This window comes from Brassica napus, chromosome C9, assembly GCF_020379485.1.
Source record: "Brassica napus cultivar Da-Ae chromosome C9, Da-Ae, whole genome shotgun sequence".
In the NCBI taxonomy this organism is placed as follows: Eukaryota; Viridiplantae; Streptophyta; class Magnoliopsida; order Brassicales; family Brassicaceae; genus Brassica; species Brassica napus.
This window is the reverse complement of record NC_063452.1, coordinates 12023334-12094241: the sequence shown is the minus strand read 5'-3', so window position 1 is coordinate 12094241 and position 70908 is coordinate 12023334. Positions and strand designations below refer to the sequence as shown.

The 70908-nt window shown below is 37.0% G+C and overlaps 7 protein-coding genes, 1 long non-coding RNA gene and 1 other non-coding gene across 9 annotated transcripts; 5 read left to right on the top strand and 4 right to left on the bottom strand.

The window, feature by feature from the left end:
- Positions 1-19146: 19146 nt before the first annotated feature.
- LOC106364225 lies at positions 19147-20444 on the bottom strand. The gene is made up of 2 exons (XR_001273142.3): positions 19628-20444; positions 19147-19496 (listed from the first exon to the last, which is right to left on the bottom strand). It is a non-coding gene; the product is annotated as an uncharacterized LOC106364225 (long non-coding RNA).
- Positions 20445-30899: 10455 nt separating this feature from the next.
- LOC106358567 (ABC transporter F family member 3) lies at positions 30900-35392 on the top strand. The gene is made up of 17 exons (XM_013798386.3): positions 30900-31163; positions 31350-31565; positions 31654-31843; positions 31941-32149; positions 32284-32442; positions 32681-32809; positions 32899-33000; positions 33079-33225; positions 33344-33406; positions 33492-33538; positions 33681-33740; positions 33827-33909; positions 34108-34202; positions 34379-34465; positions 34701-34874; positions 34950-35012; positions 35111-35392. The coding sequence occupies exons 1-17, from the start codon at positions 30960-30962 to the stop codon at positions 35234-35236; spliced, it is 2154 nt and encodes a 717-aa protein (XP_013653840.1). The 5' UTR covers positions 30900-30959; the 3' UTR covers positions 35237-35392.
- A 1050-nt stretch (positions 35393-36442) lies between these two features.
- On the top strand, positions 36443-42999 carry LOC106358568. The gene is made up of 13 exons (XR_007329320.1): positions 36443-37617; positions 37706-38021; positions 38097-38181; positions 38369-38425; positions 38712-38771; positions 38841-39044; positions 39119-40462; positions 40679-41136; positions 41198-41655; positions 41795-41946; positions 42179-42470; positions 42559-42641; positions 42729-42999. It is a non-coding gene; the product is annotated as an uncharacterized LOC106358568 (transcript).
- Positions 42790-45124, bottom strand: LOC106358569 (pentatricopeptide repeat-containing protein At1g64580). The gene has a single exon (XM_013798389.3). The coding sequence runs from the start codon at positions 44730-44732 to the stop codon at positions 43356-43358; it is 1377 nt and encodes a 458-aa protein (XP_013653843.2). The 5' UTR covers positions 44733-45124; the 3' UTR covers positions 42790-43355.
- Positions 45125-45336: 212 nt separating this feature from the next.
- Positions 45337-47237, bottom strand: LOC111211862 (small polypeptide DEVIL 12). Its single transcript, XM_048769995.1, has one exon. It carries the CDS (start codon positions 45856-45858, stop codon positions 45715-45717), a length of 144 nt encoding a protein of 47 aa, XP_048625952.1. The 5' UTR covers positions 45859-47237; the 3' UTR covers positions 45337-45714.
- Positions 47238-49870: 2633 nt separating this feature from the next.
- LOC125593408 lies at positions 49871-53339 on the top strand (the record flags this gene model as incomplete). Its single annotated transcript, XM_048769994.1, has 6 exons — positions 49871-50710; positions 51015-51377; positions 51459-51731; positions 51943-52310; positions 52379-52472; positions 52641-53339. Coding segments are annotated over exons 1-6 (2637 nt in total), but the record flags the coding sequence as incomplete, so codon positions are not given.
- A 4467-nt stretch (positions 53340-57806) lies between these two features.
- LOC111211861 (short-chain dehydrogenase TIC 32 B, chloroplastic-like) lies at positions 57807-60913 on the top strand. The gene is made up of 6 exons (XM_022713173.2): positions 57807-59371; positions 59476-59555; positions 59664-59820; positions 60017-60098; positions 60185-60319; positions 60440-60913. Exons 1-6 carry the CDS (start codon positions 59019-59021, stop codon positions 60698-60700), a joined length of 1068 nt encoding a protein of 355 aa, XP_022568894.1. The 5' UTR covers positions 57807-59018; the 3' UTR covers positions 60701-60913.
- Positions 60914-61466: 553 nt separating this feature from the next.
- On the top strand, positions 61467-64232 carry LOC106358571 (rsm22-cox11 tandem protein 2, mitochondrial-like). The gene is made up of 11 exons (XM_013798391.3): positions 61467-61940; positions 62014-62087; positions 62161-62255; positions 62342-62463; positions 62549-62632; positions 62768-62848; positions 62943-63020; positions 63114-63209; positions 63291-63370; positions 63466-63554; positions 63645-64232. The coding sequence occupies exons 1-11, from the start codon at positions 61563-61565 to the stop codon at positions 64106-64108; spliced, it is 1641 nt and encodes a 546-aa protein (XP_013653845.1). The 5' UTR covers positions 61467-61562; the 3' UTR covers positions 64109-64232.
- Positions 64233-64258: 26 nt separating this feature from the next.
- Positions 64259-67916, bottom strand: LOC111211863 (cationic amino acid transporter 2, vacuolar). The gene is made up of 14 exons (XM_022713175.2): positions 67550-67916; positions 67210-67411; positions 67034-67118; positions 66713-66853; positions 66513-66631; positions 66333-66429; positions 66067-66239; positions 65914-65980; positions 65674-65832; positions 65328-65583; positions 65133-65241; positions 64912-65024; positions 64712-64787; positions 64259-64617 (listed from the first exon to the last, which is right to left on the bottom strand). Exons 1-14 carry the CDS (start codon positions 67710-67712, stop codon positions 64461-64463), a joined length of 1917 nt encoding a protein of 638 aa, XP_022568896.1. The 5' UTR covers positions 67713-67916; the 3' UTR covers positions 64259-64460.
- Positions 67917-70908: the final 2992 nt, after the last annotated feature.

The following is a 70908-nucleotide window of genomic DNA, read 5'->3' as shown; positions in this document are numbered from 1 at the left end:
TCAAAACGCGGGTTTGTTCATTTAACATATTTATTATTATAACAAATGTGTTTATACATAAAATGTATATCAAGTGTCTTAATGATTTTTTGTTAGCAGTTGTTTTTTATGTTTACGTTCATTTTTCATCTATACAAAATGTTAGTATTGTGAAATAATTAATTTGTTACTGGAAACGACAGTAAGAAATTAAATTTAAAATTATTTGCGGTAAAATTAATTAAGACATGTTAATTATTTCTGGAACCGAAGGTGTGAGTTTGAATAGGAAACTGGTGCCGCCTATTTATAATATCGATCTGATTTAAAGCGAGGTGCTTAGGTTTTAGGAGAAACTTGGGGAGAAAGTGGGGGGATCCTCTCTTTATTATCGAATATCCCTATCTTAATAGTATAGATTCGGAAAATTCAGTTTACCATGTCAAACAAAATATATTCTTTGCGTGTTCATCAAGTTAATTTAGTTAAATTGGAAAATCTTGTCTCTATATATTATCTTTTGAATTTATTTTATGTAGCAATTATGAAAAATAGATGTTATAGAGAATATTATTGGAATTTATTTGATTTGAATCCGAAAATTTATGAGTTTCTATTTATTATGTTTTATATTTATATTTATATTTATATACTAAAATTGGTAAGTATTTATATTTAAATATTTAAATATTATTGGCTGTTTAAAAGGTCAATAACATTGAAAACCAATGATTTCGAAATATGCTAACCCTATACTATAACAGTATAATTAATATTATTGAAAGATAATATTAAATATATTTCGGCAACTTCATATAAGAAAATTTTAAATAAGACATAGGCATTATAATGAATTTCAATATTTTGGACAATAGGGTTTTGATGGTGTTAATAGGGTGTGAATAGATTTTTAGAGTATAGGGTTAGAACACAAACGGATTTTGATGGGTTAGTAAACATACACGAAATGGATTTAAAATTTTGATGGATAAATTATTTAAATTATTTAAATTATTGGGCTGTTTTGTTTAGTTGGACAAAAACATGATACTTTCTAATTTGTTGGGTAATTTTTGTAATTAATTGGAAAAGTTAGGGGTATAATCCTAATAATGATTCTGCTTTAATAGTATAGACTAGATTTTGATCCGCGCTTTGAAAGTGCGTGATAACATTTTGGTTAAATTTTTTAATTAAAAAATTACTAAAAATATTGGTTTGAATTTTAATTTTTGAGTTTTGACATCTATAACTGAGAGTAATTTATTTAACATTTCATAGTGATGTGCATACGTGTTTTAGGTTTGTGTCGGTTTAGGTTATTCAGTTTTCAAGTTATTGAGGTTGGGGTGTTTAGGACCCGTTTAGAAAGCACACATTTTTCGGATCAGATTGGTTCGGATAATACGAAAAATGTTGGATTTGAGTAGATTTATTATTATTTCATATAACCCAAAGTGGGCCGAATTAGAAAAAGTATTTAAGATACAGGTTTAAGGCCAAAAATCTCGAAAAAACGCCCAAAAACCTGAGTCCGGAAAAAACAAACAAGTAGGTCATTCATGTAATTCGGCGTTTTGGATATTTTATATATAAATTATATATATATATATATATATATTAACATTTTATTATATTTTAAATATTTGGTACCCGTTCAGTTTTTGATTTTGATTTAGTTTTTTGGATTTAGAGAAATATGAACCTTTCGAGTTCCTATAAATTTCTGTCCAGTTTTGATTATGTTCCAGTTATTTTTCAGGTTTCGGATAATATGTCCACGACTAACATCTTATTAGTTTTTCTATCCGTATTTTAATATATATCTTACTAAAACATGGCCATTCTTATTATTATCCTTAAAATACCTCATAATATTACTTTTGTACAATTTTCTTTTTAAACGATTTTTGGTCTTTTTTAAAATATATTTAATCATTTGTAAACTGATTCAGTAAAATATTTTATATCTTAAATATCAGATTTCATTTGATATATTCAAGGGAAGTAAGTAACAAATGAAGTCATATACCGTGACAAAAAAAGCTGAAATACATTTTTTTCCATATTAATTATTTAACAGTATATTTTTTTTTCACAACCTAAAATGGTTAACATACACGACATGTCATTCTGAATTTTTTTGAATATAACATTACAATATTACTCATATGTTTTCTTGCTATATTCACAATATTTATACTCATATTTTTATGTTTTATTCAAATAATAAACATAAACCTATATTTTAAACTCTAAATATTGAAATAGTAACAATGAAAGTACCTGTATATGGCTAAGTTTTTCTTGTAAGCATACATTTTTGAGGTGTCTTAATTTATAAAATAAACTAGTATATTACTCCGTACTGCGTACGGGAATAAAAATGATTAACTTGTTATGTTAAAGTAGTATGATTTGTAGCAAAATTGATTGTGGGATGTTAATTTTCCATGTATTATATTGCAATATTTGTAGATGATACTTGAGTCCTATTAAAAATTATAATTTTAATAACATTAAATTTTGATAAAATTATAGAATATTAAAAATTAAACTTTTTGAATAACAATAAATTGTATATGTTATCAGACATTATCAAACCAATAGCTCTTGATTTTAATAAGAAAATTAGAATCATACCAATAATCATACGACTTAAATTTTTTAACAATTATATAAGTTTAGTTCCTACTAACACTATATTAACATTCTCTTCTTCTCTTTTTTGGACGATTTATTTGTAATATAACAAAAATAAAATATTAAACTTTTTAAAAATTTATCTGAAATTATTTATTCAAAAGTTTTGTAATCTTCCTTGTATAAATATAAATGCCAAATTTAAAATAAAAATAAAACATATTTTGCGTTTTTTTTGTTGAACTTGGACTTTGAACCTTGAAGTTCAGATAAGACAAATATATATCTATATATAATCCTCAGCCTGTATAATAGACTTATAAATGGATTTGTAAAAAAGTTGAATATGTTCTGTTAGAAAAAATATTTGTAAAATAATTAAACCATGACGACCAATTTGTACTCAATTTGATATAGTAGATTCAGATATATGTATTGTTACCTAAATTACTGAAAAAAACTCTTGAGTTTTCCTTTCTTGTTTGACGAAAGCTTCGGAACTGGAGCATATTAAATACCATTTTCAACATAAATCATATAGAAAGAATTAAAAAGAATGAGACATCGTCATTAAATGAAAAATGAAAGAAACTTAAGTTTGAAAAGGCTAAATATAAACGTTTATAGATTTAACTATATACACCCAAAACTTAGAAAAAGGAAGAAGAAGATACGATGGTCTTTAACAAAAAAAAAGAAAAAGAAATGATGGTAAAGAAAAGAGATATGGAGTAAATTAGTTACTTGAAGTTATATAGAAGTTAAACTGTAAAACAGATTGTGACATGATTTTTAATTATAAATGACACAATTTTCCTTTCAAATTTTGAACGCGTGTAATCGGTAAGAGAAAATTTAGGGATTTGATTTTATAAATGTTTCTGAAAATTTAAAGATTACTTTTAACTGATTTTGTTTTTTAAAACATAAAAACATATGTCAGATTTTCATTGGGCAAGTGACTTGTGATTTAGTATATAAGGGATAATATTTCAAATGTTTGGCATGAGCAAATAATTAAGATCTCAAAACACTTCTATCGATATAAGTTGAGTAGAGCAATCGGGTCATGCATTTTAAAATAAAATAAAAAACAAATGAAAAAATGCCTAGTTAAACCATCTGTACAACAACAGCAAGATTTAAAACTACGTATTGTTAAAGATAATGTTTGTGATTATCTATTTAGAAGATAATGCTTATCTTCTTGTCTTGTCTTTTTCTTTTTTGAGTCGGTTGACATGACCGACTTATCACACTATATAAAGGGTTCTTCTCTTTCATTTGTAAAATAAGATCAGTACATGAAATAATAAAGCTCTCACTCTTATAATCTTTATATCTCTTTCTCGTTTCTAAACAACACATACAAAGAATAGTAATACATGCATATATAGCTAATACAATTACATCTATCTCGACTTAGGTTTCACAACACGTTACCAGCACGAAGCTTTGGCCAACTGAGCACGAGCTCTCATATACCGGTGAAGTCTATCAATCCGGAAGCTCTAACCAACCGAAGCTTATCAATCCGAAAGTTCTTAAACCAGCCGAGGTAATGTTTAAATTTATGTATTTCCATATACTTAATTTATTTAAATTTTATTGTTGTTCCGGAGTGAGAGGCTAGGCCTTTTCCGTTTATTTTTCGGGATGATAGGCGCTGCCTTTCCCGACTGATCGTTATGGTAGGCTATGCCTCCACGATCAGAGAAACACGTGGTAGGCTTTGCCTCCGTGAATAAAAAGAAAATGTCAAAAATGGTAGACTAAGTCTCCTCGGACCTTGAAATAAGTAAAAGTCAAAAAAGTAGACCATGTCTCCTCGGACTTTGAAAAAATGATCAATATGGTAGTCTATGACTCTTCGGATCATGTGGTAGGCTAAGCCTCCCGATTTTATTTATGCTCTTTAAATTTCTGCAATTTAATATATGCCTTTAGTTTCTGCATTTAAATTATGCATTTCAATTTCCGTCTTTATATATTATTATTCTATGAATTCGGTTATCATGTCAAATTTGACAAAGCTCAAAATAAATGCTCTTGATATTACGAAAAATAGTTATATGACCTGGGCAGTGGGTGCAAAGATGCATCTGAGAGAAAATGAGCTTTGAGAAATCATCGATAAGTTGAAACTATATCGGATGAGAAAAAGAGAAAGCCATGATAATTTACACCACTTTAGTGATGGTTTATAAGACGAAGTATATCATGAGAAAGATCTAGAAGATCTTTGAATAATCAAATCCTTAAAAGAAAGGATCCACCAAATTGTTGGAGTTGATGTAAATCCTCCGTGAGAATTGAAAAAGAAAATAATAGAAATCATGATACTAAACCATCAAGTCGGTCCTACTTGAAAAGGACGAGGGTGTAGATGCGGTTGAAACCGCTATCATGATCGTGGAAGAGGACGAGGAAGAAGATTCCGTCCCTATGAGAATAATTAGAACTTCCATGAAAAATGGAAGTGGTCGGGTGATAAAAGACAAACAGAAAAGGTTTGCTATAGATACGGCCAGAAAGAAAATTGGGTATGTATTTGTCGTACGCCAAATATTTAGCCGATCTATATCGATATTCAAAAAGAAAAAGAGAAAGGAAGTGAAATAAACTTCATCTCTTATGAGCCCGAACCATCTTTTCATGGCTTGAATACTCATCTTGATGATTCAGATTTTCTGGTTGGTCCAGAAAATAAAAATAAAATATCGATGTGATATGAGAATTATCTTCTTGAATAAGATTTTGAGATTCAGGATGAAGATAAATATACCTGCCAGGTATTGGATCATCATCATGATTACTAAAGGTAACAAATATCTTTCTTCTCTCAAACTAAATAAGTATAGTATCTAGTAATATAAACATATTATTGGCTCTAGAGAAGCTTATGATGAAAAGACATGCATAAGAAAAAGATGGCAAAGTTATGAGTGGTAAACCTGAAGTTTACTGATATATAGCCATCTTCAATAATGTTATCGACATTATTGTGAAATGTTGAAAAACCAGAAGTTTTTCATATAGCATGTCTTAAAAAAATAAATAAAGGAAACCACTATGAGTGATGAATCATCAAACAAGTTCATAATATGTGATTTCTTTAAGCATGCCACAAATTAAGATCTCACTCTAAAGGATTTGAAACATAATTCATCCCAAATGGTAAAACTGAATATGTTATTGGTTCTAGAGTGGGATTCAGTACGATATTTTAGACATGGAGTGTCATCATCTCGAGGGGGAGAATTAAAGAATCCTAGTGAGTGGAACATTGAAAAATTATGTTCGCACTTGAAAAAGAACTTGATAAAGTAAACTCAAGTAAGATGATCCCCTTGATCGGGTGTAAACATGCAGTTGTGCATGTAATAAAGACATATACAATCCAGAGGGATAAAGTATATGGATACTTAGAAATATGCTCGCAAGTTTGTTAGAAGCATATGATAAGCTGATGGAATGAGATATGTGAAATGGATTACAATGAAAAGTAGAATAATCCATTTACAAAATGCATGCCAGACATTTTGATGAAATAATGATATCTCATATTCCAGCTGAAAATGCTCCAATAAGAAAATAGTGTCCTGAAAGGACGATATATGAGTCTATAACACGCTGGAGACGTGATATACCACTTTGGTTCCTAAGAGTCCTCGAAAAGGAGCAAATATAAATAGAGGTTGAATCTCGTGAAGAGACCGTTGATATGGTTAATATTACAGTCAGGTACCTGGGTAAATCATTGATGATGATAAAGAGATCTCGGTTAACCATATCAGTACGGGTAAAAGGATGGAACCAAATAGAAAATAGATTGTCGACAATAAAATGAAAAAGCGCTATAAAAATAAGGATTATGAATCTACCTCTATATATGAGGGTAGAGTGAATTGATTAGCCATCAATTCGATATAAAGCTCGTTAGAAAAACGAGAGATTTTTTGGACCAAAAGTCCAAAGTATATATTTCTCCTGTGAATGAAATAAAAGATGACCTTGCGGTATGAAAAACGGCTTGTTCCAAGGTCACTGGAGAATATTTAAAAATAGATGCAGTATATTAAAACGTCTGGCTGGACATAAACGACTTGAGTTGCATCTTGATATTTAGTAGTCCCTGGAGAGTTAAAGATGCTCTCGGGAATGTATAAAACTCTGGAAGAGTTAGAACAAGCCGTATATAGTGTATCTTGAACCGGTAACTGGTGATATGTTTATGACACAGTTTGCCGATTGCCATTTTAATGAGAATGAATTTCCAGTGTTAGGGGGAGGAATTTGAGAAATTCCTAAAGAGATTACATGGTGTACACAGTCATTACACTTTGGTCCCCCTACAAATCAAAGAGAACAGGAACTTTAGGAAATTGTGCATTTGCATAATTTGGCAAACCAGTTACCAAATGGGTTCACATATAAGACATGATATACCCGCTGAAAATGTTCCATCAAGAGTTGATGTTCCTAAAGAACAAACTGATGGTAACAAAATGAATGAACCTAGGGTTCAGTTAAAGAGGGGGAGACTAACGGGTTCTAAAGATAAAAATCCCCGAAAGAAATTGGTTGAGAAAGGTTCAAAGGGAACCTGATACTGAAAGATGACTGAAAGAAGACATAAATGGTAAGGTTACAGAAGAACCTGATATTATAAGATGTCTGAAAGAAGGCATAAGTGGAAATGTTCCAGAAGACTCTGATACTGAAAATGTCTGAAAGAAGGCATAGATAAAAAGGTTCAAGAAGAACCAAATAAAGATATGGATCCGGATGACGAGAAGGGAACATAAAAGTATGAGATTTCCATCAACTACGCCCTTGATGAAAATAATAGATAAAAGATGTTGATGGAATGTTCTCCTTTTCCGTGTCCAAAGAGATCGATCATAAAAATGATGATCCCGATCCAAGGTCCATTTTGGAATGTTAAAAAGACATGATTGGGAGGAGTGGCAGAAGGCCATTCAAATTGAATTATTCTCCCTAAATAAAAAGAATGTCTTTAGACCTATAGTCATAACGCCTGAGAATATAAATCTTGTTAGGGATAAGTGGGTATTCGTGAGAAAAGTAACATGATTTAAAACCTGATTAGTTGCCCAAAGATTTTCTCAGAGACCGGGAATTGATTTTGAGGAAACGTATTCTCCGGTAATGGATGCAATTACATTTAGATTTTTGATGAGCCTAACGGCGTCTAAAAATCTTGAGATGCATCTCATGGACGTTGTGACTACATATTTTTATGGATCGTTGGATAACGATATATATATGAAATTCCCTGAGGGATTGAAAATGCCAGGGGCATTAAAAGAAAAATCCAGGGAGATTTGTTCGGTCAAGTTACAACGATCACTTTACGGATTAAAGCAATCCGGACACATGTTGTACAATCGCTTAAGTGAATATATTTTGAGTAAAGGATATGTGAATAATGCGATATGTCCATGCGTTTTTATAGAGAAATCGTCATCTGGCTTTGTGATCATTGATGTATATGTAGACGACCTGAACATAATTGGAACTCAAAAGGAGGTTGATGATGCTCGAACTCATATGAAAAAGGAGTTCGAAATGAAAGATCTCGACAAGACAAAATTTTGTCTTGGGCTCCAGATAGAGCATCTCCGAGATGGAATATTTGTGCATCAATCAAATTATACGAAAAGGTTATTGAAACGCTTTTATATGGATAAAGCGACTCCTTTGAGTACTCTAATGGTTGGTAGAACTCTCGATGTTGAGAGAGATCCTTTTAGGCCCTGTGAAGATAGCGAGAAGATATTAGGTCCTGAAGTACCTTATATGAGTGCTATCGGTGGGCTTTTGTATCTTGCAAACTGTACCAGACCTGATATTGCCTTTACTACTAACCTTCTGGCAAGATATAGTTCTGCTCCTACTCGCAGGCACTGGGACAGAATAAAGCATGTATTCCGTTACCTCCAAGGTACAGTTGATTTAGGATTAATGTATTTTAGAAAACCCGAGTTTGGCATGGTTGGTTTTGCAGATGCATGATACTTATCAGATCCTCATAAGGCTCGATTGCAAACCGGCTATATTTTTACGATTGGTGGAACCGCGATCTCTTGGCGGTCCCAGAAACAAACTCTGGTTGCGACATCTTCGAATCAAGCATAAACTATTGCGCTTCACGAAGCATGCCGAGAATGTGTGTGGCTTCGGTCAATGAGTCACCACATACAAGAATCAAGCGGAATAGTCAACGAGAAAGAGTCGACAAAAAAAATTTGAAGATAATTCGGCTTGTGTTGCTCAACTCAGGGAAGGCTACATTAAGAGCGACAGAACAAAGCACATCCCTCCAAGATTTTTCTCGTACATAAGGGAGCTCGAGAAAAATAAAGAAGTGGACATCGAATATGTACGGTCATGCGATAATCCAGCTGATTGTTTACAAAAGCTCTTCCGACTACAACATTCCGAAAACACGTCTATGGTATCGGAATGCGACATTTACGTGACAATGGACAAGAAATCTATGTCTACTATTCTCAGGAGGAGATTATGGTAGTGTACTCTTTTTCCCTTGTCATGGTTTTTGTCCCAATGGGTTTTTCCATGACTAAGTTTTTAACGAGGCACTACGTAATACAAAATAGATAATCAAGAGGGAATGTTAAAGATAATGTTTGTGATTATCTATCTTCTTGTCTTGTTTTTTTCTTTTTGAGTCGGTTGACATGACCGACTTATCACCCTATATAAAGGGTTCTTCTCTTTCATTTGTAAAATAAGATCAGTACATGAAATAATAAAGCTCTCACTCTTATAGTCTTTATATCTCTTTCTCGTTTCTAAACAATACACACAAAGAATAGTAATACATGCATATATAGCTAATACAATTACATCTATCTCGACTTAGGTTTCACAACACATATTAAATATAGTTATGCTATTCAATAAAAGTTTCAAAAGTTGGAGACTTTTCTTTCTTCCGCAAACAACCGAATCTAATTTTTTTTTTTTATCTTTGCTATAAAAATAACACCCAGACTCATGAGATCAGTTGTTATTGATAATAACAGCTAAGTCTTTGTAATATAATTACATTTTCGATAGTCTTGCTATTCAATAATAGTTCCCGATAATAACAGCTAAGATCTACTACAAAATAGTCATACTAGAAGTCTAGGTCCATATATTCAAATAATTTTTTTTTATTGTTTACATTAGTTTATTTAATGTATAACATTTCTAAATAATTATAAAGGTATTAATAACAAATCCATTTTAACTATGAATTTAAATTTTAGTTTTAGGAATAACAAAATCTGTTGAGAAAAAATTTAAAAAAATATTTTTAAAAATTTAAATATTCTTTTAATTAGTGCACTGATTAATTTCGAAATTAGTAGTATAATATTATTATAAATTAATTTTAATTAATTTTTTATTATAAACAAAATAATGAAATTATATGCTAATTTTATAAATTTTATAAGTATATTCTACATTATATTAAAATAGAAGTAATTAATGAATTACATATTAAAATTATGTTTTTTGTGCAAAGATATTAAAATTATGTTGAATTGGTAAACCAATATATTTTGAAAAATACTTTCATTAAGATAAATAAATAAAATATCATTCACCGTTTAAAGTGATTAAAATATCATTCACCTTTTAAAATGATTAATATTCATAAATTATGTAATAATTTTTACAAAAATTAAAATTGTTAACGTATGTTAAATTTTAATATTTAGAACTATATATCATCTATTAAGTTATTTTTAAAATGACAGAAACGTACCCGTGCGGATTAAAATCTAGTTGCTAATTAAAACATAAAACCCTTTTTTGAGGTGACCTTGAAATTTTGAAGTATTTACAATTCCATGCCAATGGTTTATTTTTAATCTATGCTTTTAATTAAATGCTTTTATTTTTTAAAGGAAATTGCAGATAACCATCTCCTAATTTTCTGCCTTTTTTGTCTGATATTATAACAGTATCACTGTTTTTATCTGCTTTTAAATAAAAGCAATGATACTGTTATAATATTAGACAAAAAGGACAGAGAATTAGTAGATGGTTATCTGCAATTTTCTTTAAAAAATAAAACATTTAATTAAAACATAGATTAAAAATAAACCATTAGCATGAAATTGTAAATACTTCAAAACTTCAAGGTCACCTCAAAAAAAAGTTTTCTGTTTTAATAATATTGATCACACTACGTATCACTTTTATAGTCTATAATAACAATGTAGGTTACTTGTCAAAACATCACATAGTAAATTTTTTGTATTATCCTCATTTTCCAACTATATAGTTTGTATATAATTAAGTGTTTCTGAGTAAAATAATCGCCAACCACACAACTATTAAGTAAATAATAAAACCTAAACAAAGTGATTTACAAACTAAAAATCAAAATCTCTAAGGATGTTATTGGATAGTGGATTTGAAACTAAATCTATATATTTTATAATCTGTTATTCAATGACTGATTTTAATTTTTGTTTTCAAATTTAGTATTATTGGTTATTGTATTTACGATATCTCTACTAAATGATTTTAAAGTATAGTGTTATTAGTTCTTGTATTCAAAATCTTTTCAATCGGATTTTAAATCCATTGTTATTGAACTAAATATTTGAATATAACATTTCAAATCTTGTGTTTTTCATGTTTGATAGATTTATACAATTCATTTGACTTGAAATATTTTGAATGAATTTGGATTTACTTTTTATGTGTAATATCTCTCGATCCAAATCTTCCATTTTGCCTTCAGATTTTATAAAACCAAAATTTATCTAACTTAAAAATTTTAACGTCAGGCTAACAAAATAACAAAAGAAAACAAAATATAAAATAAAAGCAACGTCTACTCTCACTTTTCTTTCATCTAACCTGTTTTTAAACAGGAAAATAATTTTCATTCTTGGACCAAACCTAGATTTTCTTGTATCAAATTCAATTTGTTTTTCAAATGTAATCTCTTCTTTTGATTATTCATACGTGCTCCTTAATTTCTGACTTGTTGATTCACATGGTATAACATCATTTCCATTTTTACTGCCATAATAATTATATAAAATACTATTTTACTGTCTATTTATTTATGATAATATATATGTTTATGTGTTTAAGGTATTTTAGTTACAGTTTATATAAAATTTCGTTTTTAAACTTTGAAATTAAATGTCAATTTAGAATCCACTTAAAATGGAGTTCAATTCTATTATAAAAATCAAATGATATCATGTTGTTTTTATAAATAAATTGATAATGCTTTTAAACATGTAGATAAATCATGTATCTTTAATTGTAACTGAATCAAAAATTTAAAATCTTATCTAGTTTAAGTCTTATGGAGTTGATTTAATCTTATCTAGTTTAATGCATGAATACAAATAAGTTGTCTAATAAGTCAAAGTAAACCACTATAAGAAAACGTGCACATAACGACGAACATTTACGACGAAAATATTTTGTCGTAAATTTACATGGTCTTTACAACGAAATTACAAGGAATCTAACTTTCGTCGTAAACGCCATGTAAATTTACGACGAACTGATTTCGTCGTAAACTCCATTTAAGTTTACGACGAATGTACGTGGAATGAGAAATACGTCGTAATCATTACATCGACATTACAACGAAGCATGTTACCGTTATATTTAGGTGAAAACGTGTATTCAATGTGCTTTAACTTACCTAATTTCGTCGTAAAGTCGTTGTAATAATATGTTAAAACCATGTAAAATCCATGTAAAATATTCCTTGTAAAATCGTTGTTATATTTGAACTACCCAACTCAAAAATTTCTCTATATATATGTCATTTCCCACAACTCTCTTCCTCACAACACACAAACGGGAGAAAAAAAAATCCGAAAAAAAAATCAGAAAAAAAAAGATTTCAAAAAAAAATCTAAGAAAAAAATGGCCGGTGGCGGTAGTATTTACGAGTTACGGAGTTGGATGTATTTGCACAAAGATTCCGACGAGAGGGTGACGAACGCATTTCTGAGCGGGCTAGAGACATTCATGCACCAAGCGGGCTGTACACCGATCACACAGGCAAGCGGTAAGATGTTCTGCCCCTGTCGGAAATGCAAGAATTCAAAATTTGCACGTAGTGAAACTGTACGGAAGCATTTAGTAAACAGAGGATTTACACCACAGTACTACATTTGGTATCAACATGGAGAGGGTTATGGGGGAAATGAAGCTAGTAGTAGTAATAATAATTTTGAGGATGGTCATCATAGTGAAGAACCGAATCATTTGCATAATGAATATAATTATCATCAAGATCATGAGCAGATGGTAGATCATGATAGGGTTCAAGATATGATTAGTGATGCATTTTTAGAAACAACTACAACAATAGCTGATGGAACTGGAAATGTAGAAGAACCTAATTTGGATGCAAAAAGGTTTTATGAAATGCTAGATGCTGCAAATCAACCAATCTACACTGGTTGTAGAGAAGGTCTCTCTAAATTGTCTCTAGCAGCTAGGATGATGAATATTAAAACGGATCATAATTTACCTGAGAATTGCATGGATGCATGGGCGGAGTTGTTTAAAGAGTATTTGCCAGAAGACAACGTGTCTGCTGAATCTTATTATGAGATTCAGAAATTGGTCTATAGTCTTGGGTTGCCTTCGGAGATGATTGATGTTTGCATCGACAACTGCATGATCTACTGAAAAGAAGATGACAAGTTAGAAGAGTGTCGATTCTCCAAAAAACCACGATTCAAACCGCAAGGCCGTGGGAGGAATAGGATACCGTACCAAAGGATGTGGTACCTACCAATTACAGACAGATTGAAAAGATTATATCAATCTGAGAGGACTGCTGCGTCGATGAGGTGGCATGCGGAACATGTCCAGAAAGATGGTGAGGTTGCACATCCATCAGACGCAAGAGCGTGGAAACATTTCAACAAGGTACACGCAAATTTTGCTACAAATATTCGGAATGTCTATCTTGGGTTATGCACCGATGGATTTAGTCCATTTGGAATGTCTGGTAGACAATATTCTTTGTGGCCAGTCATTCTTACGCCGTACAATTTACCGCCGGATATGTGCATGGAACAAGAATTTCTATTTTTGACCATATTAATCCCTGGGCCGAAGCATCCAAAACGGTCTCTTGATGTTTTTCTTCAACCGTTGATAGAAGAGCTAAAGCAATTGTGGTCAGAAGGGGTGAGGACGTACGATTGTTCCTTGAAAAACAATTTTACGATGCGAGCAGTTCTGCTGTGGACGATAAGTGATTTCCCTGCTTATGGGATGTTGTCTGGCTGGACAACACATGGAAGATTATCTTGTCCATATTGTCTTGGATCGACAGATGCTTTTCAACTGAAGAATGGTAGGAAGAGTTGTTGGTTTGACTGTCATCGTCGCTTTCTTCCACTTGCCCATCCGTACAGAAGAAATAAGACATTGTTTCGGCACAAAAAAATTGTCAGAGACGGTCCTCCTCCATATCTCACCGGCCAGCAGATCGAAGCAGACGTTGATTATTACGGAGCTCAGGAAACAGTTAAAGTTGGAGGAAATTGGCATGTTCCTGGAAATATGCCTGATGGATATGGTGTGTCTCACAATTGGCATAAGAAGAGTATATTTTGGGAGCTACCCTATTGGAAGGATTTTCTCTTACGCCACAATCTGGATGTCATGCATATTGAGAAGAACTTTTTTGAGAACATCATGAATACATTACTTAAAGTCCCTGGGAAGACAAAAGATAACAAAAAGTCAAGGATGGACTTACCTGATATTTGCTCAAGAAGTGAGTTACATATCAAGAGCAATGGAAACGTTCCTGTTCCCATCTTCCGGTTGTCATCAGAAGCCAAAACAACCTTGTTTGACTGGGTTGCATCAGAAGTTAAGTTTCCTGATGGTTATGTTTCAAATCTGTCAAGATGTGTTGAACGAGGTCAAAAGTTCTCCGGAATGAAGAGTCATGATTGTCATGTGTTTATGCAACGACTACTTCCATTTGCTTTTGCCGAGCTCCTTCCAGCAAATGTCCATGAAGCACTTGCAGGTAATTATAAAACGTTAATATATATACATATGTTATGAAATGTTATTAATTTGATTACTTTTGCAATACACAGCCATCAGCGCTTTTTTCAGAGATCTCAGCACACGTACGTTCAAGGAAGAAGTCATCGAACAACTTCATCATAACATTACGATCATATTGTGCAACCTGGAGAAGATATTTCCTCCTTCATTTTTTGACGTCATGGAGCATCTAGTTGTCCACCTACCGTATGAAGCATTGCTTCGTGGACCTGTTCACAACGGATGGATGTATCCGTATGAGCGACAGATGAAACATTTGAAGGGGAAAACAAGAAATCTTGCAAAGGTGGAAGGTTTAATAGTTGCGGGAAGTTTGACAGCCGAAACATCTAATTTCACATCATACTACTTTGCTCCAACTGTTCGTACGAGGAAAAGAGTTCCTAGAAGATATGATGATGGTGGAGTACAGACATCATATCCAATTGATGGTGTTCCTGACATTTTCTGCGAAATTGCACGGTTTGGTGGTAAAACGAAAGAAGTATGGTGGTCATGTGAAGAGGATAAACATAGTGCCCACACTTATATTCTGCTCAACTGCGAGGATGCTGTGACCCGTTACTTTGAAAGGTAAATATTTTTGTGAATGTTAATTATATGAATTGCAGTTAATTATGTATGACTTGATTATTTGTTTAATTTGCAGCATGTTTGTATCTCAAGTTGAAGAAGCAATACCAGGAATATCTGCAACTGATGTGGACACACGTAAAGATAAGCACTTTGTCAAGTGGTTAAAATCACAGGTACGTAATATATCTCATACATTGATTAATTAAGTAAGTGTTTTGATACTTCAATATTAATTAAGAATAACTGCTTTTGGCAGGTTGATTATGACGATCCTTATTATCCCGTATGGTTTCACGAATTGGTTCAAGGTCCAGTTGCAAAGGTCACCACATCACCTATGTATTTCACACGAGGATTTACCTTTCACACATACGAGTATGGGAGACATCGGGCAACGAGTAACTACGGAATATGTGTGAAAGGTGAAACAGACTTTTACGGGATCTTGCAGGAGATTATTGAAGTGGAATTTCCAGGGTTATTGAAGCTAAAATGCGTCCTCTTCAAATGTGAATGGTTCGATCCTGTTGTGAACCGAGGGATTCGGTATAACAAATTTGGTGTTGTGGATGTCAATTTTGGGAGAAGATACAACAAATTTGAGCCTTTCATTTAGCTTCACAAGCCGAGCAAGTAAGCTTCCTTCCTTATCCTCGGCTTCGAACTTCCGGGATAAACTGGTTAGCTGCTATCAAAATTACACCTCGTGGACGCATTGTCGCTGGAGAAGAACCGCCCTTGCAAGAAGAAGACGCTATCAATGAAGTTGAGGTACCAGAACAACCAACTGATGAAATCCTTTTGATCGACCCGCAAAACTTTCAATATGAAGATATTCCCGAAGATGCGACAGATGAAGCACGTGAAGACGAGTTCGAGAGAAGCGACGATGATGATTGTAATGATAGTGATGAGAACGAAAACGATTTAGAGTGATGTAATATTGATGAGAACGAAAACGATTTAGAGTGATGTAATATATGTCTCTAATATTGTATTTCTCTATTGTAACGTATGTTTAAAGAAATATTGTTTTTTTACCATCCTAATGTATGTGTAACAAATGTTGTTTTATATAATATGTATTTGTGTTAATTTTAAAAAAATTATTTGGAGTTTTAGGGTTTTAGAGTTTAAGTTGGAGAAAGAGCACAAAGTAGTAGAGAAGAAGAGACTTTGGGGTTTAGGGATTTCATTCTCGGTGTTTAGGGTTAAGCGTTGTAAATTCGTCGTAAACCGATGTTTCCACGTAATTTCGTCATAAATGGAAAAACGCGGGCCTGGTAACTTCGTCGTAAATGAAAAAACGCGGGCCTGGTAACTTCGTCGTAATGTTACGTCGCGTTTACGACGAAACATTTTTTATATACTGGGACGCCGAGACGAGGCTGCCTTGTCCATTCCTCCTAAACTCCTCTCCTCTCCCTAAGGTACATTCTCTTCCCTCCTTTTTTTTTTTTAAGTTAGTTTAGGTTATTAATTAGTTAGGTAATTAGTTTAGGTGATTATTTAGATAATTAGTTTAGATGATTAGTTAGATGACGGAATCCTATAGTTTAGGTGATTAGTTAGGTAACAGAATAATTTTTTAATTATGTCGTCATAATTGATTAAATTTATTTAAATTTTTTTTAGATGGCTCCTAGACGGAAACCAGCAGTACCTACTTATGCCCAGTTGTTTGGCGATGGCTCCGGTACATCTTCTTCCGGTCCATCGTCTTCCGATGCAGTTCCAGACTCTCAGACTTCTCAGAGAGTTTTTTCGAGTCCTCCTCTTCCACTGCAGATGCCTCCACCTCCTCCTCCAGCGGCTGCACCTGAGCCTGTCCCAGAAGGTGCAGTTCATCCGGATTTGTGTGTGCCTTCATATGCTCCCTTCGCGAGATATACGGTGGAGGATTTGCTTGCCCAGCCTGGACGGGAGGGTTTGGATGTTCTAGACCCCGATAGACCCCGAGGAACTTATTGGTAAGTTATTAATTTTTATTACTTTAAAATTTAATTAATTTTTTATTTTGTAACGGTTAAATTGTTTTTTATTCAGGTTTGGGGCTAACAACCGTGTTAGCCGGAGCGTTTCGGCGACGATTAAGGGTTACTACGACGGGGCATACCCGAACTGGAGCAAGACACCAAATCACGTTAAGATAACGTGGTTTAAATGTTTTGCGGTAAGATTTTTAAATTTAATTAAATTTTTACTTTTAAATATATATATATATATATATATTTTTTTAATATTTATTATTAATTGTAATTTTTCCAAAATTTTTATGTTTCAGCAAAAGTGGCATTGGTCTTTGGGAATCACCGAGAGGGTGAAGGCGAAATTTGTTGCAAAGGCAAAGATACGCCTCTGCAACACAGTCTCTGATTGGAAGGACAAGTGGGAGATCTACGGGTATGAGGGAAAGCCCACTGAGCTCACGACGGATGTGTGGGATGGCCTCATCGCCTATTGGGAGCACCCCTCTTCGATCAGAAAGGCCAATTCGTGCTCGGCTTCTCGAAGGACGAAGGATAAAGATGGTCATTTGCCCATGCTTCACAGAACCGGACAAAAACCTCATGCAGGAGTCCGTCTAGAAGCTGTAAGTTTTGTTTTAAATATATATTTTAAAATATTCAATTAATATAATTTATAATATTTAATTTAATTTTTTTTTGTAGTTCGAGAAGACGGGAGTCTTTCCTTCTCTGTCTGACCTATTCAAGATGACTCACGCCACATCCGACGGAGTTTTTGTGGATCCTGCATCTGAGAAACTCTTCCGAACAGTGGCTGGTCGGATTAAAGAACGGGAGACGCAACTAACCCATGAGTCTCCCGATGGATTACCAGTCACATTGTCCACCCAAGAGGTCGACAGAATCTTCGAAGAGGTAACTTAAAATTTTAGTTTACATTATTTTAAATATTTTAACATAATTAACTATATTAATATATGTTTTGATTTTATAGGTGGCTCCTAAAAAGAAGGGACGGATAGTCGGTATAGGCTCTGTTAACGAAGTTGCAAGGGCAACTTCGTCATACACTTCGAGACGGGATGAAGAGACTGCTCAGATGAAGGCTCAAATGGATAGCCAGCAGGTTCGTTTAGACTCTCTTGAGGATTTACTAGACGTGATGGCCGTGGGAAACCCGGTTATGCAGAGAATGTTGAGTGAGAGACGAGCCGCTCTTGGAATGCCACCACGAGATCCCCAAGAGTCCGATCCAACCCGTCAACAGCCGAGCAACCCCACCAACTACTTCGACAATATGTAGTTTTTTTTTCTGTTTGTATTATGAATTTAAATATTATTGTATGACTTTTTAAAAATATGTTTTCCAATTTCATATTTTGTTTTAAAATTTAAATTATTTTAAATTCTGAATATTAAATATAAATTAAAATCTATTATATATTAATTAATAATAATATAATAAGAAACGATGTAAACTCCTCGTAAACATTACATGGAGTTTACATCGAATGTTTACGAGTGATTAACATCGAAATATTTACGAGGATTTTACATCGAAATGTTTACGAGTGATTTACAACGAAAGTATTTACGTGTGCTTTACATCGAAACAATTACGTGGGCTTTACGACGAAGTCTTACGTAGCGTTTACGACGAATCCTTTCCCTGCGCTTTACGAGGAATATATTTCCTCGTAAATGTAACGAGTCGTTTACGACGAAACCTCCGTTACGATGGTAGTTTAACAACGAAACGTCTTTCGACGTTAATACGTCGTAACACCCCGTTTACGACGAATTTACAACGAATACTGCCCTAGTAAAAAATATGTTTTCTTGTAGTGAACAATTTCATCCCAAATTTATAGTACTTTCATTTGCACTTAAAATAATATCACATACAGTAAAACTTAGATTCATATGCATGCATGCATACACTGATGCACATGTGTTTCTTACATGCAACTTTAACCTTGCCCAAAAGCTTGGCCTATTATATTACATCATATTATGTATATATAGATACTTTGTGAAAGAAGAGTAGAGTTAATGAAGCTCCTTATTTTAGCTATGAATAACTAAGTTGGATTAAGGTCTTCCTTTCCCTGGCTCGTGATCTTGATTGGCTCCAGTTCTTGCGTAGTCAAGGTGAAACTCCACAAGTTCCCTCTCCTTTATTTCATTACCCTCCTTAATACCCTATTGTATCAAATATTAAAATGAATCAAATAGCAACTTATAAACCGCATACACGAATCATAGTATAATACTATAATATAGTATTTTGAGACATATTATTGTATAATTTAAAATGACCAAAGAAATTTTACCTTATTTGATCTGAGATTCATGATATGACGAAGGGTAGCGTCTGAAACATCAGTGGAGGTGATAGCCAAAATAAGAGCAATGAAAATTACTAACCTCTTTGCATGGGAGCTCATATTTGATGTCTTTGTTCTTAAACTACTTGAGATTTTGAAGACAAAGTGTGGGATGTTATAGAGACAAATGAGATGAGTTATATAGAAGTAAGGGAGTGGAGACATAGTGATGGAAGTTGTTATTCAATTTGGAAACATAATCAAAAGCTATGTATACCTTTAATATATATAAATATTATTTATTAATTTTATTATATAAATGTTAAAATTCCCTTTTATCAAAAATGAATGAGACATATTACCAAAGTCAACTACATGCACTAGGGACCCTCTTTTGTCACCTCTCTTCATCATATCTCAGTTTGGTTTACTTTTCTCCTAACTTAACAAAATCCATATGAAAGTATATAGATGTACACATAACATATGTTATTCATTTTGCGTGTATACATGATATCCATATTGACATATCGTTTTTTTCACATCTGTCTCCAAATCTCATCTCATGACTATAGTTCAATAAATTCAAAAATATAATTCTTGTTTATCTAAACTTTTGTCACACGCAAAACTTTTTTTTTTTTTTGAGCAACCACGTGAAACTCTATACTTTGTTTTCGTACTTGGGTATTAAGTGGTTTCGGTTATATGATCTTTGATTTAAAACTCTAAAGTAGTATTGAAAACCATGATATCACCTCGCATATTTAGATCATATATTTATACATATAATTGTGTAATGTATATAGATGGACTAATACTAATGTATAGTGTATTTACCTTTTTGTATAAATATATGCTGGTGTGGTGGCAGTCATATATATTGTAATAATAAAGAAGAGCACCATGTAATTGATATATATATATATATATATATATATATATATATATATATTCCAAATAAAAGTTGAGTGATTCATATCATATCTCTTTCAAGACCTTTACCAAACCCATAAAGCCATAACTATTCGTTTTTCTGGCACCCAGCACTCATCGCATATGCTACAATTTTCTTAGAGCAAATACTCTGTGATTTTATTCTTAAAAATTTATTCGATCTTATCAATTAAGAAGAAGAGAATGGATATTATAGGCAACAAAATGAGTTATTGATATATAGCTACAGATGGGCCATAAAATTTATAGCACTGAGTTTAAGAAACAAGTGACATTAGAGCATCCTTATTGCTAGGGTCAAGATGAAGTTTCTTAGGATAGTTTATTAATATATGTAGATTAAGAGATGAAGTTAAGATACTTGCGTAAAGTGGAGATTATTGGAAGATACTTTTGTTGGTACTTAGTTAAATAGAAAATTTAATTTTTTTTAATAAGTTATTTGTATTTAAAATAAAACATATAACATTAAAATAGAAAACATAAGAAAACTACAAAGTTGAAAAAAAAATTACAAGGTTGAAAAAAAAAACATTAAAAATGCAAAAGAACAATTTTTTATTCAATTCATAGAAACTTAAACATGAAATGTTAATTTTCAGTCATAAATTGATCCCATATATTTTCGATCAAATCAAGTTTTAATTGTTTATGGACTGGTCTATCCCGAACTCTTGCTCGACAATCAAGTGTATTGAAAAGCTCAGTAAGCATCTTGACGCAAAAATAAATATCCTCATCTTGAAACGTGTCATCTTGAGTCTGTGTACGTCGTTCATCTTCGACAATCATATTATGGAGTATGATACATGCTTTCATAATATTTGCTATCTTGGATTTATCCCATAAATTAGATGGATTTTTAATAACGGCGAACCTGTTTTATTTTACATGCACCTGATATTCCATTACAATCATAACAGTCAATACAGATCCGTTCCTTACGAATCAGTCACAGTGGGAAGGTGATAAAGAAACCATTACAACCATTACACATTACACAACTTAGTTACTTAAACATTACCACCAAACCTAATACCACTAAAACAATGACCAATACACAAACAACCTTTTCAAACCGATTGGTTAAACCTGCATTCTTGTTACCTAGCTCAGATACTATCTTCTCTAGCTTACCCAACTTCTGCTCAGTCTCATAGTCAGTCATGAAGGTTAGAAAATCTACCTTCTCAGCGAGCTCAAGTGTGTGTCTATCCCTTGCTCTCATCTCCTCTATAACTGCGACATCCCACCATTTCCAAACATGGCACTCTCCATCGTCAACATTCGCACATAGGTAACTAAGAGTAAGTCTAAGCACTAACCAGAACAGTGAACCGGTACTCGCAAGTAATAGCACAACACTTCAATGCACACCTTTAACTAAGCATTAACCACCACAGTAAAATGGTACAAAAGCAGACCTAACATTAATAACGATTGTAGTTTGCACTACAAGAAAACAGTGGGATTCTGATGGCCGAAATCGTCAGAAATTCGTCGGAATAGACCGATTCCGACGAATTTCTGACGAACCTATCCGTCGGTATCGTTTTATCGGAAAAAAAAATTCGTCGAAATTTCTGACGAAATTCCGACGACTTTCTGACGAATACTGAGAAACGTCATTCTGACGAACTTTCGACGATATTACGATGCGGACACATGAGACCAGAGTTCATCGGAAAAACTATATACCGTTGGAGTGGATTCCTTGGTATATTCCGACGAATTCTGGGCGTCGGAATATAACGACGGACATTGGTTCGTCGGAATATACCGACGGATATTGGTTCGTCGGTATATTCCGACAGATATTAGTTCGTCGGTATATTCCGACGGATGTTGGTTCGTCGGTATATTCTGAGGAACCGTTGTCCGTCGGTATATTCCGACGCCCAGAGTTCGTCGGAATATACCAATTTTTAAAACGAATTAATTTTGCATTTTTAGATATTTTTTTATATTAAAATTAACTAATAAATTAAAAAAATCAGAAATTTAAAACTAATAATATTATAGAATTTAAATTCATACAAACCGAAATAAAAAAAAACATTCAGAAAATTTAAAATTCATACAAACCGAAATAGAAAAAAAAACATTCAGAAAGTTTTAAAAAGCCGAAAAAACTAAGAAGAACTCGAAAACATCAAACGATCTAACTTCTGCATTATCTCGGTGTTGAACTTCATCTGGGATGCCAACTCAGCAAGGATAGTGGCATTCTCCGAATGGATAGTGGCATTCTCAGAAAGGATAGTGGTGTTATGCTCCTCCAATGCTCCAATCCGTTCATTTTTGTCATGTAGCTCCTCGAGAATCATGGGATCGGCATACAGAGCTTGCGAAGAAGATGCCGGATACGAAGAAGCACGGCGGACCAACCCAACTAAACGGCCTCCTTTCCTTTTAGGAACCGCCTACAAAAATATTTAAAGTTAGTAAATAGGAACAAGTTAGTAATCGACATTATAAAAAATATATATTAATAAAAAAATTACTTTTTCAACCATCTCATTTATTTGCAATAGAGACAAGTTGGTTGAAGCTCCCGTAGAATCACCGTCATTAGAGAGAGGCTGAGATTGAGATACTATTTCAGCTTCCACCAAATCAAGGACACCTTTGATCACGGGGTCCTGAATTTGACCCGTCGTCTTGTTAGTGTGAGCCACCTTAATGAGTTGGAGACGATCAACGGGATTACTGTCATTTGCTTCGATCTAAAAAAAGGCCATTATTAGCCAAGGAATATATAAAATAATTATTTAAAAAATATAAAGATAAATAATAATAAAAAACTTACAAGTTCATCCTTCTTAGTAGACATAGAGCAAGCGCCGAGGTTGTTCACATACATACCTTTCCCGCCACGATCGCTCTTCCGGTTCTTGGAGTTCCTAAAAGACGTCTCTGCAGTTTCTTCCTTCTCCCAATGAGCTATCAACTGCTCCCACACCGTCCCGTTGATGAACCGTGGCCTCTTGTTCTTCTGCCAAACTGTCTTCCACGCGTTTATCTGCTTAGTATAAGAGTCCATGGCCTTTTCGTTGAATTTCTTACGGACTGTTTCCGTGAGATCGGAGTGCCAGTTGAACTCTTGATACAAAACAAACATAATTTAATAAGTAAATATATTTAAAAAATGTAAAAACTTTAAAAAAATGAAGAGTTACTATACCGCAAACTGACGAAACCACAACTCTCATTCGTCGGAAGGGATCACACTCCACTTTGAATATCCAAAACGGAGCATGGAGTACATCATCTGGTTGATGCTCCTGCTAATGTCATTTTTCGACTTGGTGAACCTTTAAAAAAAATACAAGTTAGCAAGTTAATTAATGGAAAAAAACATAATGGTACAAATAAAAAAAATACTAACCAAGTGCTATGTCCTCGTCGTGGGTTGGGTTGGAGAACCGGGAGATGCTCTCGACATGGTTGTTGAACCAATAGTTCAACTGGCATGACCCCCGGATCCTGTTAAGCAGCAGCGCGAGGGGCAGCGGGAGCTGGAGCGGGAATATATGGGGGAACCGAGTTTTGTTCATGAGACGATCCCGATGCACGGGAACTGCTCACCGAACTACGTCGAAGACGGACTGCGGGGCGGGGTTCATCCTCGGCCCTAAAAAAAAATTAATACATCAAAAATCTTTTCAAATCATTTCTATTTTTAATGTTTTCATTTATATATTTACAAAAGGTTTTATAAACGTTTTAAAAAAACTATTAAACCTTTTATTATACATAGTTTATTACTAGAAACTTATAAAAAATAATAAAAATTTTTAAAATTTTTTATTATACATGATTTATATATATATATATATATATGTATACACAATTATAAAAATTTTATAAATGTAGAAAAATGTTGTTAAATATTTTTAATTTTTTTTAAAAAACGTTTTATTATACATAGTTTATTAGTGGAAACTTATAAAAAATTATAAAAAATTTTAAAATTTTTATTATACATGATTTATATATATATATATATGTATACAAAATTATAAATTTTTTATAAATATAGAAAAATGTTGCTAAATATTTTTAAAAAACTTTAAAAACGTTTTATTATATATATTTCATTACTGGAAACTTGAAAAACGTTTTTAAAAATCAAAAAACGGTTTAAAAATAGTAAAACGTTTTGAATTTTAACAAAAAAAAATAAAATTCCAAAAACAACTAAAACAACAATCCAAACAAAAATCATAACTTATATATCCTAAACTATACATTCAATCCTAAAATTTTCAATCTAACTTCCAAAACCCTAAATAATTGATATAAAACAAGGTTTGGAATGATTCTTACTTGATTTGGGGTTTGGGGAAGAGATATGAGGGTGAGAAGAGGATTCGCCGGTGAAGGGAGGTGGAGATGGGCCGGAATCGCCGGAGAGATAGAGAAATCGCCGGAGAGAGAGGATGTTTGAGAGAGTGGCGGAAATAACGAAGAAGGAAGAAGAAGGGTTATTATATCTGAAGATTCCGACGGACACGAGTTCGTCAGTATTCCGTCGGTATAATTAAAATATACCAAATGGCGATTCGCGAAAATTTTTCACGCAGTTTGGTTCTCCCGGGCAAATTGGATTTCCGACGGAATGTGTCGGTCAGTATATTCCGACGGAATGTGTCCGTCAGTATATTCCGACGGAATTCCGACGATTTAGTGTTTAGGGTGTTGATTACAAGTTTCTAAATGCAAAATCCATATCTTTAATAAGATATATAGTATTTGCATAAAGATTTAACAATAAAAATGTTTTTATAACACGATTTTACACAACAACATTTTTTGTAATGTAAGATTATATGAATATGATTGTATAAGTCTATGAGTGTTAAGATGAGATGTTATGAAAACAATGATATGCATACATAAATATTTTAATGAGTTGTTATATTTGAACGGTTGCGATCTAATACTATACTAAACACTTATTATGTGTTATTTTCATAGTTTTGGCATCTAGATTTATAGATTTTTATGATTGAAATTTTTTAGAAACACATGTCGTCGGTAATTTGTCGGAATATACCGACGAATTACCGACGACCTTTACAAACTTCAACGAAACCCTTGGTCGTCGCTATGTCGTCGGTATATTGGGAGGGATTTCCTACGGACCAATAAAAAAAAAACTAATCAGAATCTTCTGTATCTTCATCAAACTCCCCAACCTCGGCTTCTGGCTCCGAATGTACAACAACATCATGTCCAAACACAGTCAAATTCTCAACAAGTTGAACATTTTCCAAATCTTCAACTGCCTCGGCGTTGCTGGTAGACTCTGGTTGCAATTGTTCATCATCATCAGAAGTTCCATCCACTCGTCCTCTTGGGTTGATTTGCGTTACAGTAACCCATGGATCGTCTCTGTACGTCATCCGAGGGTAACTGATGTAGCACACCTATACATATCAATTATACAAGTATTAGTAAAATATATAACATTAATTAATTATATTGGTTAAAAATTATGAATAGATTGACATACCTGATCAGCTTGCGAACCAAGAATGAATGGATCATAATATTGAAGTTTCCGCCGCGAATGAACTGATGTAACACCAAACGCATCAATCTTCACTCCTCTATCTGGGGTGGTGTCATACCAATCACAATAGAATACTACACAACGCAATCCAACCATTCCAGGAAATTGGATTTCCAATATTTCTTTTATGTTGCCGTAGTAGACATCGTCATCGGAAGAAGATGAAACACCAGCATCATATGTTGTCTTAGAATGACCTTTCCTTGTGAATGCATATCCTCGCGTACAAAATTTAGGATATGATTTGACAACATCGTTTGGTTCTTGCACAAATTCGCGTATCCAATCATCGAACACAAGACCTCTGGCCAAACCATCATTCACCTATAAATTAAAAACATATTTGATTGAAAAGTTAATTAGTTTATATTAAATTTAAACTAATCATTTGCATAGGGTAATATGATATATGACTCACATTACTACGAAGCCACGCAACAAATCCGTTATCTCTAAGTTGTCGAAGCTCATCTTCTGTTGCATGCATGTGAGTCATACGCAACTCCGCCATATATACACTATATACAAAAATATTATCAATATGAAATAAATTTATTGAATATTAATCTAACAATAAATGAATAAATATTTTTACCTATCATATTGTAGAACATCATCACAGTTGGTGAGCAAATATGTTTGCAAATGAGCATGCTCAGTGTCCGTAAGTCTCCGCTTTGTGAATTTTCCACTAAGTCGTCCTATGAACATGCTTGGGACAGTAACATGATATGTTGCTCTCCCCCCTCTATCATCATGTCGAGCAGGTCTTCGGTGTTTTGTATGCACTTCTGGTGGAAAATAATTTTCAGCAAAGATTGCAGTTTCTTCATTGATCACCTGTGCCACTATAGATCCTTCCACCCTGCTTTGATTTTTGACCATCTTCTTTAGATGATGCATATAACACTCAAAAATATACATCCATCTGTACTGCACAGGACCACCAAGTTCCAATTCTCTTGCGAGATGAATAGCAAGATGTTCCATTACATCAAAGAATGATGGAGGAAATATCTTTTCAAGGTTGCACATGCTGACTGATGCGTTTGTCTTCAAATTATTAATACTCTCTTCATTCACTACTATGCTGCATAAGTCGCGGAAGAAAACACTAATCCCTACATAGATAAAAGACATAATTTTCGTAAGTATTAAGTTTTTATAAGCATAATTGTTAAATATAAAAATAAATTAAATTGTAAAAATATAAGATACCTACAATTGCTTCATGAACATTACGTGGCAATAATGCTGAAAAAGCAAACAGAAGGAGGCGCTGCATAATTACATGACAATCATGACTCTTCAAGCCAGTAAACTTTCCTTCGCTTCTATCAACGCAGTTCCCCAAATTTGATGCATATCCGTCAGGAAATTTCACTTTATCTGTAATCCAATCAAAGAACTCTTCTTTTCTAGCACCATCCAGCCGATAAATGGGAAAAGGGGCTGTACCGTTCTCATCAACGTGAAGTTCAGAACGATCACAGATATCGACTAAATCCAACCTTGACTTCAAATTATCCTTCGTTTTACCTTGGATGTTAAGGACTGTGTTCATCAGATTGTCGAAGAAGTTCTTTTCAATATGCATGACATCTAAATTATGCCGCAATAGATGACTCTCCCAATATGGCAGATCCCAAAAAATACTCTTTTTGTGCCAGTTATGTAGCTCTCCAACCGCACTGACTCGAATGTTTTCATGTCCACCTACATCTGGCGTCTTTTCTGCATCAAAATACCTAAACTGCTTCGACAAATCTTTCCCACTAAATTCCTCAGGTGGACCATCAAACACCTGCTTGTTCTTCGTAAACGAAGTCTTACTCCTGCGGTATGGATGATCAGGTGGTAGAAATCATCTGTGACAGTCAAACCAACATGTTTTCCTTCCGTTCTTTAGTTGGAAAGCATATGTGTCATCTTGACAATATGGACATGATAGCCTCCCATGTGTTGTCCATCCAGGTAACATACCATATGCTGGAAAGTCACTTATTGTCCACATAAGTACTACCCGCATCGAAAGTTTTCTTTGCACGAAACATCGTATGTCTCAAAACCATGCGCCCATAGTTGTTGCAACTCATATATCAGTGGTTGAAGAAACACATCTAGTGATCTTTTAGGATGATCTGGCCCGGGGACGAGAATTGCGAGAAACAAAAACTCTCGTCGCATGCACAAGCTCGGCCGTAAGTTGTACGGTGTCACAATAACTGGCCATAGAGAATACTGTCTTCCATGCTTTCCAAATGAGCTGAAACCATCAGTAGATAATCCAAGATAAACATTTCTTCTCTCTTCCGTAAATTCTGGATATGTTGACTGGAAATGTTTCCAAGCCTTCGCATCTGAAGGATGTCTAATCTCACCATTTGTGGAATGCTCTGCATGCCATCTCATTGCTTTTGCTGTGCGCTCACACTGATACAACCTCTTCAATTTTTCCGTCAAAGGCAAATACCACATTCTTTTGAATGGGATCGGAACTCTTTCCCTCGTCTCCTGATAACGAGGTTTCCCACAAAATTTGCATACATTTCGTGTCTCATCTGCTCTCCAATAAATCATGCAGTTGTCAATACATACATCTATCACTTCGTACGGTAGTTGAAGACCGGAAACAAGTTTCTGAACCTCGTAGTATGAACCCGGTGCAAGGTTATCCTCAGGTTTAATACCTTTTACAAAATCAGTAATCGCATCCATACATTCTTCAGCCAAATTATAGTATGTCTTAATACCCATTAATCTAGTTGCAGGTGATAAGACTGAATGACCATCTCTACAATTTTGATACAAAGGTTGGTTGTTTTCTAGCATCCAACATGTCAAAAAATCTCCTAGATTCGGGATTTGGTTCTTCCCCTCTATAATGATCATGTACCATCTGCTCAGTACCTACACCATAATCTATATCCGTTCTAGATTCTTCTAACCTAATATCAGGCTGAAGTTCACTAACAGGCTGAGGTTCGCTAGTACTACCATATTCATAACCAGTTTCCCCATGAAGGTACCAAACTTTATAATTACGTGAAAACCCTTTCATATACAAATGAGTCCAAACATCAAATTCTTTTATAACCTTATTATTATTGCAAGTAGAGCAGGGACATCTTAACATACCACTTTTTGCATCCGGTTGCTGTTGAACAAGCCTCATGAATTCTCCAATCCCTTGAACGTATTCTCCCGTAAGCAAATTGGTGTTCGGATCCAAATGAGGTTTATCCATCCACGAACGATAATAAACTTCTGAAGACATGATTTTCACGGAATTGTTATGACTAAAGAGAATGAAGAGAGAATGAAGTGTGAATGAGTTAAATGAGGAGGGGTTGTATTTATAGGAAATTGCTTACGGCCCTCCGACAACTTTCCGACGAAATTCCGACGGATGTAAAGAAGTCCGTCGGAATTCCGTCGGTATTTTCCAATCTCAAACGGCTATACAACGGTCATATATATTTGTCGGCAACGGTCACATGGTTCGTCGGAAATTCGTCGGAAAATTCCGACGGAATACCGACGACTGTACTGCTAATCGGAATGTCGTCGGAAGTTCGTCGGTATATTCCGACGACCCATGTTTCGTCGGAATTCCGTCGGAAATGGCCGACGGAATTTCGACGACTTCAAATTTTTGGTTTTCGTCGGAAATTGGTCGGTAATCCATCACAAACATCCGACGACATTGATGTCCGTCGGAATCTCCGTCGGAATTCGGCGTGTTTTCTTGTAGTGTTGATGGATATGTTTGTTCTTCTTCTTTAAAGAGTTAAGTATAACAATCTCACAATACCAGATTAGCTTTATTACAATCTCACAATAGACGATTAAAAATTTGTTAAAAAATGTCACTGATTGCAAACCCGGGAATTATCACACGATTATCAAACTTTGTTAAAAAATGTCAATCCCCCATGAACATTCAAACACGATTTTCAAACATAGCTAACCCTATATCTCATATTTTCAATTTTAATTATATCACATAAAGCAAACCCTAATTCAGAAAGCAATCAATGTAACTAAATATCCATTCGATTATTTCAATTTTATTTTCAAGATTTTCACAGAGGAGAAAGACGAACCATGCACAAACCAAATAATCAGAAACATCAATGATATCATCACAACAAAATCATCTAAATCTCTAAACGGAGGAGGAACAGATACCTTGTTTAGATTTGAATCGGCGGACGAGAAGATTTCGATTAGGGCAATGGACGTCTGCGGAGGTAAGAACAGATTGATGAAATCGATGTCGAGTGACCGCAATCAACTAGAGGTTTTGGATTTGGGCATGAAATCGCCGGCAAACTTTTGGGATGACGGAAGAAGAAATGAGAAAAACGATTGGGATTTCGATTTTACCACCTAGTCAGCGTCGAGAGAGTTCGAGAGAAGAAGAAATGAGAAGAACGAGAGAGATACACTCCTTTCCCGTACACAAACCCTAGACCCAACTAACATGTGACACCTGCCCCTGAAGGACGAGCCCGAGAATTTCTTAACTAAGAAATAAGATGGCCCGTTTGCAAACGTTTTAAGTATTTTTCATTTTTATTTCGACCCATAATAGCTAAGAAATGGGCTTAAGATATGACGATAACCATGTTCTTAAAGGAGAGAACCAAGCTCCATAATAAACCCTCTGATTAAGCCAGATGGTTTAGTAGGGCCCATCAAGGTTCCAAATAGGCCCATCAAGCCCTAAAACGGTTCGCCCTTCCCTTCATTTCTCATCTGAGAGCGAGAATCAAAATCAGAAGAAAATAGAGTGCGGCGATGACGGAAGTTGCGAGCTCGGTGGTGTATGAAGTGCTGGGAAGCAGAGCAAAGGATGTGGACGAGCCGATCATGGAGTACATCATCAATGTCCTGGCCGACGAGGATTTCGACTTCGGCGAGGAAGGTGAGGGTGCCGTTGATGCCGTCGGTGACCTCCTCGTCGCTGCTGAATGCGTCTCCGATTTCGACGAGTGCCGATTGGTAAGCAATCAGCAGAATCCGTATTGACTATACTTCAGCAGAATCCGTACTGACTATACTTCATTTTTGCGGCGATTATCGTATTCTAGATTCGTTTTTATCTTTCTTGCTTGTGTCCTTAGGATCTTCGCTGTTACTGTGGTGAATCATATCTGAAATGATGTGGGGGGAATTGGGATTGTGTAGGTTTGTAGCAAACTTGCGGATAAGTTTGGGAAGCATGGATTGGTGAAGCCTACTCCAACTGTTAGGAGTCTCGCCATGCCTGTGCGGATGAACGATGGCATGGACGACGGTCCTGTTAAGAAGAAGAAGCCTGAGCCCACTGATGGTCCTTTGCTCTCAGAGCGTGACAAAGCTAAGATCGAGAGGAGAAAGAAGAAGGATGATCGCCAAAGAGAAGTACTATATGATTCTATTTTTTTCTTTTGATTCTTTTAGTTTGTTATGTTCCTTTGATGATTGACCGACTGGTTTCTTGTTTATACAGGTTCAATATCAGCAGCATGTTGCTGAAATGGAAGCTGTTAAAGCAGGGATGCCTACTGTTAGTGTTAATCATGACACTGGTGGTGGCTCTACTGTCAGAGATATTCATATGGATAACTTCAATGTCTCTGTTGGTGGCCGTGATCTCATCGTCGACGGATCTATCACCCTCTCTTTTGGACGCCACTATGGTCGGTTTCTTCTTTATTTCTTTTAACGTTCTGTTTAAATCCAAGTAATGGGTGCTTACAAATGAGTACTTGTTCTCTTTGGATTATTACTATACAGGCCTTGTTGGACGAAATGGTACCGGAAAAACAACCTTTTTGAGGTATATGGCTATGCATGCCATCGAGGGTATTCCTGCTAACTGCCAGATATTGCATGTCGAGCAAGAAGTCGTTGGTGACAACACCACAGCCTTGCAATGTGTTCTCAACACTGATATTGAAAGAGCCAAGCTGTTGGAAGAAGAAACTCAAATACTGGCTAAGCAGGTTAGCTACAAGCTTCTTTTACTAATAGAGGAGTCATTGCCTCTTGGTATTAGCATTTTGACTCCTTTGTGTCCTTTTTCCCCGGTTTCATCTGTCTTTGGTTGTACTGTTGTCTATGTTTTGGTTATCTGAAGAGGGAACTGGATGTGGAAGAACCCACAGCTAAGGATGGAGTGCCTACCAAAGATACAGCTGAAGGAGATCTTATGTCTCAAAGGCTTGAAGAAATATACAAACGGCTCGATGCAATTGATGCTTATACTGCTGAGGCTCGTGCAGCTAGTATCCTTGCTGTAAGTTTCCCATTACCATTAAACAGTTTCTGCTGCCCTCTTAGAATATATTTTTCTCTCATGAAAGCATAGATATAACCACAAGGATATGCATATCTGGAAGCAATTCGTGACCAATCATTACAAAAATCATATCAAAAGCTAGATTTGGATGTTCTCTTCTGTTTAATTTTTGCATGTGCTTTTTTGTTGCTTTCCACATCTAAACTTGCAAACGTTGTCTCTATAATATTTCCAGGGGCTCAGTTTCACTCCAGAAATGCAGAAGAAATCTACAAATACTTTTTCAGGAGGTTGGAGGATGCGAATTGCGCTTGCTCGTGCTCTATTTATTGAGCCTGATTTGTTGTTGCTTGATGAACCTACGGTGTGTTTTCTTTATGACCTTCTCTAATTAACATAAATCTGTTTCTTTCTAATTCAAATATCTGAGTTTCCTATCCTCTGTTTTGGTAGAACCATCTTGATCTCCACGCTGTCTTATGGTTGGAAACATATCTAACGAAGTGGCCTAAAACATTTATCGTCGTTTCACATGCTAGGGAATTCTTGAACACGGTACTTTCCTCTCTCTCCCGTGATCTTCATGCAGATAATATCTCTGGACATACGTGTAATGCTTGTTTTTGGCTGCAGGTGGTCACGGACATCATCCATTTGCAAAACCAAAAACTTAGTACCTATAAGGGAAACTATGATACTTTCGAAAGAACACGGGACGAACATGTGAAGAATCAGCAAAAAGCTTTTGAATCAAGTGAACGATCACGGGCACATATGCAGGTTTCTTTTCTTTTTCTTCTCAATGATATTGATATCATATATTCTGTTTTCAACTCGTCTTTGTTTAGTAGTCTTCCTGCGTAGGGATATCAATTTAATATTTATTTTTTCTGTGCAGGCGTTCATTGATAAATTTCGTTTCAATGCGAAGAGGGCGTCGCTTGTTCAGTCAAGAATCAAGGTCTCAACAGTTACAACTATTTATTTGATTATATATGTTGTTGGCCTGTCAGTGGTGCTCTAACATTATTGTTTCTATTACCCAGGCAATTGACCGGCTGGCCCATGTGGATCAAGTTATTAATGATCCTGAGTAAGTTAAACGCCTCTCATAGATTATTGAAATCTGGAATGATGCTATACTCTCGTATTGGATAAAATTGCCGCAGTAGCATTCGATGCTTGCTCTCAGCTCCAATCTTTATATACATTAACCTCTTGTTTTTCTTGTGCAGCTACAAATTTGAATTCCCAACTCCTGACGATAAGCCTGGACCCCCTATTATCAGTTTCAGGTTTGAATCTGTCGCAAACTTCTTTAATTGTGGTATGGGGAGGATCCAGGTGATATATTTTCTTACTCGTTTATTCTCTTTTACAGTGATGCATCATTTGGCTACCCTGGTGGTCCGTTGTTGTTTAAGAACCTGAATTTCGGAATAGATCTGGATAGCCGTATTGCAAGTAAGAAGGCTCCCCCTTCCCTCAATTATGAGATCACACAGATGATGCATCTTTATAAATTATTAATCTTTCATCAGTCATTTTGTGGATATCATTATTTTCAGCATTAAAGAACGTGTAGAACTTCTGAACTTAATTTTCGAGGCTCTTACTAGCATTTAAAGCTCTATATATGGTTTTCTTCTCATCGTTTTGCAGTGGTGGGAGCGAATGGTATTGGTAAATCAACTATTCTCAAACTTATTTCTGGGGAACTGCAGCCAAGCTCTGGAACAGTTTTCCGTTCTGCTAAGGTATGGTAGAAGGGCTCTCTTCCTCTTATCTGAACAACAAATTTGGGATGACCCTTTCTTATTCTTCAGTTATGTTGACGCCTTCTATGTTTAAGGATTTGGATTGGTTTCCCTGCTCTACTAATGCTAAACTTGTCGGTGGCCCTAATATGATGTATTGATATGTCCTTTGACAGGTTAGAGTTGCAGTCTTTAGTCAGCACCATGTGGATGGGCTAGACCTTTCTTCGAATCCTCTTCTATATATGATGCGCTGCTACCCTGTAAGTTCACAAACCCGTTAGATCCCTCTTCTTTGCTTGTTTCAGTTAACAGGACATCATAATCAAGTTACAAAGGACTCATATATATATATATATATATATATATATATATATATATAAGCAATAGTTACGGTTTGTCTTCTTCTTACGGGGACAAGTCTAGTTTGAATCAAAATATAGACGCATTTGGGTTATCAATATGTCAGTAACTGGTATGTGGATTGAATGGGGGCAGGGAGTACCGGAACAAAAGCTGAGAAGTCACCTGGGTTCTCTTGGGGTCACTGGAAATCTGGCACTGCAGCCAATGTACACTTTGTCAGGTGGTCAGAAAAGCAGAGTGGCATTTGCCAAGATCACATTCAAGAAACCGCACTTGCTATTGCTCGATGAGCCCTCCAATCATCTTGTAAGCCATATTCTTCTTGTTAATAAATAAGCAGCAAAGGATTTGCTATAAACTAATGTAATAATAATGTGTCAGGATCTGGATGCTGTGGAAGCTTTGATTCAAGGACTTGTCCTATTCCAAGGCGGTATTTGCATGGTAACAACAACAATAACTCTAGTATCAAGTCCTTTGTCTTCTTATTAGGGCAAAGATTAAAAAACAAATGTGTGTGTGTGTGTGGTTGTGGTGAATAGGTGAGTCACGACGAGCATCTGATATCGGGAAGCGTGGATGAGCTGTGGGTTGTGTCAGACGGCAGGATTGCACCATTCCAAGGAACCTTCCATGACTACAAGAAACTTCTCCAATCTTCTTCTTAAGTTTTTCTCTCTAAACCTCAGTTTCATTCCTTGCTGGCCTTTTTCTTGTGTGGATTTTGTTGAAAATCAAACAAGTGAATTTTGAAATCAGTTTATACTTTAAAAAGAAATTATTAATAGTACCCAACACCTAATAATAATGTGTGTTTATGCTCTCTTCATTTCTCCAATTCTCCTATATAATTCTTAGACTTACTGTTTACTTTCTGAATTCAAATTGTGGAATACAAAATTATAATACAGAGCACTTGTAATGCATAATCAAATTATACCTTTTAGATAAATTTATAGTAATGTTTTCTAGTAATATTTTGTCTACAAACAAACTATTAAATTTGTGGAAGCACTGTAGCTTAATGGTGAAGGTTTAAAGGTTTCTAGTCTAGGGTTCGAATCCCAATAGAATACAGGAAATCCAGGTTTCAAGTTCCGGAGAAAGCAATTTATTACTGCAGACTACGGAAGAAAGACTTACAAGGGATCTTCAACATGGTGCAAGTAAATTCAGTCAGGCGTGGATCTTCATAGAACGGCTCAGGTGATGCACTTAGGCGTAGATCCTCATCAGACAGGTAGTATTATCGGTTGTCAAATCGTCTATGTAATTTTTTTCATAATTGTAATGCCATAATAAATCAACGTTAAAAAAATAAACTATTAAATTTATTATTTCCTTCATTGTAAATGACGCAAATTGAATTCTAACGTAATTTCAAAACAGTGGTTGAACACTGGATTAAAAAAGTATGTCAATTAAAGAAAACAAATTTAAAATGTACACAATAAAGCATTTTCTCTTGAAATCATTTAGGCTGCAACTGGAATGCAATTTTTTGGAATAAAAACTTCCAGAATGCTTGATTCATATGCATTCCAAAAAAAATTTACCAGTTACAACTAAAAAATGGAATATGTCATTCCATAACATTCCAGAAAAAATAACTATCATTTGAAAAATCATTCCAAATCAAAAACGTTTTGGAATAAGTGGAATGCTGATTCCATTCCATTAAATTCCAGAAATTATAATTCTTATCATTCCATATATTTATTTTAGTTGTTACCAGTTACGCCCTTAATTCGGCGAACTGAACGGGATTACGAAGATGGGCAAATGGGCCTGTTTCAGGATTATTTCGCAGTTACCGTGTCTAAGCCTTCATGTAATTACTAGTTACGTTTCACATCAAAGCGTTTTTTTTGAGAGAGACGATTGAACAACAAACATTTATAATTTTATGGTTTTCTTTCTTTCTCTCTATCTCTCTCTCTTCTCCCTGTCTTTTCGATTGGTTTGTGTCAAAGTAAATAAATTGATAAAGCCTGGAATCGAAACTTGTTCGTTCGATAGCGGAACCAACCCTAATTAATGGATCGATTAGAAGAAACCCTAATTTCAGAAGAGGAGGAGGAAGAAGAAGATGTCGATTTCAATCCTCTTCTAAAGGAAACCCCTTCCCGTGAAGCTTCTTCCAGTTTGAGCTCTGATGTCGAAACTCTCGACGCTGAACCTGTCAATAGCATTGCGCCAAGCTTAGACGGCGGCGTCAGGGAAGAAGCAGCTAAGGAGGAAATCGCGGCGGTGCAAGTCGAATCAATCCCCAACGTCTCTCCCCCGCAAGGCTCGAAGGAGGAGGAAGAAGATGACGCAATCTGCAAGCGAACCAGAGCTCGGTACTCCCTCGAGAGTTTCACTCTTGACGATCTCGAGGCTTTCCTTCAGGAGACTGATGACGAGGACGACATTCCAAACGTTGATGATCAGGAGGAGTACCGCAAGTTTCTCGCCGCCGTTTTACACAGTGGAGACGCCCCCGAGGTTCACTCGGTGCACGATGATGACGAGGATAACGACCTAGACTTCGAGATTGAGCTCGAGGAAGCGCTGGAGACTGATGACGACGAACCTATACCTGAAAAGACCACAGCTGATGGCGTCACCAAGCAGCGGCGTGTGACTAGGCAGAAGAGAAAACAAAGCATCTCTAGAATCGATGATTCTCCTGAGCAGGCTGCGAGATTGTTACGCCCTATCTTGCCAGTCGTACAGCCTGTGAGGATGTTGCTTCCTGCTGCTCCTGAATCGCTTGCTTCTTCGTCGGTTAACAGCAAAGGAATTGGCTTCACTCAATCCCAAATTGGAGAGTTGCATTGTTTGATCCAAGACCACCTTCAGCTTCTCATCCAGGTTTACTCTCTTTGTGCACTTGATTATTCACGCCAACAGATTGGCACCCAGGTTCAAGGACTTATCTCTGAGATGATCCAACAACACCAAGGATATGTTTCACGCCAAAGTCATCTTCTTGTCTCTCGTTCCGCATCATCTGTGATGAATACTGTGAATCTAGCTGGCAGATATCTAGCTGATGTTTCTACCGGTATGTTATTGTGTAGAAACATAGTGTGCTATATCTCTATATTTTTTTATTTTTCTATATAATTGTCTTTGTTATTGAACCATTGTAGCTGTTCAAGATTATCGAAGGTGTCAAGTGGAATCCGGTTTTGATGCTTTGTCTCAAAGAATGCCATTGTTTCCACTTCCTCTCCAGCACATCAACAATCCTCCTTCTATGTCATTATCACATCAGCAGCAGTGTAAGAAGACGTTAGCTGCTACAATCGTTGAATCGGCCAAAAAGGAATCTGTTGCCTTGGTCCATAAGGATATCGCCAAGTTAGCTAAAACATTCCTGCCCTTGTTCAAAGTATCGCTATATCCCCACAAGCCACCTGCTGCAGCTGTTAGCAATCGGTTCCTTTTCACTGACGCTGAGGATGAGTGAGTTCTTTTTCCTTTCCTCTTTGCTCTAATCTAGTTTAAAAATTGATCCGTTGTGCTGCTGCTTGTATACAGATTATTGGCTCTTGGAATTATGGAATATAACTCAGACTGGAAGGCAATAAAGCAGCGCTTTCTTCCATGTAAAGGCGAGCATCAGGTAATCATCACCGAGTTTCTGTAGATTTGGGAAAAAAAATTGGGGGTCTAAACGTAACTGTATTGAATTTGATGTACATCATGATCTGCATGTCCATGTGGTTTGATAGGGTGTTCATCAGCCAGGCTGGCGATCAAGGAATGAAAGACTTGTCTCTTCTAATACATTCCACTTTTATTTGTTTCAGATTCATATTCGGCAAAAAAACCGGAGATCATCTAAAGCGCCAGATAATCCAATTAAGGTCTGTTATACTCTTGATATGGTTTATCACCTTTCTATTTGTATTCTTATCTGTCTGCATGTCGGTTCCCTAAAGTCAGTGGCCTGAACTTGTTTGTCGACAAGTAAGCACTGTGAAACCATATAACATATAAATACATTATGCAAATCTACATTACATGTTTAAGACAGATCCAGACGGATGCCTAATAATGATATGTAGTTGATTATGTTCCAACTTCAGTTTCAAGGTTATACTGGATTTTGTCCTTACTGGTGTGTGTGTGTGTGTATTTTGCCACTTACAGGCAGTTTTGAGGATGAAAAGCTCTCCCCTGACCCCGCAAGAGATAGAACGTATAGAAGAGGTAATTTGACAAGCTCACCCTTTTAGATATCGTAAAATTTGAATGCTGAGTATAAATTTGAATGCTCAGGGACTTAGGTACTTCAAATTTGATTGGATTTCGGTGTGGAAATTCATTGTGCCTTATCGAGACCCATCCACACTGCCAAGGCAATGGCGCACTGCCCTTGGAATCCAGAAGTCGTATAAGCTCGATGATGTCAAAAAGGAGAAGCGGCGATTATCTGATTCAAAGAAAAGAATGTCCAGAGAGCAGCCGGCATCTACAAAAGAGGTATGTATTTCTTGGCTACCCCTCATAAAAAATGTAGTTTACCGTAACTCAATTTTCTCGCCTACATGTTGCAGGACCGTCATGGTGCTTCTAAGGCCAATGAAAATCATGTTGGACATGAATTGGTGGAAAATTCAGGTGACACATACCTTCATGAAGGATTTTTAGCAGACTGGAGGCCTGGCATGCCAACTCTCTTTTGTTCTACATCCATGCACTCCTTTGGCAATGCAAAGAATGTTCCCCGCAATCAGCCAGTACAAATATGTACTGGTGAAGGGTCTAAAACTGCGCAAATTCTCACAGATACGCGGATGCTGGCACCCGGTACCTCAAGAGCACCGATAATTATGCATTCATATCATCGTGCTCGTAAACTACGCAACAGAAGTGTAGTAAGACTAGCCCCTGATTTACCTCCACTTAACCTTCCATCTTCGGTACGTGTTATCTCACAGTCTGCTTTTGCGAAGAATCAGTCTGTAACATCCTCCAAAATTTGTACGACTAAAGGTGGCATGTCTAGTGATTCTGGGAAGGGAGTTTTGGCTACGGAGCCTCCTTGCCTCTCAGCTGACGGAGATAGCAATGCCCCCCCTAGCGAGAAAGATTTGCCTGCAGAGAGCTCCTCTGGGATGGGCGAGACAGACAATGACTCAGATCTTCAAATGCATCCTTTATTGTTCCGGACCCCTGAGCATGGACAAATTTCATGTTACCCTTCAAACAGAGACAAAGGAGGTTCTAGTGCCTTTAGTTTCTTTTCTGACAATCGACCTCAGCTGCTGAGTCTTTTCAGCAGTCCGAGGCAGATCAATCACTCAGCTGATCAGTTTCAGAAAAAAGCATCATCAAATGATCACGAGCCAGCACTGGGGGACAGCTGTTTTCATCCTCTTCTTCAAAGAACTGAGGGTGAGACGAGTTACCTTACTAGTGGGCGTGGGAACTTAGACACAAATATTGGCAAGAAACGCAAATTATGTCAGGATACTTCTAGTGCTGTTGAGAAGACTTGTATCCCTGGTACTGCTCGTAATGATGTCATCCTGAAATCTGTCAGTTCTAACAAACATGATAAAAATGTGAACTCAGATATCAATCTAAGTCCGAGATCTTCTAAAGTAAGAGATCGTGGTAGTGTCTCAGCAGCAAATATTTCAGAATTTGCAGACAATTCTATGAATCAACGTGAAGATGGCGCTGAAATGCCTGGATCAACTGCTACTAGTGATAGATGCATTGACGAGATGGGTGATCAATCTAATCTAGGTATAGTGATGGAACAGGAGGAATTAAGTGATTCTGACGAAGAGACGATGGAAGAAGAACATGTCGAGTTTGAGTGTGAAGAGATGGCCGACTCAGAAGGGGAAGAGGGCTCTGAGTGCGAAGAAATCATTGAAATGCAAGATAAGGTAAGTTGTAGTTATTTATTCAGTTATCTACGGTGTGCCTCAGGGAGCAGCATTCTTGTTTGGTAATTTATTTTCCCATAACTTAGGGCCCTGTGAGCTAAAGGATTAAAGCATGTATTGATCCTAATTTTCAGTAGTTTTGTAGATGTTCTTTTTGTTGCATAGTTATGTGGCTTGTGGATAGTTTTGGTGATGCATGAACTTTTCCGTCTGCAGGATTACAGAAGCTCTGCAGTAGAAGTGGCTTCAACAGATGTCGGTTCTGGCAAAGAACTAGGCAGAGATTCTCCAAGCAGTCCTTGGTTAAGTCTAGATCCCAGTAGCCGTCCCTCATGTAGTAAGGTTAGGGACACAGGGAAGAAAGAACCCGCAGATAAAACGAACATGACACAATTTGGTTCTAGTAGATCACGCAGAAAGAGGACACCAATAAAGAGCAGAGATGCAGAATCAAAGGAAGACGTAGGTGTTGCTCGGTTGAGACTGGGTCCTCTTTCGCCCTCCCTTCAGTGAAGAAACCAAGGAAGTGTGTCGAAGAGGCAGAAACAAGTCCAAGTGTATTGCATGTCAAGCAAGTAGTTGGTGGCAACACGACAGCCTTACAATGTGTTCTTAACACTGATATTGAAACAGCCATGCTGTTGGAAGAAGAAACTCAAATACCGGCCAAGCAGGTTAGCTACAAGCTGATTTTACTAATAATTGGAGTCATTGCGTGAACTTTTCCGTCTGCAGGATTACAGAAGCTCTGCAGTAGAAGTGGCTTCAACAGATGTCGGTTCTGGCAAAGAACTAGGCAGAGATTCTCCAAGCAGTCCTTGGTTAAGTCTAGATCCCAGTATCCGTCCCTCATGTAGTAAGGTTAGGGACACAGGGAAGAAAGAACCCGCAGATAAAACGAACATGACACAATTTGGTTCTAGTAGATCACGCAGAAAGAGGACACCAATAAAGAGCAGAGATGCAGAATCAAAGGAAGACGTAGGTGTTGCTCGGTCGAGACTGGGTCCTCTTTCGCCCTCCCTTCAGTGAAGAAACCAAGGAAGTGTGTCGAAGAGGCAGAAACAAGTCCAAGTGTATTGCATGTCAAGCAAGTAGTTGGTGGCAACACGACAGCCTTACAATGTGTTCTTAACACTGATATTGAAACAGCCATGCTGTTGGAAGAAGAAACTCAAATACCGGCCAAGCAGGTTAGCTACAAGCTGATTTTACTAATAATTGGAGTCATTGCGTGCTGATATTAGCGTTGACTCGTTTTAGTTTTGTGCCTCTTTTTCGGTTTCATCAATCTTTGGTGGTAATGTTGACTATTTTTTTTGTTATCTGAAGAGAGATGGAATCCACAACTTAGGATGAAACGCCTACCCAAGATACAGCTGAAGGAGATCTGATGTCACAAAGGCTTGAAGAAATATACAAAAGGCTTGATGCGATTGATGCTTATACTGCTGAGGCTCGGGCAGTTAGTATCCATCCTTGCTGTAAGAAGTTCCTTACCATTAAACATATTCTGCTACTCTCTTAGGATATTTGTTTCTCATGATAGCATAGATATAAAGAAAGATGTGCATATCTGGACACAAGTCGTGACCCATCATTACAAAATGCCTATAAAAAGCTAGATTTGGATGTTATCTTCTGTTAAAAAATTTGCATGTGCTTTTGTTGCTTTCAACATCTAACTTGCAAACGTTGTCTCTATGATATTTTCAGGGGCTCAGTTTCACTCCAGAAATGCAGAAGAAATCTACAAATAGAGGACGGAGGATGTGAATTTGTTGTTGTTTGATGAACCTACGGTGTGTTTGCTTTATGAGCTTCTCCAGTTAGCAAAATCTGTTTTCAGCTTAGATTTCAAATTTCTGAGATTCCTTTCCTCTGTATTGGAAGAACCATCTTGAGATTCCAAGCCTGCCAGCAGTGGTGCTCATGTGGAGCAAGTTATTAAGGATCCTGAGAAAGCGAATCCCTCTTATAGATATATTGAATGCTGCTATAGTCTCTGGTATTGGATAAAATTGCTACAGTATCATTCTACGCCTGCTCTCAGCTCCAATCTTTGATACATTAACCTCTTCTCTTTTATTGTACAGCTATAAAGTTCCACCCTCGAGAGTTTAACCGAGAAGAAATCGTCATAAATATTGAATTCCCAACTGCTGACTATCAGTTTCAGGTTTGTCACCATCTGTGTGAATCAGACGCAAACTTCTCTAGTTTTGATATGAAAGATTTTCTGAACTCAGTTCATTCTTTTCTACAGTGATGCATCTTCTGTATACCCTGGTGGTCCGTTATCGTTTAGGAACTTGAATTTCAGAATAGATCTGGGTAGCCGTATTGCAAGTACCAAGGCTCCCCCCCCTCCCTAGATTATGAGATTTCAGAGATGATAACCCTTAATTTCTGAGGGCATTTTAAGCTTATTGCATCTCGCCAAAAACGCTTGCAATATCGATATCAACATGTATCAAACCATTTCTTAATGGGAAGATACCATTATTAGTTGGTGCTATAAAATAACGATTATTAGAGCATCAAGTTATCAAAAAAAAAAAAAATTAGAACATCAAGTTCCACATTCATAGAAGAAAATCAAATACTAACAAACCAAATTAAAGTTCATCATAGATTCACCAAAAAAAAGGTTCATCATAGATTCAAGTGTCAAAATAATACATCAAGCGGTGTTTCATTGAGCTGAGAGCAAAGAAGTGAGTTATTCAAATTTTTTGACAACTTACTTACACTTTGCTTTATATGGTTTCAGTTTTACAACAATCAATAGTTGGCCAACGCCTTGGCACATAATAAAATTGCATAAAAAAGAGTACTAACACAAAACAAAAACAAATTTTACATTCATAATTTTGTTACTAGGATCTAACTTTTACTCATGGATAACTTTGATAAATTCAGCCAATGATGAGCTTGCGTGGTGATCTCTAAGTGTCTCATCATTATGTATGCATTTAATTGGCATAATAATCCCATCTTCTTTCATTTTTCTACACAGCTTATCAGCTTCACGCCGCCGGCCTTTCCTAGACAATCCTGCTATCATTGTTCTATACGCTATAGCATCAGGCTTCACTCCTTTGAGAGCGAGGCTACAAAACAAACACCAAGCCTCTCTCACCTTACCACTTCTACACATCCCTCGTATGATGATACTATACGTGACGATATCAACATACATTCCTTCTCTCTTTTCCATATCCTCTACCATCACCATCGCTTTCTCTACCTTCCCCTTACTACACAGACAACCCAACAAAACGTTGTAGGTAACAACATCAGGAGCCACGCCACAATCAACCATCCGACCGAAAACCTTTAGCGCAACACTGAGTTTCCCCGCTTGGCAATATCCGTGGATAAGAGTGTTGTAAGTGAAAACGTCGCCAATGATTCCTTCACGAGACATATGACACAAGAGTTTCATCCCATCCTCTACTCTCTTAGACTTGCAAAACCCCTTTATGAGAGTATTATACGTCACCAAATCCGGAGAACAGCGCATGGAATCGAACATTCGCTTGGCCTCACCTAACCGGCCATCAATGCAAAGGCCGTTGATGAGTGAATTGTAAGTGAAGACGTTAGGATCCACAGATCTCCGGATCATCTCCTTGTACAAGTTCACAGCATCAAAGAGATTCCCTTCTTTCACAAACACATGGATCATCCCGCTGTAAAAGATCACGTTGGGATCAAGCTTCCTCCTCTTGATCATATCTCTCACTAGCCGAGCCGCCTCGCTCCATCTACCAGAGCTACAAAGAGTGTTGTAGGTAACAGAATCCCCTCTGATTCCTTTCTTCTCCATCAGTCTTAAAACCTCCAAAGCCTTATCGGCCTCTCCGTTCTTGCAAAGACCGTTGATCACGGTGTTGTAGACGACGAAGTTAGGTTCACACCCCATGGCATCAACGAGAGACAGAGCCTCGCGAAACCTATTCCCGCGGCAGAATCCGTTGAGGAGGGAGCCGAGGGTGACGACGCTGGGCTCGATCCCGAGTTTCGTCATCTTCGCGAGAGAGAGGCGAGAGCATCTGCAGAGACAGTGGATCAAGATGGTGCAGGTGTAGAGGTCGTGCGAGATCCCCAGAGCTTCCATCTTGCGGCAGAGGTAGACGACGGCGTCGTGGTGCTTGTTCATCTTGGGGATGGCGGTCAAAACTCTGGTGAAATCGAGGATGGTGGGGAGGGGGCGAGAGTGAACCATGTACAGAACCAATATGTATATTATCTGATTTTTAACCATGCACAGAACCAATATAAATATTTTGAATTAAATTAAAGAAGTAAACTAGAAATACTGTATAGAGTCAATTATTCATATGTTCGATTATCTTCGGATATCCATTCGGATTCGAATATTACTCATTCGAATCTGGATATCCAGTATCTCCTAATTAAATACTCGTTCGGGTATTTTGCCACTGCGGTTCGAATTTAATTCAAATTTTTCAGGTCGTTCGGATATCTGGTAAAATGGTCACCCCTACTTCTTTCTGTGTAATTGAATCTTTCCATATTTGAGAGTATGTTTGAGTTTGATCATAACTCTCATCCGAAAAGTATTCAAGAACACAATAGATTGAATCTCATCAGTGCCATTCACACTAAAACTACTCATCTCAGCAACAAGCTTCAAGAAATCGTCAATATTTTCACATCGATTGACTTGGTTCCATCGCACTTGTATGTGTAAAACTGAGATTGTACGTGGATCCGATTCGGCAGAGACTTAAGACATATAGAGACCATCAAAAAATGACCACATCAATTGTACAGTGTTTCACTTTCCTAAGAACTTGAACTTATAGAATCGGACACAAGAGTACACACTACTTGAAGTAAAATCGTTTCAAGATAAATACCATCTTATGTTCACACTCACATTCATTTTTGTGCATACATATTTAAACATAGTTTACAGGTTTTGAAGAAAAGACAGTCTATTATTCCTTCATAAAATGCCAACTGTTCACAATAAAACAAATCAGCTTCTACGGCCATGAATATGCATGAAACACCATCGTCAGTGTAAGTGCATTTCACATGCTATCTTGTCTTGTCTACTTCATTCTTCTCGTGTATCATCCGCATTGACATGTTGTGTTGTTTCGGCTGCACTCACCTTCTTTCTTCATATATAGGACTTTTAATTGAATTCTACACTCACCTACCCTTTTACTCTAAGTAGTTCTCCTCTTCTCTAGTAGCGTACTGATTCGGAAAAATCAATCACGAGGCTCTCTCCAACACAGCAGCATGACCAGGCATCGCCTAATGATGTATAATCTCGATCTCTTCTCCCTGAATGACCTAATTGGTGTCAGCTTCTTCTTCATTTGCTTCTTCTGCGAATCCTTGTTTGAGTCCATTGATTACACTTCTACACACACTCCTTATTTTTGCCCATCAACAGTAACTTTTCTCTTCTCTTTATATATAAGTGGTCTACTCGGTTTAGAAGTAGGTCTCGTTAGCATGAATGTGAAAAAAGAGGCAAAGACTTGAATCTCCTCTTTCCAAATGAAGACATGGGTTTTGTCAGTCAACATTGGCGTTTGATTGGTCTTTCTGGTTTCAGGGTTTTTTTGTCTTGCTGCACATTAAGAATCAGTCTCTTCAAAAAGTCCAGAGTAACTGTCGTCTGCATTTAACACAACCGTTTCTTTTAACTCGTTTTTTTCTCCTAAACAATGACAAAACTGCATCACTTTGTCAGTTTCAGCTTCTTCTCCAACACTTGTCCATCGATTCCCCTTTTTATCTTTTCTCTGCTTCATGTCAAAAACCTTGGGCTCTCTATATATAAATACAAACCCTGATTTTATACATTCTTAGGAACATGATTGACCATATTTTACTTGACTTTATCTTATATTTCCTTAGAAGATTTTGAAAACCGATAATTAAACATAAAAAAGAATGATTGTTTTTTTAAATTTTAGAGGTTGGATCTGACTAGGAATTTTATGTGGAGACGTTTCATATCAATCCATTGCTCATGTATCCCGTGGCTGCGTTTGATCAATGAAACTCGTGCTTAACTTATTTTTTAACTTTAATGTGGTTAACACATAATGTTATTATATATGAAAAGCAAGATACGATCTTGTGTTAAGACGTAAGGGATCTTTAATTATCCGTCACCCTATCAAAAGTTTCAAAATGTATAATTAAAAAAATATTTCAAAAAAAAAAACTTTATAGGATATATCGCCCGCTACAAATCACAAGTGTAATATTCGTTCAACGTTATTATAACAACAAAGATGCAACTTGCAAGAATTTCCATGTAGAAGAACCAAAAATCGCAAGAATATTCATTCGATCTGGTTGGATTATCTACTTGCCGCTATTTATATTGGATTATGTTGTTCAAGACCAAGATTCAACGATGTTATTGTAGAATGATCTATATTCATCTATCAAAAATGTTTTGCAAATATTATTTTGTAAGGCCATTACAGAATCTTTTGTTACCATGTCGGCAATTAAGAAAGAAGCCATGTTTGCCCGGAAATAATTTTGTTCGAACTACAAGAAATTCACAATATAGTCCTTCGGATGGAATATTATTATAACAAATTTCAAAAATATTATTTTGGTTCTTAGAAATGAGTACCAAACTGTCTACAAAAGACAGAATCAGCTAGCCACTTACTTAAATCTCAGACTGTATGGACCATGCATAGCTTGAATATATGTATTGTTCTCCAAAAGGCTACCAATAAGACTTGGTATGTGATTGGTTACTAACAAGTAACAACACAAAAGAAATGGTAGCAATAGTGGCATGCCAAATAGAAAGAGGATGTGACCAACGCTCTAGGCAATTAAGTTGGTAATCTAATAACACAACCTAACCCGATTAAACACATAAAGCAAAGATTCCAACTTTGTCAATGTCATTCCGATTCCAAAGGTGGAGGAGTCTCTCTTTTCTTAATTCCACTTGATCAAAAAGTTTATTGTATGTTCAACGTCTCACCCAACGATCCTAATTTCTATTTTTAATATTTATGTAGTGCGGGATCCTTAGAAACAGACAAGGCCTCCCAAGCTGGAGGAATTTATATACTATTCACAACATTTCATCTAATTTAAGTTTATCTCAACGTCCCTTCTATCATTGCCTTTATTATATTTGTATCCTCCATTTTTATTATTAATGAGGTTGGACCATCTTGTTTTTCTAATAAATAAATAAAGGAAAACAGAAGTTTTTCATCCATAAAATGTTCATAATTTAAGACCAATCATTGAAAATATTTATGATAGATTCATTACAAAACGAAAAAAGCATCACGGTATCCAAAATTGAATATAGTGAAACGATAACAATATTTTCTTCTTTTTCGGTGAGTCAAAAAGCGTTCAGGTACAAATACATTTAAACGTCTTCCATAACCTAATTCTTCTACAGAGATGCAAATATATAATCTGAGAACTTATTTATATTCCAATTCTCTGCAAAGCAATATTCTGACCTGATCCTCTCTTGATAATACCTAAAATCAATCCTCATATTGAGTTTATAGACTATGAGACAATAGTTTAATACGGATTAGATGGATCGTTCTAGTGACCTGTAAATAAGACACATGTATAGTTTGTAGTTGAGACATATTCTAAAATTAATAAATATTTTATAAATGAAAATTAGTGGAATTGTTAGTGGGTAGTAGTTGGATTTGGGTAAGATTACTTTCTGATGATTTCTATAATCAACCTTGAAGATCTTCTTCTCATCCATTGAATTGGATCCTCCAAGAACAAAGTGACCAATTAGCTTACTCTATTGTGCCATTCTCGAAAATCCCCACCGTTTCTTTTGCATGAACCACTTACAATTTTACTAGTAAAAATGACTACGTGACAATTTACTCAAAGGTGGAATATAAGAATATTCTCCACATATCAATTAATTAAGGGAGAATTGCCAAGTGTGACTCAAAATTTGGAGTCAAACCCAAAACAATACCCCAATTTGGGTCAAAGGCAAAAGTAACCTAAAAGGCTATTGAAATTACAACTATCCCCTTGTGACCAAACAAAAAAACAGAATTTTTTTTTACGTTTCTACCCCTCGCAAGTCGTCTGTTTAGACGACTTGAAACTAAGTCGTCCAGACGACTTAACTGAAAGTCGTCTGGACAGTTAGTCTTAAACATAATTTAAAAATTTTGTAAAAAATATTTTGATAAGTGAAAAATGGGAATTATGTAATTAATATATGTCTTATGAGGTATAAATTAAGATATAACAAATTTTAATTGTTTTCAGCATAGATGAGTGAAAGTAGTGAGTCATGATATTCTTTAGTTTATGTTTCATCAACATATGTTGTAGTATTGTATGTGTTCTTAGGGTTAGATTTTGGAAAGCATTAAAACCGTTTTTGAAAATTTTTAAAATTACTTATGCGTGTTCATTTCTGTGTATAGTAAACACTATTTAAGTATAATTTGATTTTATAACGTGGTTAGTTAGTTAATCTAGTCATTTTAGTTTAGGGGTTCATTTTAGGGTCTAGGACGACTTAATATTTTGTCGTCTGAAAACAGACGACTAAATATTAAGTCGTCTGTTGTACATTATCAGCCAGAATAAGTCGTCTAAACCGGACCAAACCTTAAAGTTTACCAATGTACTTTTAAAGCTAACCGGATTATTTACCCAATATATAAGGTGATTTTTATTTTTTTTTTTCATTTTTCGCGAAATTCAGAAACCCTAACAGTTCTCTCTCAAAGGCGATTTCGAATTCCCACGATTTCCGAACAAACCATCGTTCTCAACGTCAGCTATCTATCTCACTTCATTCTCACCGTTGTCGCCGCAGCTTCTTCTAACCCTAGCGCCGCCGATTCCTCTAAACCCTAGCGCCGCCGATTCCTCTAAACCCTAGCGCCGCCGCTTCCACTATTTCCGAACAAACCGTCGCCCTCGCCACCGTGGTCACCAACGTTCTCACCGCCGCTTCCTCTAAACACTAGCGCCGCCGCTTCTTCTAAACCCTAGCGCCGCCGCTTCTTCTCTGTAAACCTTAGCGCCGTTTCTCTGTAAACCCTAACGCCGCTAAGTCATCAATCTCGAGAAAAGATGAACATAAAACGTTGTCTCTATCAATTTACTCATTCTCACCGTTTCACGTTTATTTTTTCAGATCTATAACCGCAATGACGAGTACTCCAACTCCTTCTGCGACTGGAAGACTTGTAAGTAATTTAAGTCGTCTGGAAAGTCTTCCAACTGGACGACTTAGTAGATGACTTAAATATAAGTCGTCCATTTGGAAGACTTTCCAGACGACTTAAATTTAAGTCGTCTACTAAGTCGTCTGGACTTATATTGTTGTCTTTGATTATTTTGCAGACAAAAAGGATGGATATTCCAGAACTCCCCCGTAGGTTATACACATCAGGGGAAGAGCCAGAAGCCCACAATAGCATTTCGTATCATACGGATAACAGCAAGTTGCATACTGCTCTTAGGAAAGCTCTTACTGATGACGAATTTGAAGAGCTCAAGGAGTCGAGTTTGGGAGTTTTCATCAAGTTCAAGGAGCAGGGATTTGGTTGGGCTTCAAGGCTGGTTCACTACATGCTCAGTTTCAAGCTGGACATTAAGAAGAAGTATGAGATGTGGTCTCTCGTTGGTCCAGAACCTTTGAGGTTTTCACTGTTAGAGTTTGAAAACCTCACTGGTCTAAACTGCGAGTACATCGAGGACCTTGAGACACCAAAATGTGACGTTACCCCAGAGATGGTTTCTTTCTGGGGGATGCTGGGAGTTCATCTGGAAGCTGGGCCAACTACTGATCAGATAATAGCAGCACTGAAGAGATGCGGGGATTGGTCCAGGGAAGATCGCAAGCGGCTCGCGTACCTCTCCATCTTCACTGGATTCATTGAAGGGAGAAAGTTTTCAACCGCTACACGATCTACTCTGGCAAGGCTAGTGATGGATTTAGAACGGTTTGAGAATTATCCATGGGGGAGAGTCGCGTTTAAGGTGCTGATGGACTCTTTGTGGAACAAAGAAATTGCTGGCTGTTACACCGTGGATGGGTTTATACAAGTTCTTCAGGTCTGGACGTACACAGCTATGCCGGAATTGGGTGCTAGTATTGGTGGTCCCAGAGCAGACAGTCCGTCTCCACCGATACTGGCTTACGAGGGCAGCAGAGGCCGCAGATCAATGAAAGCTGCTATCTTGAGTCAGGTATTTACTTCAATCCAAAAGACTGCGCAGACGACTTATAATAAGTCGTCTGGAAGGTCGTCCAGCTGGACGACTTATCGGACACTTAATTAAGTCGTCTGGAAAGTCTTCCCAGCTGGACGACTTATCGGACGACTTAATTAAGTCGTCTGGAAAGTCTTCCATCTGGACGACTTATTAGACGACTTATTATAAGTCGTCTGGAAGGTCTTCCAGCTGGACGACTTAGTAGACGACTTATAATTAAGTCGTCTATTTAGTATTTTTTTTCAAATATCTAACTCGATTCTTCTATTTACTGCAGACCCGCGTGATCAACTTTGTTGAGAAGGACATTAGTGAAATGTGGCCAAAATGGGACTCTGAGGTTGAGGACCTGCCCGCGGAGAACATCATTAAAGTCATGTATGAGCGGAGACCGTGGAAGTGGACCATGGATTGCTGGGAAGTCACTGGTACTAAGGTCAATACAAAACCTAAGGTTGTGACTCCATCGAAGAAGGCCAAAGAGATGGTTGTGTTGGAGGAGGAGGAGGAGGAGGAGGAGGAAGACAATCCAAGACCTCGGAAGAAAGCTCGTAAAGAGGCTCCTAAAGTGGCTAGTGAAGAGGCTAGAGAAGAGGCTAGAGGGGTGACCAGAGAGGAGTTGGAAATTATGTTCAAGGGCGTAGCTGACTGCATGAAAAAAGGGTTTAATAAGTGCATGAGGGAGTTTAGGAAGTTGTCCGATAGATTGGAAGCTGTGGAGAAGAAGGTTGGTGTCACCAATCAGGCTACCCCTCCACCTCTAACCAATCAGGCTACCCCTCAAGATAAACAGCCTACCCCTCTTGCCAAAGAAACCGGGGGTAGAAACAAACAGGCTACCCCTCATGCCAATGAAACCGTGGTTAGTAACCAGCCTCCTCCTCATCAAACCAAACAGCAGCCTCCTCCTCCTCAAAAGAAACAGCAGCAGCCTCCTCCTCCTCAAAAGAAACAGCCTCCTCCTCAAAAGAAACAGCCTCCTCAAATCAAAGAGGTTAGTATCAAATCCAGGGTTAACTAGTTGTCCAGACGACTGTAAAAGTTGTCTGGACGACTAGTTGACCCTGGACGACTTAAACGTAAGTTGTCTGGACGACTAGTTGACCACGGAAGACTTAATTTTAAGTCGTCCAGGGTCAACTAGTCGTCCAGACAACTTTTATTTAAGTCGTCCAGGGTTAACTTGTGTGCAACTTTTATTGCAGAGATGGTTGCCGGAGGATACAGCAACCGAGGCGAACTCGGTAAATAAGATCTTGCCGGAGGATAAAGCAGATGGTGTCACCTCCAAAGAGATTGTTGCTGTCACTTCCACCGATCACCAACCGAGCCTCGCTTCCACCGATCAACAACCGAGCCTCGCTTCCACCGAGCCAAGCGATCCAGTTTCAGAACCGAGCCTGGTTGTATTGGACAAGCGTGCAAAGAGTAAACGAGCGAAGAAACCTGCTCCCACTGTGAGATCTCCTTATACGGCAGAGAAAAAAAAAGATAAAGTGGCAGCCTATAATCCATTTCCGCCAGTAAACAAAGATAAGTTGAAGGAACTCGCTGATTGGTTGAAAACTGATCCGTAAGTGATTGCTTTACCCATAATAGCTTGATTTAGTCGTCCAAAACTGATTGCTTTTTTGTTTGCAGTCATTATTTAACTAAGACCGAGGACAAACCACGTACATCACCAACAAGGTGGTACCACTTCCTCCGGACAGCCAGAGGATGGCTGGAAGACTGCGTAAGTCTTCTGCACACGATTTAAGTCGTCTACAAAGTCGTCCAAGTAGACTACTTTCCAGACGACTTAAAGATAAATCGTCTGGAAAGTCGTCTACTTGGACGACCACGTAGACGACTTATATTTAAGTCGTCTGGTAACTTCTAACTTGTTATATTTAATATGCAGCATATAGATGCTTGGATTAATGTGCTAAGGCAGAGGTATCAGGAGAACCCACAAGCTTTCAGGAGCGAGCGAATGTGCTTCCTGGATCACAACTTTTCCCAGTCTTGGAGAGAGCAGTATCAGCTCTTCAAAACATCGGAACCTGATCACAAAGGTTTAGGAAGAGTTCTACCTGGTGGGGCGTCGAATTTTTATGACGGATCAATACCTTCATTTTGCCAATCAAACAAGAAGTGGGGGGAGGACATTGATGATATCTATGCGCCAGTGAACTTGGACGACAAGCATTGGGTTGCTATTTGGATATCGATCCCTAAGAGGCACATAGTCGTCTGGGACAGCATACCTTCATCTAGTGTACCAGACGCATGGGATGCGATAATGGAGCCTTTTCTCCAGATGGTCCCTTATCTGCTTGTTGAGTGCGCAGCCACCGACGAAATACGGGTCAAATACGGGTTGGAGCCATACACATATGAGAGACCGCTGAAAGGTGTACCCACGGCCAACAATGGTGATTGTGGCGTGTACGCTGTAAAGTACATTGAATGTCATGCTCTCGGGGTCTCCTTTGACCCTAAAGACTTTGCTAGGTGCAACGCGAAGAAAATGAGGGATAATATGGCGGTGGATATATGGAAGGAGCTTGTTGATCAGCATCTGAAAGAAAATGTGGATGGTGATAAGTTCGTGGGCATGTATGATTTTTGAACTTGTGTTTGTATTTGAACATGTCTTTGTATTTGAACATGATTTTTTAACGAGCGAAGTATTTGTATTTCAACTTGTCTTTGTATAGATTTGTAAATATATAAGTTGTCTGGAAGAAATAAGTCGTCTGGAAGGTTTTCCAACTGGACGACTTACAAATAAGTCGTCTAGAAGGTTTGGACGACTTATTATAAGTCGTCTGGAAGGTTTTCCAACTGGACGACTTACAAATAAGTCGTCTAGAAGGTTTGGACGACTTATTATAAGTCGTCTGGAAGGTTTTCCAACTGGACGACTTACACTGGACTTCTAAAAATAAAATACACTGGACGACTTACACTGGACTTCTAAAAATAAAATAACTGGACGACTTAGTAGAAGGTCGTCTAAAAATAAAATACACTTGAAGGAAGAAATAAGTTGTCTGGAACTTACTAAATTAAGTCGTCTGGTAGGTTTTCCAACTGGACGACTTACAAATAGTCGTCTGGAAGGTTTCCAGCTGGACAACTAGTCAACTGGTTGTGTACATTGTGGTTTCGTATGGCCAGTTTCCTTGCAGTTTGAGCATCTCCGTGCCCTGTGTTTCTTCCTGGGTTTGTGTCCTCTCATCCTAGATAGCTCCAACCAAGATTGCCATCTTGATTTCTTCGGTCTCCCCCGACCACGCTTTAGTTCTGGAGGAAAGCATTCTCGTTCCTCAATATGTTGTGACACGATAGGATATATATTCTCTGAGTATCCTGCATACAGATAATTCTTTGAGTACAGTGGACATACAAGTGTGGAGATATGCAAACCAGCATGTATTCCAGCAGCTATAGCATGAGAGCAAGGTATTTTCTCCACTCCATAGACACCACAATCACACTTTGCATGTTCCAAATCAACCACACAGTCCATTTTGCCACCTTTGACAAAGAAATGCCATCCATCAATTGGTTCGACCGTCATCGTACCCGCTATCTCTTCTCGAACAGCAAGCAAGTATTCAACACCCCGCTATGTTCAGTTGTGAGACTCAAAGCATCTTGTCTCCTTTTCCAATACCATTTTCCTAACTTCTGCCTTATGAACTCCAGCAGGAACGTAATCGGAAATCCTCTTGCTCGCTTCAGTGCGGAATTAATAGATTCAGCAATGTTGCTTGTTTTTATGTTGAACCTGTTCCCCTTACAATAAACCCTTGACCATAGCCTGACGTCGGCTTTCTCCAAATACGTTGCAAGTTCCGGGTTTGCACTCCGTATCTCAGCCATGTACCGGTCAAAATCGTAAACCGTGTGAGCATAAGCAGCCCCTTTCACCAAGTACATGAGATGTTTCCCTTTAAACTTTTTGACAATGTTATCTTGAAGGTGATAATAACATATTCCTCGGGTTGCCCAAGGAAACACCTTATCACACGCACTTTTAATGGCCTTGTGCCGGTCGGAGACTATCACCAGAGGCTTGTCATGAGATATACAACTAGCCAATTTTGTGAAAAACCATTCCCAAGAAGGTATATCTTCCTCATCCACGATCCCAAAAGCCAATGGGAATATCTGAAAATTGCCATCTTGTGCGGCTGCAACTAACATAGTTCCTCCATACTTTCCACTTAGGTGAGTTCCATCCACCACAATGACCCTTCTCTGATACTTAAAACCTTTGATAGAAGCTCCAAAAGAGAGAAATAGATACTTAAATCTTTTCATAGAATCAAGTTCTATCGCCGTGATAGAATCAGGATTTGCAATGGAGATTTGCTCGAGATATGATGCCAGACGCGAATACCCTTCTTCTGCTGATCCTCTCACCAATCTTTGTGCATATAACAGTGCTCTGTATGAAGTGGTGTAATCAAGCGCCATGCCAAACATGTTCCTCATTGCATCAGTGATATGCTGCGGAGTTATCCCATCAATGATTCCAACACGATCAATGAAAAGACTACCTACATACTTCGGAGTACAGTGTCTCCGCTGAGCGATTCGGTCTCCCGCTGAGCATAAATGTTTTTCCACATACTTTGTTACCCAAAACGTGTTTGTCCCATGTTTGACACTCGCTCTGACCTTCCATCCACAATAGCTAACCGGACATGTTGCCACAACGAGAGTTTTCGTTGATTTGTATAATCTGAAAGAAAACTTACCCCTCACTGCTGCCAACCGCAGCTCTGAAAGCAGTGCACCCTTGCTAACAAAACTCTGGTTGACATAGATACTGGTACCATTCGATTTTCCTCCTTCAATAGCATTTGTCTTAGCATATGTCTTTTGGATTTCTTCAAAACAAATATTATCATCATCTTCCTCGTCCTCATCTGGAACCTTTCCATAAAGACTGTAATCCCCACCATTCTGATCCGTTTCACCAACAATAGAATTATCAGCATCCTCCTCCCCATTTTCCTCCTCCCCATCTTGATTTTCATCTTCAACAAACTCATTATCACCAACATCTTCATCATCATCACCAACATCTTCTTCCCATTCACCAGCTTCATCATTATCACCAACATCTTTTTCCCATTCACCAGCTTCATCAATATCCCTTTTCTCTGAAACCGTTTCGACCTTGCTGCGGCTTGATACACAAAGACATACTCTATGGGTTTTGAGTATCTCCAGCAAGTTTCGAACTTGTCTATCACTTGTAACATGAATGGGAAGACTGCCTGGAGCCATCATCATTTCTGCTGGTAATGAGTAGCTAATCTCCACACTCACTGTTCTCATGTCCAGGTTATAATCTTCTTGAGCCATTGCAACAAGTTCAGCATGTGTTGAATCTTCATTCAATAAAAACAATCTTGCTCCTTTGAGATCATCAACCACAAAATCCCAACGGAAATCTCTCAACAACCATTCTCCATACACTGCATGTAACTGAAAAATCATCTGCAAATATTCAAAATAAAACACATTAGTAAACATAGAGAAAATGAAGTCGTCCAGAAGACTTAAAGGTAAGTCGTCTAAAGAGGTCACTTTTGCAATTGAAAATTAAAAGGGACGACTTAATTCTAAGTCGTCCGGCTTTGTTTGTTAAAAAAAAACTTCAGACGACTTATATATAAGTCGTCTACGAGAAACGGGCTAGTTTTGCATTTGACCGAATCGTGTCAGATCTTTGACTATTTCTGGACGACTTATAATTCAGTCGTCTCTGGGAAAGTTAAAATTTCAATATTTTATGAAAACTTGACGACTTACGTGTAAGTCGTCCTAGGTTAGTTTTGTAATTGAAAAATAAAACTTCATAATTTAACTTTAACCAGACGACTTAATATAAAGTCGTCCCTCCAGAAGACTTAATTTAAAGTCGTCCGGGGAAAGCAAAGTCGTCCAGAATTTTTCCCAATTTTCTGGTCAAACCTTGCTTATCCCGGACGACCTTAAATTAAGTCGTTTAGCTGGACGACTTTCATCTAAGTCGTCTGGAGAAAGTTAAATTTCAAGTTTTATTTTTCAATTACAAAACTAACCTAGGACGACTTACACGTAAGTCGTCAAGTTTTCATAAAATATTGAAATTTTAACTTTCCCAGAGACGACTGAATTATAAGTCGTCCAGAAATAGTCAAAGATCTGACACGATTCGGTCAAATGCAAAACTAGCCCGTTTCTCGTAGACGACGTATATATAAGTCGTCTGGAGTGTTTTTTTTAACAAACAAAGCTGGACGACTTAATTTAAGTCGTCCGTTTGACCAGAAGACTCATCAGTAAGTCTTCTACATACAGATGACTTACTAGTAAGTCTTCTACGCGAACAGATCTTGAAAAAAAATTCAAATTCGTACCTTAAACTAGGTGAGATGACTTCGTTTGCACACAGGGTCTTCTCCAACCACCCAGAACCTCAAACGAAAGCAACCGTAAGTCAAAACGAAAGAAATATGGCTCTGTCAACCATAGCCCATATTTTGAATCAAAAGCTTGAGTTTTTTGGATGAATATAGAGAGAAAGTGAAAGAAATGTTGTTTTTAGTTCATAACAATTGAAACAGAGAGAGTGTAAAGAGATTTACGTGCATTAAAGGGCATTAAAAGCTCCAAACAGTTCGTACAAGGTTGTTGCCACTATTCATTGCAGTGGCAATATTGTAAATACTTGAAGAATATGAGGTTGAGACAGTAAAGAAGCCATTTTCGAAAAAAAAAAAAATGTTAATGGCATTTTCGTAGATAATATGCAGGTGTAGGGTTAAAATCTCAAAAAAAAAAGAGTCAAAAGAAAATGTTAGTTTTCTGTTTGACTCCAAGTTTTGAGTCACTTTTGCAAAAAGCCCATTAATTAACTATGTATATTTGAGGATTTGTGATGTATTAATATCATATATATTTAAACCTGAGATTAAATTAATGATCATCAAGTCTTTGTTATATTCCTTTGTTTACTTGTAGCATTCATAACATTAACAAGTATTGTATTTGCAGATTAGTGATATATGAACTAATTATTGAAGAGTGAAATTTTGAAAAAGAAAATATTACATTTATAAACGGAGTGTTATTGCTACATATATGAAACATATAAACCGCTTCTCAATACATACTCTATATTTCAAAATGTATTGAAGTGTTACTATTCATAATATATGTACATGCTATCAACCGACTAATTTCTTTCACTTTCATAAGCGATACTCGCAGCGGTATGAACACAAGAAAAAAACATAATCAATTTTTTTAGATAAATGGGATAATCAATCACTTTTGTCTCATAAGATATAGGAACATAATCAATTTTTTCTCATAAGATTTAAGATTCGTTATTTAGAAATGCAAAAAACTCAAGCTTAAGAAAAGGTTATATATATCTGGTAATACAGAGTATAAATAGAGTCGAGAAACTTTTATCTTACAAAGAAAGACCAAACCTATACATAAATGAAAGATATAGTGAATGAGATACGTCGGAGAAGGAAACCATAGTATGGTAAACTAGTGTAGTTCGGTTCATGTTTTCTAAATGAATAATAAAATCTATATATACGTACGTGATTGAGTATTAATTCTTAGGTCCATTAGAATAAAACCTGCACTTTTATATATAGAGTACGACTAGGTAAGAGATAGAGACTTTGAACATTTTTTTGTCACCTGTTATGGATTATAGAAATGTGTATGTTAAAGAGGGAGGAGACCATGCATGAAATGGAAAAATAAAGATTCGGAGGATAATACCATAAGAAAGTCGGACATGACATTGATAAATAGTGAGTGTTACCCAAAACATGGCACTATCTATGCCTTGTTTCAACTTACAGTGCTTTTTAATTTTGAATAAAAACTTGGAGGATTATGGTTTGTAATCACCCATTTCAAGTATAGTTTTTGCTCTGTGAGTCATCATCCTCTATTAATTTGTCTTAGTCAATTAGAGTTGGCTAACCAAACATTTATTATAATCACATTATTGCGTATTTCATTTGTTTTGGTGCCAGTAATTAACTTCTTTTTTATTCTGTGATTGTTTACTGATTTAGAAATTTAAATATACAAAACACACAACATAGAGGAATGTTGTCTCCCCTTCACCGCATATGTCTTGGTATGTTCCTCCAACACGGAGCACTATAAATACTCACTCCAACACTCTCAAAAAATACTCAACTGCTCTCCATAACAGAAACATAACCAAAACTAATAGACACAGAGAGAGAAAGAAAGAATGATTGAGACGGTTAAGCACCTGATAGGCTCCGGTGGCCCAAGCGGATTTGGATCAAGATCCACCGCCGAACATGTCACGGCTAACTGTGATCTCCGATCTCTAACAGCAATCATCACTGGAGCGACGTCGGGAATAGGAGCGGAGACGGCGCGAGTTCTGGCAAAGCGAGGAGCGAGGCTTGTGATTCCGGCTAGGAGTCTCAAAACCGCCGAGGAAACAAAGTCACGTATCCTCTCTGAGTTTCCTGATGCGGAGATCATCGTCATGCAACTCGACCTCAGCTCCCTCGCCTCTGTTCGTCGATTCGTAGACGATTTCGAATCTCTTCATCTCCCTCTCAACATCCTCATGTAATTTTACTATTATTATTTAAATTTCTTCTTCTTCGAAGTCATTGTCATATTTATATTTATATCTGATAATTAATTAATTAATTTTTGGGATAAAATCACAGCAACAACGCCGGAAAATACGCGCAGAAGCACGCCATCTCTGAGGACGGCGTGGAGATGACCTTCGCAACTAATTATCTCGGTAAATTTTTATACTACTATTTAACATTAAACTTAATCAATCAACATATATATTATTATATGGTCTAATCGTGATTAGTTAACATTATTTTTTTGTATGGACGCGCAGGCCATTTTCTGCTGACTAAGCTGCTGTTGAAGAATATGATTGAAACGGCGGAGCAAACCGGCGTTCAAGGCCGTATCGTCAACGTCACGTCAGTGATCCACAGCTGGTTCTCTGGCGATATGCTGCAATATGTCGCCGATATCTCCCGAAACAATAGGTATTTTACGAGAATCTTATACTACTCATCATTTTTCGAATAATTAACTAATGATTAACAAAAAAAGGTGAATATGCGACGACAAAGAATAAACGCCGTCTTTTTTAATTTAATTGATTAGAGATAATAATACTCTATAGTCTAGTCTATACTAGTTAATTAATTAAAGGCACGGGTTTGTCTTGCGTGTTTGCAGAAACTACGACGCGACCCGAGCTTACGCGCTCTCTAAGCTAGCCAACGTTCTCCACACCATAGAGCTTTCCCGGATTCTCCATGTAATTAGTCATTAAAACCCTCTATTTCCTTAATTTTTACTAATAATATAATAAGACTTCTGATAATTTTGACAATCACTCTATAGAAAATGGATGCTAATGTAACGGCAAACTGTGTTCATCCTGGAATCGTGAGAACGCGTCTCACACGAGACCGAGACGGCCTCATCACTGATTTAGTCTTTTTCTTGACCTCCAAGCTTTTGAAGTCCGTTCCTCAGGTATCTAAAGTCAAATCAATATTTGATCGATTTTCATTTATAAATAATATATTTACAATTATCCAAATTAACGTACGACATCATAAAAATAGCTTACTGATTCCTGTTAATTATTTATAGGCAGCAGCAACGACATGCTACGTAGCAACGAGTCCGAGATTGAGGAACGTGTGTGGCAAATACTTTTCAGACTGCAACGAAGCTCGGACTTCTAAATCTGGATCGTGCAATCTTAAAGCTCAGAGACTGTGGACTGCTTCTGAGTTGTTGGTTACTGCAGCTTCCACTCCCAATGTTTATCAAACCTTTAACTACTTTTTAACCAACACGATGCTATGTATGTGTAAATCACAAGACCTAGATAGCTTTACTATAATATAGGTTTATACATAGCGACATATATTCTTTTGTGTGTGTAGGTGTGTATAAGCCATGCCTCTATATTATTATTATATGTGGTTCTGGTTTTCATGTAAATATATATATATATATATATATATATATATATATATAGAGCTGTAGGGTTTTGTAAAATATAGGTCTTTGTTATGTAATTCCTACCTACATCAATCTAGCAATATCAATATTGAAGAATTAATCTTTAAAAATTCAACTCTTAATATATATGTTTATTTCTGTTTAGACGATATTGCATGCATGGACTTCTATAATTTGCAAACAACAATTTTTGGTTTGAAAAAACATTTAACTGATCAATCATGTGTAACAAAATTTGATCTGTTAACCACTCATACTTTATGAACTTCTAAGAGCATACTTTATTATATTTTTTTTACAAAAAAAAATATTATATTAGTATTTTAACAAATTCTAGCTATTTTATTAAATTTCAAAATTTAAGAAATGTAAACAATTTAAAGATTAATACATGGCAATGGTATGGAGGTTTTACATGAATATACATTTCTTATTTGAGAAATTTCTCCTATATTTTTGACAACTTTTTATTTTAATGTTAAGATATCTATTGAGCACCTCCCAAGTCCCAAAGGAAATGCTCTAATATAGCAATTGGCCCCTGATACAGCAGTGCCATGATAGTGTACTGTTATAAGGCCCATTAAAAATAACCATTTGGTCATTTAAGCCTATTTAGTTTTTTAAAAGACACCCGTAGTGTTGGCCCATTGCGATAAACCCTAGACCCTAGACCCTCGTCCTCTTCCTCCGGTGTGGTTAGGCCAAAGCCTCAGCCTGCAACGCAAATTCAGATCAAAGAGAAATGGCGAATGCCCAGAAAGCATTCACGATCGAAAGCCTAAGGACACTAGCCAAGCAGTCATTCAGGTGCCTGGTCGTACCCGTCCGTCTCCGGCGCGCGATAAAGAAATACCTCCGCGAGGAAGACGATCCGCACATCAGGAAGAAGGTTCGCCAGCTATCGGAATCGTTCCAAGAGATAAAGGACTCTAACCTTCTGTTGCCCGAAACAACGGCCAAGCGTCTGGCGGATTCGATGAACTCGGTGGAGGCGAAGCGGTGGAAGATACAGACGGTTTATGGAGACAGCGGTCTCGAGTACAGAGACGGCGAGACTGCAGCTTACGTTGCTTCTCGTATGCCCGCCGCTTACTCCGTCTGCTACAGAGTCCTCACCGAGGTCTAAAAGCTTAGCTTCCTTCTACTTCATTTTTGTAGAGGATTCATCTGACCATGTTTTAACTCGTATATAGATTCGTCGAAGGCTACCTGGTTTTAACCCTACGAGGGTTCTTGATTTTGGTGCAGGCACCGGTTCTGGCTTCTGGTGAGGACTTCATTGTTGTTTCTTATTTTGTTTCCGTGTTGATTGATTCTCTCTATGTGTGACAATCTTGTAGGGCAGTACAAGAGGTTTGGCCAAAGTGTGCGCAGAAAGTTAATATAGTGGAACCTTCTCAATCTATGCAGCGTGCTGGACGTGACTTGCTTCAGGGTATTTGATAAAACCTCTTTAATCAATACAAGTGTTTAGCGTTTGTGGTTTGATTCTCATCTCACTGGTTGTTGTGAATTTGCAAGGCCTGAAGGATTTGCCTTTGATCCATGGCTATACTAGTCTCCTATCCCTTTCTCAAGAGCTCAACAAGAAATGCAGAATCCTCAATGATAAATCCGAGAGGAAACATGAGCTTGTCATCGCTGTGGGTAACAATCTCTTTTTCGCTTAACAATCACATCTTCTGTGATTCTTGTTTATACTGATTAAATCTGCCAATGGGGGTTAAGTCCTATGTGCTAGGGGAGATACCATCTCTAAAAGACAGGATTACTATGGTTCGCCAGCTCTGGGACCTTACAGATGATCTCTTGGTATGCTTTCATCCTCCTCCTCCTCCTCAATGACACTAGAAGAACAGTTACTGTCCTCATAATAGATTTGTCTGCCGTGCATTTTGATTTGCAATGAGTCTTACGGAGTCTTTTAAATTAATTCTGGTGGAACAGGTTTTGGTTGAACCAGGAACGCCACATGGTGCTAATATTATATCTCAGATGCGGTCCTATATACTGTGGATGGAGAATAGGGTAGATTTCAAATGACCCATCTGCTTTCTCTTTGCCGTCGCAAGTTATTTATTCCTCTTCTGCTTATTTTGGAATGTATTCCATTTTTGTCCAGAAACTGCGTAAAAAGGAGAAGGCTGAAGCTGGCAAGGAAGTGCTCGATCTCAAATCTGGTGCGCATATTGTTGCTCCCGTAAGTGTCAAATACTGAAAAAGTCTCCTTAGCTGATGTTTTTCAGGTTTAATGTATTTTTAAAACATATAATTTGGGGTTGCAAACGAGCAGTGCCCTCATGATGGAAAGTGTCCGTTGGAAAACACTGCAAAGTATTGTCATTTTGTTCAGCGGTTGCAGAGAACTTCGTCCCAGCGTTCCTACAAGGTTCCTTTTATGCAAATATATAGATTTCAGTCATTTCTCTGTTTGTTGATGACTCCAAACTCAAACATTAACCTTTTGCAGCGTACAAAAGGTGTTCCCTTGCGTGGCTTTGAGGATGAGAAGTTTTGCTTTGTGGTTTTCAGGAGAGGTCAGCGTCCACGGTTGGTAGTTTTGGTGATGTTGAATGTGGTTTATTAAGTTCAGAGAAAAGTTGTTTAGGAATTTTAAGTTTTTGGGGTGATTCTTTCAAATTTAGGGAACCATGGCCTCTTGATAACATAAAATTGGAGACTTTGAAGGAGATGCGCGCGAATAGGAAACCGGAGGATCTCGAGATTGATTATGGTAAAAGTCTGGGGCTAATTTTATGAGATATATTTGCCAGAGTTGAGCTGTGTGCCTAACGAATATGCGAATCCATTTTGATATATGCAGAGGAGTTTATCAAAACACAGGTGGTTGAGGTGCCTTACAGTGATCCAAGAGCACAGGACTCTGATATCACCGATGAGGATGAGCAAGAAGAAGAAGGTGAAGGTGAAGGTACTGATGAGGATGAAGTAGAAGTAGAGGAAGCAGAAGAGGAAGAGGGAAGTGGGAGGGCAAGCGTGGGTGGAGGATGGGGTAGGATCATATTCCCTCCATTCCGCAAGGGAAAACAAGTGACGTTGGACATGTGCGTGCCGACCAACGAGGAAGGGTCAGAGGGAGCTTTTGAGAGGAGAGTGATAACGAAAAGCAAGAACCCTCATCTTCATTTGCAAGCCAAGAAATCATTTTGGGGAGACCTATGGCCATTAACCACTCAACAACAAGACATTTCCAAAGAGAATAAAAAAGTAGATGCCGAGTGGTGTCGCCCAGATCAAGACCAGAAATGGGGTGCATGGCCTTGGTGAATGATTGTTTAAAAGACCTTTTTTCCCATAGCTCATGTTATCAGTTTCCCATTACAGATGTGTTTAAACATAAAAAGGAAACCAAATACCCATTTTGTAGAAATGCATAACACTTTTGTCCACTCATAAACCGTCCAAACAGAGATACCATGCTGAAAAGCGTTCGGGATCTTTTCTGATTATATAGTATAATATTATATGTTGCTCAAAAAAAAAAGGGTATATATTATATACAAAGGAACGTGTGGAAATAGATTATGACAGTTTTTGTTTCATAATCAAAAGTAATAATACAGATTTTGTTACATATGTATAATTCGTGTCACCAAGGAGTTGCCTTCCTCACAGACTATTATGCCAAAGAAGCTTCATGTTCACGATAGATCTCCTCCGCATGAGCTGTAGTTACGTAAACTGCATTGGCCAGGGAGCTGTTTTTTCTTCCATAGAAAACATATACCAACACTCCAATCACCAGCCACACAGACACTCGAGCCCATGTCGCAGATCTGTCAAATTAGTTAGCCAGTCAGAGCGATTTACATCTATGATGGTCCTTTTAGAGGAATAATAAAATGGGAAATGAAGGAGGAGCATGCTCACCCAAGGTTAACCAAAAGGTACATGTTGATTAGGATGCATATGATTGGCAGGAGTGGTACAAACGGGCATATGAAACCTATTCAAAACGAATATTCACACAACACACATGATATATAAATTATAAGGCCTGCCCTTTCATATGCTTTTAAGGAATTGATTGTTTACCAAATCATGTTATATATAATTAGCAATTCATTTACCTCCAGAGTGTCCAAAAGTGTGCCTGGCATCATCCTGATCTATAGAACTCAAAGCAATCAAACCAGCAAGGAGTAGACTTCCACTAACACCACACAACGGATATCTAATAAACCTGTAAACCATTTTAAGACGACGATGATGGTGATAAGCAAATAAAAGCTTTTCTTTTCTTTTGAGGAAAATTAATGCTCTGAATAGACAATGGTGAGTGAGAACTAACCCTGGGAAGTTGAGGCTCGACGCCGAATAGCTTAGAAGAAAGGCCCCAATACAAGTGAGCATAATGCTCCATCCAGCGACAATTCTCCTCTTTTTTTCGCTCAGAACCCCTGCAGTTAAATCATTGACAAATGTCAAGTCTGTGCTAAAACAAAGTTAGTGGATACGGATGTGTCTCAAAGTGGAAGTTACTTACAACACCCAAGAGCTTCTTGTTTCTCGATGACTGGGAACTGAACCGAATCATCATTATCGCCAATTAAAGGCTGTTTATTACTATCGTCAGAAGTGCCAACATGATGGGATGACTTTGTTTCACCAGGTATGAAGGAAACAGAGTCGATTCTATCCTGAAGGGATGCCGGAAGAGGTAGCTCATCCGGAGGAACATATCTGAGTATCAACACTGAGATTGCCACCATTGTAAATGCCAGAAGTGTCCCAACACTCACCTGCACCATCATATCACCACCTCTCAAAATACTAAAAATAACGAAGAAAAAAGTTCCACTAGACAAGGAATAAACAATACTGCGTCTTACCATGCCTGCGAGCTGCGAAACATCCATAAAGAAGGCTAAGGTTGCTGCACAAAGCCCAGTTGCTATGGTCGCTTTAACCGGAACCTGTGTGCGTCTATTAACGTCTGAGAAAAGAGAAGGCAGCAACCCATCCCTAGCCATTGCCATCAGAATTCGCGGCTGGAAAAATGAGTATTAGTCATATTTGAGTAACAACCACACATTAAAAGGAAGAACACCTAATTTTTTCTGACATTTTACCTGAGGGAGAAGTGCACCCATTAGAGCTGAGCAGAGGGCCATGACAGCTCCTAAAGTGATCAAGTATCTACATCGAAGTTCCCAAATCAATCTTATAAGTATAATGTCTAAGTAGAATGACAAAAACTGGATATTAAAGGGTCATGTACTTACACGGCCCATTGCATGTCATGACTAGCGAACGCAGAGGAGATGGGAGTGTCAGGATCCATGGCATAGTAAGGGACTAAGCCAACAATCACAGTGGAGACCATCATGTAGACAGAACAACAGAGAAAGAGTGCAAGACCAATTCCAATTGGTAAATCCCGTTGAGGGTTTTTCACCTGCCCACGAATGAGGATACCCTTATTAGTACTAGTTGCTTGAAAGGGAAAAAAAGAGAAGAAAAAAACTATAAAATAGATTCCCAAATTTACCTCCTCTGCAGCACTTGCAACCGAATCAAAACCAATGAATGCAAAGAAGACTGTAGCAGAACCAGCAAACATTCCATCCACTCCAAATGGAAAAAACCTTTTAAAAACGATAAAATGGTTTTGGTTTGATCCTATATGTCTTCTTAAAACAATGATGACTCAGAGAATGCTTTATCTTACCCTGAAGAAAGTTCATAACCAGCCCAACCAGTCTTGAAGCCCAGATAACTGCCAGCTACGATGACAAATAACAAGACACACACATTGGCTGCAGTCACAATCCCCTGAGCAAATGTGCTCTGCAAGTACAATTTGAACCAATGATTTTATCTTGGACGTGCGGGATGGAAAGTAAATTAAAAAAGCGTGTATGTACGCACCTCCTTAATACCCAGGCACAAGAGGCCAGTCACAATGAAGACAAGAATAGCAGCAGATGGATCAACAACAACATCAAGACCTGGGATCTGGTGACGCGCCAAGAATGAAGGCAAACCATCTTCACCACCATAAATCAATGCCTGTAACGATTTTTATCAACTCAAAAAGCTTTAGTGGCACACACTTATTGATGCTAAGCAGAAGTTGAGAATGGAGAATTTTAATCAATAACCCCAGCTACATTTATAACAAGAAGTCAAGCTACCGATCTGATGGAGTACTAATTTGCATTTCTGTAAGTAAAATAGAATGATAGTGACCAGATTAGGGGAAATGCCACGGGCAACAGCAGAGCCACCAATGGTGTATTCCAGAATCAGTGCCCAACCGATCAACCACGCAACACTTTAAAAAATTAACAAGGAAAAACTAAAAGTTAGCAGAACAGAAAGAAAGAAGAGAGTTAAACAGAAGAGGAGTAGTAACTAGTGAGTACCCTTCGCCTACACAAATGTAGGAATAGTGATAGGCGCTGCCAGCGGAGGGACAACGGCTAGAGAGTTCAGCATAGCAAAAGGCAGAAAGTGCAGCTGCGATTCCAGCAATAAGAAATGACAAAGCAAGAGATGGTCCTGAGTGCTCTCTTGCAACTGTTCCCACAAGAATATACACTCCCGCTCCTATTGTCGCTCCAACACCTAAAAAATACAAAACAAACATAACATAAAGAATGATTGCAAAATCCAAAAGGATCAATCTTGATGAAAAAAAATCTTAAACCGAGAACTTGACAAGTTTCCTCTAAAAGAAAAAGGATTTGGATAAGAAGAAGTTACCAATTGCAATCAAGTGAGGAACAGTTAAGGCTTTGGCGAGCTGGTGGTGATGATGAGAATGAGGCTCATCAGCAGAGTCGACCTGTTTCCTACGGACCAAACTCCTGAGGTAACCCCATGAGTGTCCGCCTCCTTCCTTTTGGGTATCCACCAGAAAACCCATCCAAATATCCCCTGAAAATCAAAATCAAATCAAAATCAATCGATGAGATTATATTTTCGTCAAAAAATGATTCAATGGATTTTCTGGAGAAGGGAGGAAGAAGGTAGAAGAAAAGAAAAGGAGATCTTTTCAGTTTTAAAAAATGAATTGAATTGATTGATAATTGATTGGTGCCGTAGGGAAAGGAGCCACTGCCTGACATAATATTGTTATCCCAAAGGGGCCATTCCTTTAACGTGTCTATTCCCGTTTCGGTACACTCTTCTATTACTTTTTTGGTTTGGTCTTAATCGGTTGTGTCCCAATGGGAAATTGGAGGAATCTGTCGTATTAACACAAGAATCTTGCAAATTTAAAACATTTATGATTTAGAGACATGTTCAATTTCTTCACGTTCATCTTAACAACTCAACTTGCGAGACACAATTCTTGCTTGCCAACATTCAGTTATCTATTATTATTAGGGCCACCACCACAGATGTATTTGCTTCTTCTATCCTCCAAACTATATGCAGTACTATGACAATTCATTTTCACACCTTCTCCTTCTTCTTTACGTTGAAAGTAAATTTGAAGATAGCTTGAAACTAAAGTTATTTGAAAATAGGAAATACATCTTGTTTATGAGTTATCTTTTTTTTGAAAAAAAAAAAGATATGTTTAATGTGATTAACATCTTGTTTAATGTTATCTACATAAGATATGTTTAATGTGATTAGGAATATCAAATCTCTATATAAGAAGATGCTGAGTTGTAGCATAAACTTATGAGTTTACAGATCGATTGTGATTGCTTAAGGTTTTGAGATTATTTTCCTTAGGATTTATAAAGAGAGGAATTCTTTATATTGTTACACAATCTTTGAGTTCAATAATTAGTATCAAAACCAGGTTGACGAAAAATCTGCAAAACAAAACCTAAATACCATTCGAGATATGAATGGGAAGTATGTGGTAGAGATCAAATCAGAAGATCTTGGAAGTTCAGTTGTGAGAAATGAGTGTGGTCTTTAGTTTGAAGGGGAAATGTGAGATATCCAACTAAGTACTACATTGAAAAATTAGACAAAAAGTGTCTAATGTTATAAGATAAACTTTGAAATGATCCTCCACTCCTTTACCAACTCAAGCACTATGATCATCTACTCATCAAGCACTATGATCATCTACTCATCAAGCACTATGATCACCCACTCATTTACCAAATCAAGCACCATCTTTGATATTTTATGCATTGTTGTTCACTATAAATACCATCACTCATCTCACTATTTTGTACACCATAAACAAGAACAAGAGTTTATAAGAAAAGAACCATTACATCTTCTTCTTCTTACTTATAATAAACTCTCTCACTTATAGTAGTGTTATTTGCTTCCTACGGGTATTAAATTCTACTCTTATTTAAATTTCTCGATACTATAAATTATAAGTTATTTCATAACACGTTATCAGTACGATCACTCTGCGATTCGGTAAAATTTATTTGTATCATTTATACCCTGTTATAATGGTCGGTATACCGCCTCAACTATTATTTATATCATGTTATAATGGCCGGAATACCGCCTATATTATTTACTAGTAATTTAATTTATTTATTGGTCGGCCGAGCCGCCTTATATCCTGTTTATTATTTATTGGTCGGCCGAGCCGCCTTATATCCTGTTTATTATTTATTGGTCGGCTGAGCCGCCTTATATTCTGTTTATTATTAATTGGTCGGCCGAGCCGCCGTATAATTTATTTATTATTCTGCATTGATCGGCTGAGCCGTCGCATGATTTGTTGTCATATAACATAAATATTTCATTGTCATAATTTTTCACTTTTATGAAATTTTATAGATTTGATTGACCGTTTAATACGATATTTTCAGACTAATTTTTGGTGCACTCGATTTAACCCAACGGTCACAAAGAAATTTTTTCAAAAATTTCCCCTTTCTCCAACGGTCATGAACAGTAATTTTCATCTATAAATACAACTCATTTTCACTTCATTTCATCATCCAAAACATTTCATCTTCTCTCAAAAATTTCAAATCGCTCTCCTCCAATTTTTCAAGAAAGATGATTCGCGCACTTTTGTTTTTATGTGCCATTTTTATTTGTGTTTCTATTTATGGTTTATTCGATGGAGAATTTACTCCAAGTGAATTTAAGATGATTATCGGTTTAATTTTATTTACATCGCTTCTCCTTGTAATTGCTTGTATGGTTAATGTAAACGGTTTTTAAATTATGAAGTTCTAATAAAATTACTATTTTGTGTTTTAGAAATACAAATGGCAAACATCGAGAAACTCCAGTTCCCAGCTCTAAAAGTAACCGGCGAAAACTATGTCAGATGGGTCACAAATGTGAAACCTTATCTTGTAATAAAAAAGATATCCGAAGCTATAAAAGTCGGTAACAAATCGCCACCCGAGCATATAGCCGAGGCGATAATCTTCCTGAAGAAGCACTTAGATGAGAATCTAACTCACGACTATGGAGACGTTGAGGACCCAGCTGTACTATGGCAAGCCTTGAAAGACAGATTCGATAATCAAAAGGAAATCAATCTCCCTCACGCTCTTGAAGAGTGGAAAACCCTGAGGTTTCAGGATTTCCAAAGGGTTAGAGATTACAATTCCACTATCTTAAGGATAGTTGCACAATTAAAATATTGTGGTAACCCTGTCACCGAAGCAGAAATGCTTGACAAGACATACAATACCTTCCACAAAGAACACAACGTCTTATCCCGAATTTACAGAAAATGTGGGTACACCAAATTTTCTGAATTGATGGTAACACTCATGTTGGCTGAAAAGAACGATGAGTTACTAATCAAAAACCATAATTCCCGACCTACGGGAGCCAAGGCATTTCCCGAAGTGAATGCTACGGCGGTAGAATATTCGGGAAGGAGAAACCATACCAACCGAGGTCGTGGTCGGCGTTTCAACAACAAACGTGGAAAGCCTTACTATCCTAAAAGTATTAGATCTAACAAATGGGTTAGATCTGAACAACCTCATAAAGGCAAAGAAACCGAAGAGGATACCACAAAGAAAAGTGAGACTGTATGTTACAGATGTGGATGTAAAGGACATTGGTCCCGTACCTGTCGTACTCCCCCACATTTGTGCAAGTTATATCAAGAATCCATAAAAGGAAAGGCTAAAGAGGTGAACCTCACGGAAAACGTT

Excerpts from the sequence above, each read along its gene's own strand:
- LOC106358567 (XM_013798386.3), top strand. The coding sequence starts at position 30,960 with ATGACGGAAGTTGCGAGCTCGGTGGTGTATGAAGTGCTGGGAAGCAGA. Across the intron at positions 31,844-31,940 it reads CTCTTTTGGACGCCACTATG|GCCTTGTTGGACGAAATGGT; the intron begins GTCGGTTTCTTC and ends ATTACTATACAG. Across the intron at positions 34,466-34,700 it reads ATATGATGCGCTGCTACCCT|GGAGTACCGGAACAAAAGCT; the intron begins GTAAGTTCACAA and ends GAATGGGGGCAG.
- LOC106358569 (XM_013798389.3), bottom strand. The coding sequence starts at position 44,732 with ATGGTTAAAAATCAGATAATATACATATTGGTTCTGTACATGGTTCAC.
- LOC111211862 (XM_048769995.1), bottom strand. The coding sequence starts at position 45,858 with ATGGACTCAAACAAGGATTCGCAGAAGAAGCAAATGAAGAAGAAGCTG.
- LOC111211861 (XM_022713173.2), top strand. The coding sequence starts at position 59,019 with ATGATTGAGACGGTTAAGCACCTGATAGGCTCCGGTGGCCCAAGCGGA. Across the intron at positions 59,821-60,016 it reads GATATCTCCCGAAACAATAG|AAACTACGACGCGACCCGAG; the intron begins GTATTTTACGAG and ends GCGTGTTTGCAG. Across the intron at positions 60,099-60,184 it reads AGCTTTCCCGGATTCTCCAT|AAAATGGATGCTAATGTAAC; the intron begins GTAATTAGTCAT and ends ATCACTCTATAG.
- LOC106358571 (XM_013798391.3), top strand. The coding sequence starts at position 61,563 with ATGGCGAATGCCCAGAAAGCATTCACGATCGAAAGCCTAAGGACACTA. Across the intron at positions 62,849-62,942 it reads TACTGTGGATGGAGAATAGG|AAACTGCGTAAAAAGGAGAA; the intron begins GTAGATTTCAAA and ends ATTTTTGTCCAG. Across the intron at positions 63,555-63,644 it reads GGATCTCGAGATTGATTATG|AGGAGTTTATCAAAACACAG; the intron begins GTAAAAGTCTGG and ends TGATATATGCAG.
- LOC111211863 (XM_022713175.2), bottom strand. The coding sequence starts at position 67,712 with ATGGGTTTTCTGGTGGATACCCAAAAGGAAGGAGGCGGACACTCATGG. Across the intron at positions 66,430-66,512 it reads GGTTATGAACTTTCTTCAGG|GTTTTTTCCATTTGGAGTGG; the intron begins GTAAGATAAAGC and ends CGTTTTTAAAAG. Across the intron at positions 64,788-64,911 it reads CACTTTTGGACACTCTGGAG|GTTTCATATGCCCGTTTGTA; the intron begins GTAAATGAATTG and ends CGTTTTGAATAG.